Raw genomic sequence first — 60,948 nt, 5'->3', positions numbered from 1 at the left:
CCTAAAGTTTGTGGGCTAATAAAAAAAAAAGTTAAGAAAAGAAATAGTCAGCAAACAACTTTGTCTTGGGAAACGAGGCAGGGCTTGGGCTGACTCCTGGCTTTTTGGGACTTGGGGTTGCCAGTACGCCTTTGAACTTTGCAGCCATTCATAAATCCTTACATAACAACAGCAGCCACAACGCACTGGAGGTCTAGAAATGCTGACATGAGGAAAGTGGTGGGAAAAGATTATTTTAGCAATGTATGACAACTCACCTTGAAGCATTACCTGAAGCCTCAACCACTCATATCCCCTTGGAAAAGGAGCATCTTTCTGCTCTGGGAACTCATTTTGCACTGTAGTAAATCTTTTGTAGGTAAAGAAGAACTCAAAGGCTCCAGAAGATCACAGAAGGGCATTGAAAGAGGTTGAATACATGACTGTCCCCTCCATTTCAGGAAAGTGATTTTTCTTTGTTTCAGTGGGTGGTGTTTGCTGAAAGCCTCCAGGACCAAACAAGAGCAAATGTGAGCTTCAAAACCCTCCTTGTAAGCATCACTCTGCTTTATCCTGTCTGCATCTTCAGGCTGTTCACACAATCACAAGCAATCAAGACACTCCAGTGGCTCTAGCTTGGGTACCAGCTGACCCACCCCAAACCCCTGCTCCTGCTGGGCCAGCATCCACTCTCTCAGACCACCTGCATGGTGCTTTCAGCAAACAGAATTTACTTCCCACTTTGCCTGGCTGACAAGAAATGATTAATGAAAGTGAGATCATGCCATTCCTCGCTATGATGTGAATATGCCCCAAGTGCAGAGAGATGGAGTAGCTTCTGGGAGGAACATACCCAAACAATATTTCTGAGGGATTTCTTCTGTTTATTTTCCTGCTTTGACCAGGCTGGCAGAGCTCAATGCTCCCTCATACTGCTCACATCTGTTGCTGTTTTAAACAGGTATTTAACTTACCTTAGTGTTCATGTAGTTTTCAATTCAACCAGACTCTCACTACTGGTTTTAAGATCAGACCCCACAGAAGGGGTTTGGGAAGAGATGTGCTGATGGCTGAACTACAGCAGCAGCTCGTGAGTCAGCACCTGCCTGCACAGGAAGAGAAAAGCAGAGGAGCATGTAACTCACAGCCTGTGAACATGCAGTCACAGGCACATCAACCTGCTGATATTTTGGAAAATTAATATCTAGCATAGCCATCCTGCCTGCCTGAGTTAATTTTTCCCAATTGGAATCAGGCACTGGAATAGCTCAGCTGGAGTGGTGCTGATCCCCATTAGCATCAAGACAGACCTGGGCTGCTCTTGCTGTTGGTCTCAGCATTCCTTCTTCTCACTCTGCTATTGAGCACACCTGTTTGAGGTCTCCCTTCTTTCCAGAGACCCTGCAGATGGTGGAAAGGGCACTGTGGGTAACACTGACACCAGTCCCTGTGAATGTCTTGGTGCAGCCATGTCTTGGCAAGCTTGTCACCACAGCTTCCACCTACAGACAGTGTTGTGGGAGGTGACAGTGAACAGGGTAGATAAGCAGGTTAGAAACTCAACTTGGGCACACCAAAACAACTTTACTTGTGATTGTAATGGTGAAGCATGCCCCGTTGCCAGCTGCTCAGTGCTAAAGTCCATGCAAGGCAGCACAAGCCTTCCTCGTGCACACACACACACATCCACCCTCCAACATGCCCATGCCTTGCGAGCCAGAACCTCTACAATGCACTAATAGTACTGCTGTGAAACTGGTTTTTACATCTCAGCGGTGACACAAACAGGCAAAATTTTCCTAGTTCTCCATCACAGGTGTGCAAAACACAGTGTGGCTACAGCCTGTGAGCTCAAGGTGAAAATGTGCTGCCAAGAACACATTGCTATCTGCCAAAGATAAACCAGCTGCAATGCAAAAGCAGCCCAGGCAGAGAAGAAACCCACAAACAAAACAGGCTTCCTGTGTTCTCTAAAGACACCAAGGCAGTGTTTAAGGAAGGTGGAACTAATATGTGTGTCCTCAAACAAGGCTCAGGAACAAGGGGAGGACAGCTTTTAAACAAGAGCCTTTGTTTCTAAGGCACAGGGAAGAAATTAGGCTGAGAAAGCGCTCTCCTGACCCAGGGCTGTGCTGCTGATACTTACTGTGTTACCTTGAGGGATAGTGTCCAAGGCTCTGCCTGGCAATTATTTAAACATTTAATAGGCTGAATTCAGCATGCCCTACACAGCTTTCTAGTTCACAAAAAGCTTTTGGAGGTGCCCACTCATTCAGATGATCCAGTTAATTAAAAATTGATGTATGCTCCTATTTCAGTTAAAAGGAAGCTAGTTCAGGTAGCTGAGTGCTGCTCCTGACAGACAGCCCCTTTAGCCAGAAGAGGCCTGATGTGAACTGAGAGACCTGCTGGCTTTGGGTATCTGATTAGAAATCTCACCCTGCAGAAGGCTGATGCAACTGTGTGCAGATTAGCTCTAAGAAAACCATTTTCACAGTGTGGAAGATGGATCCTGGTGGCCCTACTGCTCTTCTGCCTGCTCCCATGCCCCCATGACATTGACCAGGGCCCTACTGACCCTCACGTTGGCAGTAAAAGGGGACAGGTAGGAAGGAATAAATGGAAACTACTTCTTCTTTCACTTCTGCATCTGGGGAGTGAGGTTCCCATGGTGCCATTAGTATGTCAGGTTAGTATAAGACTGTCCCATAAAGATAGGGACCAGATTGCCAATGCTGCAATGCACCATAACTCTGCTGAAGGCAAGGAAAGGGGAGGTGGGGCATGGCAGGAGAGCTGGGAAGGATTGCTGACCACCAGGTCAATAAGACCAGTTCAGGCCCTGCAATGACAATCACAGAATCACAGAGTATTCTGAGTTGGATCTGCAAGGATCATCGAGTCCCACTCCTGGATCACCCCAAAATTCACACCATGTGCTGTTTCTCTAAATGCTGCTTGAATTTTGTCAGGCTTGGTGCTGTGACCAATTCCCAGGGGAGCCTGTTCCAGAGCCCAACCACCCTCTGGGTGAAGAACCTTTTCCTAATATCCAATCTAAACTTTCCCTGACACAACTTCAGGGCATTGAATGCTGATCTTTATGGGTATTTCTTTTGGTTTTCACTTCTGCATTACCCAGTTCCACTAAGCTGTTTTAGAGAGAATCACTGTCTCTTGTTGAGTCACTTTTTTTGTCCCCAACCAGGAGAACTTTCCCTCCACAAATACATACCACATGCTCCCATGGCCTCGTGTTGCAGCATTGCATCAGTGAGCGAAGCACGTGAGAGAGCTCGACCTATTGACACAGATCCGTGGAGACTGCTGGAGTCGGATGTAGGAAAGTGAGCCAAGGCAAACCTGTTCCCTGGGACTGCCCTCGCTGCCACCTGCACAAACACAGCAGAGTCCCAGGGCACTGGAAAAGCAGGAGGGGGGAGGCTGCTCCACACAGTGCCAGCCCAGCTGATGTGCCAAGCCCCACATCAGCCTGGCCCAAAGCAAGCAGCACCATCCCCAGCTCCCTGCATGCCCCTGTCCTCCCTGCTGGCCACCTTCCCACAGAGGGCTCCTGTTTTGGGACAGCCTTGATCTGCTCTGTGGGGCAGGCTGGACAGCCCTGCTGTTTAACATCCTGGCTGTCCAAGAGAGGTCAGACACAGCCTCGTGTCAAAAGGCCAAGCTGATGTTTTGTTCACCTGTGAAGTTTTCCAGACCTGAGTTCACTTTTCCACCAAGAATATTAAACATGACTAAACCTGGACTTGAAACATTGTGTTTGAACACCACAGTTCGGATTTTTTTTTCCTTTGGTTATGGATACATTATTTCATTTGCCTGATTTCTAGAGTGAGAGATTCACAGCTTCAATGAGATGGTATCACACGAACAAGGGTTTCAGTACATCCAGGACAGAAGAACTGAAACCATTTGTGCTTAAAATATATGATGTATGTTTCACCTGCAAAACATTTACTTAAAAGACACTGATTTCATGAGCTGCAGAGTCAGAAAACTGACTGCCAGCGTTTCTGCTCATTTCCCCAGCCATTCAGTGGGGCAGACAGGACCCATTTCCCTCCCGGAGAGGGGAGTGGGAGGTGAAGCTCATGCTTTGATAGTGCCCCATGTCCTGTCTTACACATGGACCAGACATTGCCTTGTGTCAGTTTTTCTCCCAGTGTTTTCCACTGAGTGAATTGATCAAATCTGGTGGTAAAGTGTCCCCTCAGCTTTTGTCCTCATTGCATTCTTTAAATATTTAGTACAAGAATGAATGTCTTTATGTCACGCTGGCTGAGGCTGAGTTCTTCCTCCCAGGAGCTCTATTTGGTGGCAGTGGTGGTGAGCCAGGGAGAAGGCCAGAGTGGGAAAGGTCCTTGTATAGCTGGGGTGGTACTGAGGAGGACACTGCTGGAAAGAATTAAAATCAGGAAAGACAGAGGGAGAGCACAAGGGAAACAGAGTAATTGGGCAGACTTAAGGGACTTAGGTTGAGATGACATGGAGAAAGTTCCTGGCTGGGGAAGATTTTATGTGATGCTTTCAGAAGGCTGAGAAGACAACCTGGATGGAGACAGCAAAAAGCCAGTGGGAACAGACAGGTTGCCCAGTTCATTTGGAAATAAAGAGAAAAAGAGAAGTAAGGTCATATCTAGAGGGACAATATCTAGAGGGACTCTTGGGATATTACTCAAGAGTGGGTAATAACAATTAATAATAATTACAGAGTGAACTGCTGAGATGTGCTCACTTCAACTTCAGCACCAGCTGATGGCAATCACTCACAATCTGTACAGCAGGAGCTCCCTGGCAAGAACCATGAACCACAACTTGTAAAAATTATATTTAAAAGCAACCCTTTTGTGCCCACCTCTGCTTCATTCTTACTCCTTAAACTATCTTTCATTCATTTTGATTTTTAATAGATCCCCTGGGAAGCTAGAAGCATGTTGTTTCTGGGACAATTGCCCACCAACGTATATGCTTTATAATTCTCTTTATTAAAATCTTTCTTAAGAAACACAAATTGAAACACTTTGCAATCAGTTACACAGATCAGTTAATATTGGTGACAGTTCCTACATAATTAAACAAGTACTAACAAATTTCAACTGTTTACAAACCAAAACTTAAATTAACAAGATTATATAAGCTCAATAAATAGTACATCTGGTCCAGTTCAAGTATAATTCAACAAATCACAGCCTTAATCCTTAGAGAATAGAAAAAAAACCCCTGAATATAACCAGCCTAACACTAATTTAGTGTTAAAGCCAACGTGAAACTTTGTCTGATCTAATGGGGAAAATGTTTAATTCTTTCATTTTTTTCTTCAAAGAAAGTAGGTTGCAGATTGACATTAAAGACTATTTGAGATCAATACAGATTTCACAGAGATGAGAAACATAGTCCCTATTATAAAAGTGCAATCTTTGGTTGAGATGTATTGAAATGGTTTCGATATATTAAGGAAGCTCTTTTTTAAATATCAGTATTTGTTTGGCTAGACCTGAGCCTGCTGTGTGCTATATACACATATATATATAAATAAACAGCGTGGATTATAGTGATGACAAATTATGCCAACTAAAAAAGTCAAGATTTTAAATATAATAAACCAAAAGAAACAACATATTCTTACACAAGCTGAGGAAGGTAAGGGGCTGCCTACAGCAGAATTCTTCCTCAGCAGAATAGGTAGTAGAGAGAAGTTGAGGAGTGCCTGTCAGCATTGCATGATGGCCTGTTGGAAAGGGAAGGAGATTATCTCTGAGTTCTCAAAGTGCATCAGGCTGAAAACTGATCATGGGCATCATTAGGAGCTAATTGAGACCTGGGATTGCTTTCAACTATCGAGGTTTAGGGAAGAAAGGACCTTCTCAGAAGGGAAAGTGCCCATTAGGCTGTTCCAGGATTTTGCAGATTGCTGTTTTGTCAGGACACAGCCCAAAGGGATGGGGTATCCAAACCACCTCTACAAAGGGGCTGGGCTCTGCACCTGCATTTCTCACCTGAGTCATCTCCCTCCAGAAGAGGAAACTGCACAGGGCAGAGATGCCATCTAGGGCCACCTCCTGCCTCGCTGGCAAGCAAGGGCCTGTAGCCATGAGCCAAACAAGGTATCTGGAGCCAGGACATTTCCTACTGAGCCTTGGTCAGGACTTCATCTCTGGAGATGGAAATTTAAATCGCTGGGGACTGAAGGATACCAAGACCTACTGTATCAAGGAGGGACTTTTCATTCCTAATGCAACTGTCTAGGAAAAAAAAGGAGGTTAACTGCAAGCTGTGAATAAAGGGAGTGAGCCTGGTTCAAAACCAGAGGAGGGGGAAAGTAGTTTGAATCATCTCCCATAAATCCAAAAATAGGCCCCTGGGTAAACACTCATTTTAATTATTCTTCTGCTGTCAGTCAAAATCTCATGGTTACCTGCTGCTTTCTCTGCCTGCCTGTATCCACCTGTTGTCTGTTTTCAGAAAGTGTGATTTAAAGCTCTTTGGCCTGGGAAAGTCTTTGTTGTGGATTTGTGCCTTGCCTATAATAAAGGCAGTGGACCTGTAGCTTCTGCTGCACTACAAATAAAGAATAATAACAGTGATACTTTTCTCATTTGAGGTTACCTGGGGATAAAGTTGCTGGAGGCATATGACTTTGATATATAGTCAGCTATGTCTCACATCCAATTAAGCTTAACCACATGGTCTAACAAGCTCCCATTAGGCTGGTGAGAGCCCCAGTTTGATAGCAGGGTTAGCTTCAAAGATTTGATGCTTGCATTTGTAGTGATTTCCTTCCCTTGTGTTCAGTTTGTGCTGAAGGGCATGAAGGGAACTTCATATTCAGATGATACATGACCAGCTAGAGAGCTGCACTTTAGAAGACAATTGCACAATCTTTACTGCCATTTTCATCATCTTACAGCCTGCAATACAAGCTCTTGTTCTAATAGCACTGTGCTCAAGTTTCACTGCAATGTGAAAAACAAACAGTCAAAGGAAAACCCAACCCTCGAAGGAAAAATACCTGGTTTGTAATATTGGTGGATTTTTTTCTTCAATGTAGGGGAAAGAAAAACAAAACAAAACAAAACAAAAACAAAAACCAAAAAAAAACCACCACAAAACCCAAACGAATAAAAACCAAAAACGACCCAAAAAAACCCAGGAAAAAAACAAAGAAAAAAAATAAAAAAGAAAAAAAAATAAAAAGAAAAGAAAACAAAAAAACCCCTACCAAAACAAACAAACAACCAACCCCAAAACTAGCCGTTTTAAATGACAGATGGACACAAGTCTTAACATACTTCAAGCCTGGACAAAGGAGGATTTAGGCTGTAATGTTTTTCATTTCCCCTTGTCATTTGGTAGGCTCTGTCTGAATCTGGGATGCAAACAATCCCTCAATTTGCAAGAAGCAGGAATTCCAACTATGAAATCTGAACCTACCTCTGGTAAAAATGAGTGGAAAGCCCAGGCCATGGAATGGAACAAGGCTTCAGGCAACAACACCAGGCACCTCTGAGAGACACTGCCTGGCTACAGGGTACTTCAGAGAGCAAGCACAGCTGCTGGCACAAGACATAACGGAACAAATACTTTGGTGGAAGCAGTTTTGGCAATTTAGCCACTTTGCAATATTGTGCAACATCCCTGTCATTCTAAAGGATAGCTAGAACCTTCTGGGAAACTGTTTCCTCTGCACAACATCTAAACAGGACATCCAGTACCAGCAATTTTTACAGAACATACTGTGGTGAATATTAGAGCCAGGCAAAGAATGGAAATGCCTGCAAATCCCCATCTGCCCAGATTGCACAGGGCATTTTATAAACTCTGGGATCAATCTTGGCAATGGTTTGCATGCGTATTCACTTTAGTACACAAAGCCCTATTGAAATGAACCAGAAACTTGTACAGTGCATTTCAAAGGGACTTTGCAAAATACTAAGCAACAACTGTGCAGAAACAATAGGTCATAATAATGCCAGAGCTGCTGGTGCATCCTGTGTTCTCAGTGCAGCACTCCATGAGCCATCATTTGTTGTATTCACCTTAAAAAATTCAGGGAAATAAAATACAAAACAATATTAGAAATCTGGCATCTTTCCATAAAAACTAGGAAAATTCAACGTTGCCAAGCTGAGGAAAAGCAAGCTTTAAAGAAAATAAAAAGACCCCAAAAGCAAGGATCTTGAATAAAATGTCTAAAAGAGACATGGTCCAAACATGTGGCACTTTAAAAAGCCTCTCATGAGAGTTTCAAGTCTGTAAGACTCAAAGTTGGCACCCTTTACAATTATCAAAAAGAAGAGTTTCAAACACAACGGTCCCTGGAGAACACCCTGACCACACCATGGAAAATGCTGAAACCAGAGCAGGCTGGCTGCCAGCACGTGCAGTTGAGCTGCTCTTGCTGTGCTGAGTTCAGGCTCTGAGGTCCCTGGGACAGACTGTGGCTCCCCCAGAATTCACACAACACTGGCAGTGGACAGTCAGTGCTTGACAACACAAACGCTTTGTCACTTCACCAAGCTCCAAGACATGGAGGTGGCTGCTGATGGGGTTTACATTATGCCATCTACTCACTAGTTTTAGCAAAATAGCTCTAGATATCCTATGCAAATCCTACTTCTCACTGGGGCAATGAGTGAAACGGCTGAAGATATTTTAAGCAACATTAAAGTCTATAAATAGTCACATCTCCTTTCCTTCCAGCGTCCACTGGAGGATGCTGAGTGCTTCTAAGTACTCCACCTGACCTGACGTGTTACATCAGAACTAAAACTTTAAGAATCCCTGAGAATTCTGATTTAATCTAGGAAACCACTCCCAGCACGCAGAGTGTGAGAAAGAATTGCTCCACTTCTAACAGATATGCCAGCATTGCTTCACCGTGGGAAACAGTTTCAGGCATTTTGGTTTTTAATGGCACTCTGGGCATAGATGCATGGAACATGCTCTTTATTTCCCCTCCTCTGTACAGTGCAAATTGACAGTTATATCATAGAAATTTAAAATTTAAAAAAAAGTATCAGCATTCACTCATTACAGCTCTTTCAGTTCATCTGTATCATAGCTTTTTCTTTGCGAAGTGAGGAACGATGCCAGTGTCATCCTGAGGCAGAGGGCTGCCTTCTTCCTTCATTTTCAGGCTCTCTTCTGCAAGCTGAGATAGATACTTCTGCAATCACATAAAAAAACCCAAAGCATTGTTACCAAAACTGAAAATATTCAATATGGGATTCTTTATGCCTCTTCAGAGCTCTAACTCTTCCAACATCTCAAAAGGAAAGAAAGCACACAGAAGCACCATTTTGGTGAAAACTCAAGCCAGAAGATATGGCTGTGTCAGGCAAACTACCTGAAGGCATGCAGAGCCTCAGAAGTTCAGAGGTTTACTGCGTGCCACGGGGGGAACTGGTGACGGAACCAGGAGGACTCTACCCCCCATTAGTCTGTGTAACCAAACCTCGCCTTTTCTCTACTCCCCTGTGCTACAGGGCAGGAACTAACTCCACTGAGTCAGCTGAATTCTTCTAGGAAAGTACTGGTGTGTCAGAACATAAATGTGATTTCAGAGTCTCAATTTAAAGTTTATATATTATATTTTCAGCATGTCCAGTTCCGAGATACACCTTTTGCTCGAGAACATTTTAAGGGAATAATCACACTCAGTAATAATTAACACAATTTAGCAGTTCAGCTAGACTATTTACCTTTATTGCGTTTCTGTAAGATAAAGCCTTTCACTGCTTAGGGTACTCAGTGAGATTTAAAAGAACAGACATGGCCAGTGAGGCTTTCAGCCTTTTGGCAGTGCTCTTAGTTGGCAGAGCTGCACACAAAATGGATGATGAATGGGTATATGGGTCTCAAAATAGTGCTCAAACTATTTCTTCAAGGTCAGCAGACATAGAAATGGATGGAAAGAAGCTTTTTCAGCAGCAGCAAGTGCAGAGACACCTGGGAAATTCCAACAGAATAATGTAGATGTATTCTTATTAATGACTTACATCACAGACATCACACACAAGAATAACTGACCTACACATTATTAGGATCATAAAACTCCCTTTCTAGCTATTTACTCATTCTGATTTATTTTGAAAAGACTCTTTCACATCACTGCAAAATTTTCTCTATTTGCAGGATTTCCCTAGAGTACAGTTTACTCTTTGGCATCCATGGGGAAGAGATTGAATGAGACATGGATGTAAAAATACTAAGGTCTGTGTTAGAACTGCCACATTCTCTCAGGTAAATACAAGTTTTCAATATAAGAGGTTCATCTGAAAGGGACTCAGCAATGGCAGTGAATAGACATACCCGTGACAAGGTGGCAACTGCACTCTTGTTACTCTGAATAGAGAGACTGGCCTGTGGAAATTACACAACTCTCAGTCTAGATCTCTGGGTGCAAAATTCCATGTGGCAAAAAGCCAGAGTAAATGTTACAGTAGTATACAGAGATACAGGGACCATAAAGGCAGGGAGATGTGTTCTGTACACCGTGAACAGTAATAAATCACTAATACTTGTCCCTGGATCAGATAACCCAAGCTTTTGGGGCTTTTAATGAGCACTGACCAAAATAAGACTGAGTTTTATCCATTTTACATTTAGATGACGTTGCCAGCTATCATGTACCACAAACATCATGTACCACAAATATCAGATTTGAAGTTTGCAGGTTCAGATTAATATATAGCAAAATGGCAGTCAAGCAAAAAATGTGTGGTTTTTTTTCATTTAAATACAAGTCTTGACAAATAATGCATAAAGCCAGTGGAAAACAGAATGAAATACTGCACTGAGTTGCCAAGGTAGCTTCCACCAGATGAATGGTGAGAGCTTTCTGTAGCTGGAGGAAGTGGAGGAAGGGATGGCAAAAATATAGATTTTTTGGACGTGGGAATTGCAGTGTATCTGAAAATACAAATATCACCTGGGAAAATAATTTATTATGATGAAGATAATTAAAAATTACAAGAAGTCTGTGAGGCTGAGACGGAAACAGCTGATTTGAAAAACCAGTCATTGATGTTATTCGAGGGGCATCATAATTAGATGAAGTTCACTATTTTACTTCAAGACAAAACTGTAATCATATAAACAAGGCTTTTGGGAGAAAATTGGCAAACAAGCTGTTCAGCTTTGCATTCAAATCCCAAACACTGAACATATATTTTGGATGTGGCTCAAGGAGATCACAAGAGACAGCAAGCAGCAAATCAGCTATAAAAGACTCAAAGCCATGACACAATTTGGGACACTGTTATTGTCATTGAATGGTGGCATTTGGCATTCAGGGAGGAGAACAGTAACACCGCAGCAGCACTCCCATAGCTCCACTACAGTCAGAGTCCCTAGCACCTATATTGGTGGATACACTTGTTAACTTGCTTCATCACAGGAGAAGACTCATGTTCCTTGTAGAATGCAAAAATGAGCCATTATGGCAACTAAAAGAGTTCTAGCAACACAGAGCAGTGATTTGAAATTTGCTAAGTTGCCACTTGAGCAGGCAAAAGTTGGACGAGACATTTACTTCCTGTATTTAGTAAGATAAGATGTATAGCTGGGCAGAACAGCCTGTTTTTATTGCTGCATTTGGCAGATTTAATTTTAACAGCTTTTATAGTCTTTGTTCTTTTATCTCAACTCAGTGTTAGATATCTACCACAGTACTCATGGGAAATGTCTTAATAGGGAGAAAAAGAGGTTATTTTCACACTAAGTAAGTTTTAGTTGGGCCTGTTTCTTATGACTTTAACAAAATAAATTATAAAATTAAAAAATCTCTCTTCTTTCTATGGAACCAGTTTCCAGGGTGAGGGGCAGGAGTTGCAATCCTTCTTTAGTATGAGTTTCTTAGAGACAGACTTGCATGGGATATACAGCCTGCACTGAGTGGTGTCACCTCTGGTGAATCCCTCTGGATTATTTTGTGTGAAGCAAAAAAAGGAATGCAAACTGGGCACCTGTTTTTCAAGCTTGTACTTGGAGGGTCCATTATGAGCAAGCATCAGAGTTCTGTAGGAAGCCTTTGGAAGTCAGAGGCCTTTGTATGACTACAACTATGGAATTTCAAGAAAGCCAAGAAGAAAATTCTCCCAGAGAAATTACTTGACTGTGTCACTAGAAAAATCGATGCTTGCTAGCAGCTAAAGAAAGATAGCTATTACTTGAACAGAAGCAGAGTAACAGGATTTACTGTGGGCAGAGGGAAGGAGCAGAGAAATGAGGAGCAGCTCTGCTTTGCTCTACCATGACTTTTGCTAAGAGTATGAGAATGCCAGCACAAGTGTGTGTGTAGTGTCCACACCCTGCTCATGGGCAGAGGCTGGGGGTGGCTCATGGCCATCTCCTCTGAGGAGCCCTGAGCATGGGACAGGTAATGCTCAGGCTGTTGTGACTGATTCTATGGGTGGTGCATCTCAAAAGTGACAAAGGCAGGTCTGTGATTGAACTGCAGGCACACGTGGTCTCCTGCACTCTTATCAACTGCTGACATGTTTTTGTTACATTCTTATGGAGCAACAAGCAGTGACATGCTCCTGCATATCCCGATGGAAATTACTCAGCAGTGGTGCTCTGCACACAGGGAGGGGATTTCAGCAGGTCACAGGAAATGCCTCGGAGAACCCTCGTGTCACAGAGAGCTGCAAGCTCAAACACGCTGAGAAACCCAAACACAGAAATGGGTCTGGCTACATTATCAGACAAATGCCATGTTTAATGCTCCTAACATTAAGATGTACTAAAGGCTGCTGCTGGGGGCACTCCAGTGACAGAAACATCTGGGACCCACCGAAACAGGGCATTAAAGATCTAAGTTGCATGCTGTGCTAGTGACAAGGACCACACGTAGAAGAGAAGATCAAATTATCACCTGGCCTTATTTTACCTATGATCCAAAAGTTGATTTCAAGGATCTGAGAGTGAGAAATTAGCATGTTAATGATTGGAACTACTGAAAAGTTTGTTTACCTGAATTTCACTTCATCTGTCCACACAATAAAAACTAATTTTTAATTGCATCGTCTGCCTTACACACAAATCACCCCATGAGCTTGTTGTTAAGTAGCTTCAGGTGTGTTTTTACCTGGAGATTTTTGTAGTGAACAGTACTCCTGCAGTGACTTGTCTTTGCTGTTTCTTCATTTGTATAGAAGAGTCCACAGAGCTTGCAGTAAAACCCAGTTCTAGGCACCACAAATTCCACACCTGTTGAGAAATTCTGAATCACATTAAAATGTCAGTTGAAATCCTACCCCTCCCATAATAAACTTGTTTTTAAAGAAAAAAGGTGCTATTTTGTTAAATATTAGGAATAGGAAGACTGAATCCTGTATTCACTTCTCTGATTTCCCTAATTTTGCAATACTGAGCTGCCCTTTAAAATCCTTGTGCATTGAAAACTCATCTTTTCTATTCTCTCTTAGATGTACATGCTTTAAAATCTATCTTCTCATAATATTGACTGGAAACTTCACTCTGTAACCTCAAGGGCTAGAAAAGCAAAAATACTTTTTAGCAGTAAATTCATGTTTAAGTTACACGGATTGTTTTTGAGGATGCACTTCTTCTAAGTGTTTTGCTCATAATCAGTATTTACACAGTAAAGCCAATACTTTTGCTTATACTTTTATGTCAAAGGCTTTTAAATTAGTAAATTTAAAACCTCATCAGCTGCCTTTTGCCATTCATTTGAAATGAATTAGCAATAATCTAGAATCAAAAACCTGTTCCTTTCGACAGCTACCCCTCTGTCATATACCCTGTTCCTTTTCTCTTCACGTGTGTTCTGAAAAATAAATATAGCAAGTAGCCTTAAAGTGACATCTTGTTGTAAGCCCTGGGTATTGCAGTGGGCGGCCCAACGTACCCAGGGGAATGCTGAGCTCGGTGAAGACGTCCTCTTGTTCCCAGCCTGCTGCAGAGGGCCTTTGTTTAGACTCCACCTCCGGGTATTCCAGAGATCTCATTTCCAAGTACCTAGAATTTGCTTAACAAATGAATAAATGTATTGAATGGAAACAGTTTAATAAAGAGACGTTTGCAAACTTCTTGGGAACACTTTCTGGGTGGATCTATAAATGAAGTAAAATCAGTAAAAAAAAATGTTTTTCCATTCAAATCAGAGGCCTGTTTAGTGCAACTCCTACAGCTTTACTATGGTGTGCAGTCACTCTGAATTTCTCCCAGTAGATCATTTCTCTATTTCTAATTTAATGTTATGTTTGGAGGGGGTTTTGTATTCTAATCTCTAAACAGAGCTATAACATTACACATGTCTGGCAGAAGCACACCCTGACTGCAGCTTTGTAACCACATGTATGACTGTATGACCACATATATTACTGGGCTGACACAGGGGCTGCTGAGATGGTGGGAGCAGCAGGACCTGATGAATATAATTCCCCAAACCTGCCTTTTGTAAGATCCCTGCAGCATGATTGGCATCTTGTCCCTGGAGCCACTCTTCTCCCATCTTTACTTTCCGAAGGATAGTTCCTGCTTTATGGCTCCCAGCCACTAAAAGATTTTGGTTTCTGTCCTGGGGTACAATGCAAAAATGTGTATTCTATCACCATCTGTTAAAATGTGGGAGGGGTGGTGATCCTTATCTCTGTGGGAGATATCCTCTGCTGATGTGCCATCTGATAAGATGGGGGGATGATCATCGTTATCTATTCACAACCCATCCCTCCTCCAGAAGATATATTCTGTTAATGGGCCATTAAGTCCTATTGTGTGACTGATAAGATTACATCACCCCATTGGGAGATGCCCCAACCAGGGGCAGGAGCCAAGCCTTTCCTACCTAGATAAAAAACTGGGGTTTGGGACCCGAGGGCAGACCTTTCTACTGGATCCCAGAGGAAAGTCGGACCTTTTTCCACATCATTGCTGGATCTTCGGAGGAAAACTGCACCTTCTACAGGAGCACTGCTTCAACAGAACCACATCTGTCATCCAGGAGGACTGCAGCCACCATTTATACGGACTGCTACCAACACCCGGACTGACAGGGTGTCAGGTTGTATTTCTGACTGTGTTGGTGGTTGTTTCTATTATATTATTGCATGTATTTTATTTTTTTCTCTTTTCTCCTATTAAATTGTATTACTGACTTGGAGTCTCGCACTGGTTTTACTTTCAAACCAACACATTAATTGGCGCCCAACGTGGGGCACGAAGGGTACTGAGGAAAGTCAGTATTACAATTTTGTTTTCACCATGATTCTCAACATGCTTACATGGGTTTTATATCTTGCTCTCTATATTTTTCCACACATGGGGAACTATCTGCCAGCTGTAATGCTCCTGTGTAGACCAGGATATGGTATAAAAATTGCTTTACTGGCCTATTATGTCTACTGCATGATAACCTCTGAGGCAATGAACATAATCCGGAATATATACTCGACTTTGTTTGCTTGTCCTAGTCTAGGTTGCTACATCCGGGGTTTTAACAATCACACCCAGCCCTTGGGGGGAGGGGTAAAGGATGATTTTTTCCAATCTTTCCGGCCTGATACAGTAGTTTTTGGAAATGTTGAGTTCCCACTGGATGCTAAGGACAGCATAATATTGTTGTTAGTTCTGCTTTGTCTCCTCTGCACAGCCTTTACAGCCTACAACATGCTTAGAAACAGAACACTACATGGCGTATTGATGCGTATTCTTGAGGAAGAGGAAAAAAGAAACAAATCAACTTCGTCCACGACTGCACAGAATGTCACAAAGAGGAGAAGAACCAAACAAAAAGCAACAGTGCCCGTGTCTATGCAGACTGCCACAAAGGAGGAAAAAGCCAAAAGCAAAGCAACAGTGTCCGTGTCTACGCAGACTGCCACAGAGGAGGAAAAAGCCAAAAGCAAAGCAACAGTGTCCGTGTCTATGCAGTCTGCCACAGAGGAGAAAAAAGACAGAAGCACCATCAGCATCTCCACACAAACCATCACTGAGCCAGAACAGCCTAGACCAGTAGCAGTTGCGCCCGTTCAGAAGAAGAAATCAAAGAGCAAATCAGTTCGCATAGTGACTGACGAGGACGTGGCAGGACCTTCGCACCCAGCAGAAGTGACAGAGCCAGAAATCATCACTCGCTCTCTATCCCTGGGTGAGCTGCGTGACCTGCGGAGGGAATTCACCCGCCAGACAAATGAGTCCATCTTGACCTGGCTGCTCCGCATCTGGGACGCTGCAGCCAATGACACCATTCTGGATGGATGTGAGGCCAGGCAACTGGGATCTCTGTCCCGGGATGTGGTCATTGACCAGGGGATTGGGAGAACCCAAGAAACTCTCAGCCTCTGGCGGCGACTGCTGACAAGTGTGAAGGACAGATACCTTTGTAAAGAAGATCTTCAGGTGCACCAAGGAAAATGGAGCACAATAGAACAAGGTATCCGATGCCTGAGGGAATTGGCCGTGCTGGAGATAATTTTCTCAGAAGATGAGAGATTTCCTAAGAGCCCAGACTGTGTCCGGTGCACGTCACAGATGTGGTTGAGATTTGCACGACTTGGACCAGAGATGTATTCCCGTTACCTGGCAACGCTGCAGTGGAGGGAAGGTGAGGACATGGTAGGCGTCTTGGCCAATAAACTAAGGATTTATGAGGACACTGTCACAGCCCCATTTCGTACCCATGTCTCATCCGTGGAAACAAGGCTGGTGGAGCAAGTCCGAAGCCTGATTGAAGAGGGCCATCAGAAACTAAAAAAAGAACTTAAGGAAAACAACTACCAGATCTCTCCTGAACCAACAAGAGTTTCTGCCATTAGGAGCCGGCGTTCCTCAGGCAGGGAGAGAGGACACACTCCACGAGGTAACCTCTGGTTTTTCCTTCAGGAGCATGGAGAAGACATGAGGAAGTGGGATGGAAAACCCACCTCCTCCTTAGCAGCCCGGGTACGTGAGCTGAAAAGAGGGACACCTACCCCAAGAAGTTCATCTAGAGTCAATGCTGCTCCAGTCTCTCGTGTACAGAACTCCAGACAGTATCAGAATGATGATATGACTGATCCTCTTGAAGGAACCTCAAGAACCTATTTACAGGGAGAGAGCAACGTGTACCAGGATCAGGAATAGAGGAGCCCTGCCTCTAGCCAGGTAGAGGAGAGGGATAATCGGATCTATTGGACTGTGTGGATCCGATGGCCTGGCACATCCGACCCACAAAAACATAAGGCTTTGGTTGACACCGGCGCCCAGTGTACTCTGATGCCATCAAAGTATGTAGGAGAAGAATCCATCTCTATTTCTGGGGTAACAGGAGGATCCCAGCAGCTGACTGTAGTGGAGGCCGAAGTGAGTTTAACTGGGAACAGGTGGCAGAAACACCCCATCGTGACTGGCCCAGAGGCCCCATGCATCCTTGGCATAGACTATCTTAGAAATGGATACTTCAAAGACCCAAAAGGATATCGCTGGGCTTTCGGGATAGCTGCTGTAGAGACAGACGGCATTAGAAAACTGAGCACCTTGCCTGGTCTTGCAGATGACCCCTCTGCTGTGGGACTACTGAGAGTTGAAGGGCAACAGGTACCAATCGCCAGAACAACAGTACACCGCCGGCAATACCGTACTGACAGAGACTCAGTGATTCCCATCCATGAAATGATCCGTAAACTGGAGAGCCAAGGGGTGGTCAGCAAAACCCACTCACCCTTCAACAGCCCCATCTGGCCTGTGCGTAAATCTGAAGGAGAATGGAGATTGACCGTAGACTATCGTGCATTGAATGAGGTGACTCCACCGCTGAGCGCTGCTGTGCCAGACATGCTGGAACTCCAGTACGAGCTGGAGTCCAAGGCAGCAAAGTGGTATGCCACTATCGATATCGCCAATGCATTTTTCTCCATTCCTCTGGCAGCAGAATGCAGGCCTCAGTTTGCTTTCACCTGGAGGGGCGTGCAGTACACCTGGAATCGTCTGCCCCAGGGGTGGAAGCACAGTCCCACCATCTGTCATGGACTGATCCAGGCTGCACTGGAGAAGGGTGAGGCCCCCGAACATCTACAGTATATCGATGACATCATTGTATGGGGCAGCACAGCAGGGGAAGTCTTCGAGAAAGGAGAGAAGATTATCCAGATTCTGCTGAAAGCTGGTTTTGCCATTAAGCGAAGTAAAGTTAAGGGACCAGCTCAGGAAATTCAGTTTCTAGGAGTCAAGTGGCAAGATGGACGTCGTCAGATCCCAACAGAGGTAATTAATAAGATCACTGCTATGTCTCCACCTACCAACAAGAAGGAAACACAAGCCTTCCTAGGTGCCATAGGCTTTTGGAGGATGCACATTCCTGAGTACAGTCAGATCGTGAGCCCTCTTTACCTGGTTACCCGCAAGAAGAACGATTTCCACTGGGGCCCTGAGCAGCAGCAAGCCTTCGCCCAGATCAAGCAGGAGATTGCTCATGCAGTAGCCCTTGGCCCAGTCAGGACGGGACCAGATGTGAAGAACGTGCTCTACTCTGCAGCCGGGAACCATGGTTTGTCTTGGAGCCTGTGGCAGAAGGTGCCTGGTGAGACTCGGGGTCGACCACTGGGATTCTGGAGCAGAAGCTACAAAGGATCTGAAGCCAACTACACTCCCACAGAGAAGGAGATCTTGGCCGCCTATGAAGGAGTTCAAGCTGCCTCAGAGGTGATTGGCACAGAAACACAACTCCTCCTGGCACCCCGACTACCAGTGCTGGGCTGGATGTTCAAGGGAAAGGTGCCTTCCACACATCACGCCACTGACACCACATGGAGCAAGTGGATTGCCCTCATCACTCAGCGCGCCCGTATTGGGAATCCAAATCGCCCTGGGATTCTGGAAATAATTACAAACTGGCCTGAAGGTGAGACTTTTGGATTGTCTTCTGAAGAAGAAGAGGAGCAAGTGGCACGTGCTGAGGAAGCCCCACCATATAATGAGCTACCAGAGACTGAAAGACGATATGCCCTCTTCACTGATGGTTCCTGCCGAATTGTAGGCACTAACCGGAAATGGAAAGCTGCAGTATGGAGCCCCACACGACAAGTTGCACAAGCTACCGAGGGACAAGGTGGATCGAGTCAGGTCGCAGAGCTAAAAGCCATCCAGTTGGCTTTGGATATTGCTGAACGAGAGAAGTGGCCAAGGCTCTATCTCTACACTGACTCATGGATGGTAGCTAATGCTCTGTGGGGTTGGCTGGATCGCTGGAAAAAGGCCAACTGGCAACGCAGAGGGAAACCCATATGGGCAGCTGAGATTTGGCAGGACATTGCTGCCCGAATAGAGAAATTGACCATAAAGGTTCGACACGTGGATGCACATGTACCCAAAAGCCGGGCTAATGAAGAACATCACAACAACGAGCAGGTGGACCGAGCTGCCAAAGTGAAAGTATCACAGGTGGATCTAGACTGGCAGCACAAGGGAGAATCATTCCTAGCTCGTTGGGCCCATGATGCCTCTGGTCATCAGGGGAGAGATGCGACGTACCGATGGGCCCGTGACCGAGGGGTGGACCTTACCATGGACAGTATCTCACAGGTCATCCACGACTGCGAGACCTGTGCCGCAATCAAACAGGCCAAGCGGGTGAAGCCTCTGTGGTATGGTGGACGATGGTCAAAGTACAGGTATGGGGAAGCCTGGCAAATTGACTACATCACCCTTCCCCAAACCCGCCAGGGCAAACGCTACGTACTGACCATGGTGGAAGCAACCACAGGATGGTTAGAGACCTACCCTGTGCCTCATGCCACTGCCCGGAACACCATCTTGGGCCTAGAAAAACAAGTCCTTTGGAGGCATGGTACCCCTGAGAGAATTGAATCAGACAACGGAACCCATTTCAAGAACGGCCTTATCAACACATGGGCCAAAGAACATGGCATTGAATGGATATATCATATTCCTTACCATGCGCCAGCTGCCGGGAAAGTTGAACGGTGTAATGGACTCCTTAAGACTACTTTGAAAGCACTTGGTGGTGGAACCTTCAGAAATTGGGAAATGAACTTGGCCAAAGCCACCTGGATGGTTAACACCCGAGGGTCCATCAATCGAGCCGGTCCTGCCCACTCTGAACCCCTACACACAGTGGATGGGGACAAGGTCCCAGTGGTACACATGAAAGGTATTTTAGGAAAGACTGTTTGGATTAATCCCACCACAGGCAAAGGCAAACCAATCCGTGGGATTGTTTTTGCTCAAGGACCTGGTTGCACTTGGTGGGTAATGCAGAAAGATGGGGAAACCCGTTGTGTACCACAAAGAGACCTAATTTTTAGTGAGAACTGTATGTAAGGTTTCATTTTGTATTATATATCTGTAAGAGGGTATTGGTTTGGGTGTGATGTAGATGGTAATAGAATAAGGGGTGGATTATGTCCTGGGGTACAATGCAAAAATGTGTATTCTATCACCATCTGTTAAAATGTGGGAGGGGTGGTGATCCTTATCTCTGTGGGAGATATCCTCTGCTGATGTGCCATCTGATAAGATGGGGGGATGATCATCGTTATCTATTCACAACCCATCCCTCCTCCAGAAGATATATTCTGTTAATGGGCCATTAAGTCCTATTGTGTGACTGATAAGATTACATCACCCCATTGGGAGATGCCCCAACCAGGGGCAGGAGCCAAGCCTTTCCTACCTAGATAAAAAACTGGGGTTTGGGACCCGAGGGCAGACCTTTCTACTGGATCCCAGAGGAAAGTCGGACCTTTTTCCACATCATTGCTGGATCTTCGGAGGAAAACTGCACCTTCTACAGGAGCACTGCTTCAACAGAACCACATCTGTCATCCAGGAGGACTGCAGCCACCATTTATACGGACTGCTACCAACACCCGGACTGACAGGGTGTCAGGTTGTATTTCTGACTGTGTTGGTGGTTGTTTCTATTATATTATTGCATGTATTTTATTTTTTTCTCTTTTCTCCTATTAAATTGTATTACTGACTTGGAGTCTCGCACTGGTTTTACTTTCAAACCAACACAGTTTCTTAATAGTAGGAATAGCCCTGCTGGCTGACATTAATAGACACAGCAGGAGAATCAAGATGTGGAAACACTGGATTGATGTGCTGAGGCAGATATAGCCAGTCCCTTCCCATGATTTCTCTAAGAAGTACTTTTATTTAAAAATAGAGAGATTTGCTATCTCAGAGCTACAGAATTACAGATAAACTGGTCTGATTCCTCTTCTCCAGTCCTTACATCAAAAAATACCTCAATTACCCTGACAAAATTTCTATTGCATTGCAAATTTTGCCTAGATAAGGGATATATTTTCTTATAAAAGAAACATGTTTTGCCCAAACCAAACCCTTCGTGTCTTTCAAGTCTGTACTTCAAAGATCTGCAGTTTCTGGTTATGAGAATGAATTTTTCTTCACTTTTAAATATGTCTAGTGCACGATTTAAAATAAAATAATATAAAATCCTAACTGGTTTGCTTTCAAATTAACATTAAACCTACCCAAGCATTCCAATACTCCAGCAGAGAACGTGGAAATCCCCCAGGAAGCTGGTAAGTTTTCTTAAGACACCCAGGGCCTTTGCAGCAACTTAAGTCCCACTTAAGATGATTTCTGTGCTTCTAAGCTGGCAACTGCATTTGTAGAGGGCCTAGAGCCTTGGACTGCAGGTCCCAGATAACAAGTCCATGTCATAAACCTGGGAAGCATGAGAGGCCCTGGAGCTTCCAGGCTCCCTGCTGACAAGCTGGAAGCTGAGATGCTGGAAACACTAGTAAATATGCTCTTGAGACACCCAACTCTTTCATCAGCTGGCTACCCAGGAAGCCCAGGAGAGCCAGCTCTGCCATGCCCAGTCCCACAGCAATGTTATCTCCAAATATGCAAGTCTAGCAGAGTGTCTTCAGGCCAATCAGCTAAGTATTAAAAAGCAGTGAGTTTCAAATCTGTCCTGGATGAAGAAATTATCTCAAAATCAATTGTTCATATGAAATGTTTCCAGTGTTGCACCCTCAAGAATCTTCCATCAGGTTCTTTTCACAAGCCCTTGTTCAACACATGGGCTCTGGCAGCAATTAAAAAAGAGCATTTCTGACCAACATACTCAATGTTGTTTTTCACTTCATCTCACTATGCAGAGCCCATTTGCTCAAGTATCATTTGACAAGGAACTGAATTGACTTTCAGACCCTCAAGATCCCTCTTTTCCTGACAGCTTAAATACAAATAGGTAGCTATGGTTACATTTACTGACATTATCTCACAGCACATCCTATCAGTTATATTAAAGGCAGCATGCAGTAGATAACAGGACATGATAAGGCAAGTCCTGGCAAAAAGCAAGTATCTGTATGAACAGGGACTGAGAAGTAGCAATCTATGCATGATATCCATGTTAATAATGCTCCAGTACAGTGTGTAAGAATACCCACCTTGTCCAGGAGCCAGCCAGACATTACAGATACTTTTCTGCTGACCTTCAGAGACTGTCACTCATTTCATTGACAATTCAAAATAAATTTAGCAAGGCACTGAAAGACTTCAGCTAAACTCATGTGAACCTTGACATGACAATTATAGCAGCTTATGCCTTTCAGAAAGCTTGCAAGCTGCTTATCATATTTCATTTACACTATTCATCTAAAAGGCTCTAATGGTTTAGCTTGGCCAAAGGCACTGGGGTTCTTTTACTAAGCTGCTCCAAGGACAGGCCTTGATACTATTAACAACACTTATTCTCATTAGCAATAAATTTTAGTCTACCCTCAGAGAAAACATGCAAGGCTCTCTGCAGGCTGAAGGGAAAAAAATCAGTAGTTACCCTTGGCCTCTGGACACTCTTGGCTTCCATGTCTTGTTTCTTCACTGGTGTTTTTAATGAGCATTTCCGTAATTTCTCTGCTCTCAGCTCCTTGTGATCCCATCTGTTTGTAATCATCTATAAATGTATCAGGGAGCTGGAGAGCCTCTTCTTTCAGATGAACAGAAGGTATATGGTGATCTTCAGGCTCTAAATGAGTGTTAGAGCTCTTATCAATTTTTCCTTCCTTCTGCTGGCAATCAGAATCCTTAGCAGATTGGTCTTCTTTCAATTCCTCTGGCTTCTGTTCAGGGTCCAGATTTAGGCTTGATGCTTCAGTTACAGCATCATCATTATCATCATCCTCATCATCTTCCTGACAGCCACTAGAAGCTGCACTGCCCTTTGCTGTTCTGAAGTTTGTTTCTAAAGCTTTATGGGCAAATTTGTCTTCACTCCTGGTTAAGTGGTTGTGATTGTTTTTCAGTTCTAACACGGTTGACATACAGTGACACATTTCTGAAGCAGCTTTATTTTTTTGATCAACTGGGACTATTTCTTCAAGCTCAGTTATATCAGGCTCCATAATTAAATCATCTTCTCCCACTTCATCTACTGTCACTAATTCCTCCATGTTAGCAGGATACCAGGTCTCACCTTCAATTTCACTTCCACTCTCCCAGTCTCGGTCCTGTCACAAAGATGTAAAACATTTGAGAGATTGGTGATTACAGATCATCACTGTTAAAAAGTGGGCCTTGAATCCAGGAAGAACCTTGGTATGGCCATGCCTAACTCCTCTTGTGTTTTAGTTTCCAAGAGTGATATGCCTTGGTGTTGTGATTTTAAACCTTATGCACAAGGACAGAAAATATCTATTGAATTATCACATAAACTTCCCTTTGTGAAGATTCTGTAACTACCTTGGGGATTTCAGTCTCTCCAGTCCTCTGCTTCTTGCTTTTCTGTAAGCAGTAGAGCAAGGCACAAAGTGTTACACTTTATTATGCAATTGATGCTACAATGTGATCTCCTTCCTCTACCTCCGTCTCAGTGCAATGAAAATATACTGAACCCCATTCGAGCCATTGTGGCTTTCACTTTGCTGGACCAGGTCCTTTAAATTCATGGTGACTGAGAAAACGTGGCTTCCTTCTGCAGTCATTTCCTTCCACCAGCAAGATCCCTCTGCCAGGGACTGCTCTGGGAGCCACTGGCCTAAACCTTAGGAAAAAGCAGGTTTACAGTTATACTCCAAGGTACATATTCTGAAATACCTCATATAGGCAGTCACAGACTTGCAGGACTCAGGCACTAGTACTGGACTTAAGAAGTCTTAGAATTAAAAGGCATATCTTACTTTTAAGACACTTGCATCTTAGATTTCAACTCCCAGACTCCTTGTGTACACATAATCTATTAATAATCTGTATTCTCCTCCTGTTTGGTCATTCCCACACTTCCCCTCCTAGAATCCTAAAACAGCATGAAAACTCTGTGAGCTGGCACTGCTCTTGCCAGGAGATCAGTTTTCTGCAGCAACAGATATCAATATCTTCCATATTTGACCATCCACCCATGACCCTACAGATATGAAGCTGGAGGAATTCCAGGGACATTGCTCTCCCCAATTGCAATGCAGCAGTAGGGGTGCTGTAAAGGCATTATTTAATTAAAACCAGAAACAATCAGGAAACTGCTATCTATAGTTCATAAGACAAATGTTCTAGAAAGTATTCATCATAGTCCCTGCTTTCCCCACAAACTAACCACATCTCCTATTTTTGGGCATGGGTTGTGAAGTCATCCAGTTCACTTGGGCATACATTCCTTACAGCTGCCACTGCCAAGCACTATGTATGTGAAGCAATGTACATGAGCAAAGAGTAACTAAAAAAAGAGTTCTGGAGACATCAGGAAAAGCTGTCCCTTAAAGCAGAGGTCAAGATAAGGCAAGTTAATTTAGACAATCTCCTTCTCCAACTCCTTTATGTGTTTTTTCATGAGAGGTTAATATTTAATTTGGGAGAATGTACTATCAAACCTGGGGTTTCAATTGTTTTCTCAAAGAAGCTCTAACAACAATGTGTCACCAACCTTCTCTTTCCTTGTGTTTTCCAGAATCTCTCCAGATTCTTTTCCTTGTTTATTATCTGAAGGTGAGCTCTTCACTGGAACTTGCTCTTCTTTTTCAAGCTAAAATAAATACATATACACGTATAGCAACACACAGTGGTGCTCTAGTATGTTTCTATTCTGGGTTTAGAGAACCAAAGTCACTCACAAGGTCACATTCTTTATTTCTAAAGTTTATGCAAGTCAACTAGGCTGTGGGAAAAGACCCAACAATAAATTCCATTAGCAGAGCTGCACAAATAAGAATTAAGAAAAAGAATTTTAAAATTAGAGGTGTAATTTATATCACAGAATTGGCTAAAAGACAGGTGGGAGAGAATGTCAATTCGTTAAAATTTCCAGCCTCCACTCTTCTGTTCTCTACCCACATTTGTTATATTGGCTCAGCTGTGGTAAGGAGAGCAGCAGTGTTAAAACTCTGCAGAAGACCTCAACTGTTTTGTTTATTGACACAGGATCAGTTGAAAATGGAATTGGTTGTACAGTTCATACTTTGGAAGAACAAAACCACGGTTCTACCTGGTATTTAGTAAAAGAGGGACAAAGCAAAATTGAGTTCAAGACATACAAAACTATTTCTTCCTTTTAAAATAAATGACTAGCAATAGTCCTCAGAGAGGTATGTCTTTAGAAAAGCCACAGAAAAACAACTTGGAAAACATGCAGAGCTGTGTGATTTAGGATGCTGTCTGACATTTCTCTCTGATATCTCCTCCCAAGTAACCATACATCATAGTAAAATACCAGGCAAAGGAGAAAGATGATATACGGTGGTAAAAACATGCTTATCTATGGCATGAGGCAGTGCTGCTGCTGGTTACACACCAGCGAGTTACAAATCTAGGAAATTCCACCATCTTAGCCCTAAATGAGAAGAAGGTCAATTGGAAACAACCAACAAGGGGCCCAGCAGCACAAAGGCACAAGCAAGAGATAGAGCCCTGGTCAGTCAAGCAGCTCTGCAGCATCCCGTGCCAACAGCCCTGGGGGTGGATGGCAGCAGCCATCTCTGGGGGACTCCAGGGGTGGCAAGGTGGCCAAGAGACAGTGACCAGATCCCCAAGGCGTGGGGATGTGATTATGGGCTGTGCTGAGACTGAGCAAATGAGGCATCTGGATGTGTTTCCCCTACTACTTTTTCCCAGTGGAGAATCAAACCCACAAATATTGACACTATACCACGGGAAGTATTTCTCCAGAGATTGCATAATTTTATAGGTGAGCTGATTCAGTGGTTTCTGTCATGGGAAGAGATTTCTGCCAGAACATTGAAGGGAGTGGTGTGAATTATCCCTGCCACAGCTGAGGGTAGGGACACATGATTAATAGAAACAATCTTGCTCTGTTGCAGTTACCCAGAAAGAAATGTTTCTCATTAAAAGTTCATTCCTCATTTTAATAGTATAGCAACCTGTATAAATACTGTGCATCTCTATCAAATATCACTTAATTTCCAGACAACTCAATCCTCCTTACTGGCAGTGTAAGCAGGTGATGGATATAGAAACAGAATCTACGGGGCATTCTGCACAGAGTTAGCATGAGGACAATTGCCTCTTCACACATAACCTGCATGCAAATAGCAGACTAGCAGACTGCCACTTGGTTTTGTTTTCAGCTGTCTGTCCCTATCCCCTCGTTTGTTACCCAAAGGTTCTATGCTAGACACAGAATGATAATGTCCATGTATCCAACACCACAACAGTGTAATAGATCTGCATGGTCTGGGCAAAAATGTGGACAAGATGACCTCCCAACACTTCTCTATGACTACATTCCTTGATTTCATCATGGAAAAACATTTCATGTTGCTGGCATCACACCCACAACAAATGCTCTTAAGATATTTCAGAAAATAGATTACTTCAGCACTTCTTACATATACTTTCAGATCTCTATTTACCTCATTCTCGGGAGGTTTGGTTTCCTTCACATCACTGTCTTCAGCAGTAGCATCTTCTTGGTCTTTTTCAGCTTTCTTCACCTTATTCTTTTCACTTTGTTTTTGCCTGGAGCCCTCAGATGCTTTGCTGTGCTTCTGTTCAGCTGCCTCCTCCTTGGCAGTGTCCTCGCTGTAAGAATGCCTGCGTTCCCTTAACTTCGTCTCTTCCTTTCTCTTAGATCTCCCGGGTAAATCCTGCAGTTGCCTCTGAAACTTATCAGATTTTGACTTAGAGGATTTTCTGTAATAGTCATCTTCCCTGTTCTTGTAGCCAGATGAAGGGTGAAGGCACCCAGGGGAACCAGTCCTTAAGTATTTTTCTCGGTGTCCCCTGCCTCCTTCCAGCCGTTCATCCAAATCAAACTTGTCCAGCTGTCGGGAATAATGTTTCCTCTCGTGTACCCACGTATCAGTCCTGTCCCTCTTCTCATCCCCATTCTCTCGCCATTCTCTGCTATCTCTTTCCTCTTCCCGTCGAGAATAGGGGGACTGATCCCATGCCTCTCTGCCATTTCCCCAGTCGGTCCTGCTGGTCCCCAGCGGGCTGTGTGGTGAACTGCAGGAAGTGAAGCTGGGAGTGTGGGATCGCGGTGACAGTGAGCGGCTTATGGGGCTGCGGGAGCGGGGCCTCTCAGCTCCATACCTGCTGCAGGGGGAAAAGGCAGCTGTAACTGGCTGACCCACTGCTCTACCAGTTCTTGTACACTGGAAGCTCATGGAGAGTGCCCTGGGGACTGCGAACCTGAGACCCCAGGCCTTTTACAGACATGCACTGCACAGCTGCAAACTGAACAGGAGAAAAGGCAGTGTCGTAGCCACAGAGCTTAACTAAATCCCCACAGAACTGTCAAGAATATATTAATTCATTCTTAAAAGCGTCTCATAGGGGTTTAGCATTAAAAGCTTATAATATGTTAATACCTTTACAATGACCCTAATGTGTGTACCCTTAAGACTCACTCAGCTAGGACATCTCTGTCACAAAAGTGACAAAGACCACCTGCTAAAAAAAAGAAGTTTTAGGACTGTGATTCCTCTCCAATTTTGCTGAAAGTTCCAGAAGTCAGAGAGATCAGAAATGTACCCAAACACATTTTAATCTGAACTGCCTCCTTCCCACTTGGTCTCCAAGCACCCCCAGCCCTTATGCATTTCACTCAACAGGGAGGAGAGCCGAACAGCTTCATTTTTGTGCCCGTCACATGCCAGACATATTTTCTGAGACATAATCAGTAGGAAAGAGTTACTTTCATAACATGCATAGTTTCAATTGGATCGCATTATATAAATCCTTCACCAATTATTGAACTATATAAAAATATATATGATTTTATAAGTGAAATCCAAATGAGGAAAGCAAATGAAATAAGAGAGGGAAGCACACAGATAATGTTTCTTCTACCTGTGGGCTTACAAACTTCCAATTCCAAACTTGGGAGAAACTTTACCTGTCCACCTCACGCAGCAGGTCTCTCTCCCTCTGTGAGTGGATGTCCTGGATTATAGCAGCCACATTCTTACCTGGTTTCTAATAAAAACAAAGACACTGTTTAGCAAGCTGCTCTACTCTCCAAACTGATACAGGTGATTTGTCCTTCAAGAAACAGTATCCATGTTTCACTCAATTACACTATAACTAGAAATATTTAGTTTCAGTGTTGTGGTTACACTGTCTTTTCCAGTTGGCTTCTCAACAGCACGATCAAAGCAGTAAAATGATACAAATGGAAAATTTGCTCCATTACGTTGTAGCACTCTCTTATGCTTGGCTGCTCTAACAGGCTTTGAAAACCAGCTTGTTCTCAAACCTTGTTACACAATCACTACAGAGCTTTTTCTAGGAACTGGATCTAAGAGGAAACAAACCAGACAATTTTTCTGATACAGAATCAAATATGTACAGCAGCCTATCTCTGATCCTCTAGGTATGAACTGCCTTCTCTTGATCTCAGAGTTACTCATTCTGGAGTATAGCTCTAAAGGACTATGTTTAGACAAGGAGAGCTTCAGAAAAGCTAAGTGCAAGATGTATTCTAGGGTGTTGATTACTCCTAGTAGGATGCACTACACAGGCTGGAGTGCTTGCAATTCCTCAAACACTTGGAGCACACACAGATGAGCAACATAATTATGCAGGAACTCAGAAGTTTGTAGCAGTATATAGCTCATGCATATTTCCCTCTTTGTATTCTTATTTGCTTGCTTTCTTGTGCAAAGAAAATAATTCCATGACCTGAAAAACTGTAATTAAAAAAGCAGAAAAATCTTCCTGGAATCTAGGCAAACTATCACATTCTTCTGGGTAACTCCTGCCTCTCTGTCAAGATGCACAATCTCCACCACCTAACATCTGAACCCCTCTCTGCACCACGTTAGAAAAGTCTGCCCTGATTGATTAACTTTTGGCAACTCCTTATAAGTCTCCTAAAACTAGTATGCACATACAGGAGAGAAAGAGGCTTTTCCAAAGGGCAAGTCAAACCATCCAAGCTCCTTTGTTTTTTTTTCCCAAGGCTCATAAAAGGACCCTTAACATTAAATAGGGACATTACAGAGCTGTTTTATAAAATAACTTTGTGCCGTGTTAGGTAATACAATATGGAGCTTTCAAGCTCTGCATTGCCAGTTCTGGTCCAAGTCACCATGAAATAAAATTACTCTTTTAGCATTACATGGCAGTATATAAACCTCTATAAATACTTTCACAAGAGCAGTGATCTTTGGACATCACTCAAGTGTCCACAACAGAAGAATCACACACTCTACAGAAAGTCTGAAGAATATTGCTCTGGTTTGACTCTATGTTAGAAAAAAAAAAATCTTACTTTACAGCTTAGGTAATTCACAAGAAATAAGAACTCAGCATGCTGCTTAGTCCTGTTAGCACTGCTAGATGTCAAGGCTGTGCTATGGCTCAAGCATGGAAGCAGTGAAAAAAGCATTGTTCTGGGCTTAATGCCTGACTAAAAGGATAGAATCATCTTATTTTTGCTGGCATGTTGTATCTTACACATGGCTGCGTGTTAGACATTTGTTAGACCAAGCAATATAAGGAGCCTGCTCACAAGGAAGCTCAGAAGGGATTTTTGAAATAACGGTATGAAAAAATGAGAGAAAATGGGGTCTCTTTCAAGAGTTACAATTTAGAATAAGAGCAAGCAGCTAAGTGTAAAGATCGATAATATACATTCATTAATTTATATTTATTTCTTTTTCCGTAATATTAAAGCATTAATTAGAAATCAGTAATCAGCAAGAATCTTTTAAAATGTATTCTCTGGATGTGCCATGGAAGCACACATAATTTGATTAGGAATGACCATCTTACCTTCAGCTGCAATTCCTTGTATCTTTTAGACATCCTAATAAGTAACTTGTCATCATTTATCATAGCAGGTTTTTCTTTGTAGTACTGTACCATGGCTTGGGCTGCTTCACTGTAAGCCATTTCCAGAAAGGCCTAGCACAAACGGAGAGAACTTTACAATCTATTACCTAATTAAAAATACAAAGTACAAGACAGAAAAGGTAGCACAATAAATTTTCTCTGGATTCTTCTCATGAAAAATGTCTTGATAGTACAAAACTGGATAGCTTTCCAGGCCTGAAGCTGAAATGATAACAGTCCATTTCTCAGCCTTTCTTTAACTCCTAATAATGGTTTCAAACCAGCTATTAAAGCCAATATGTGACCTTAGAAGCTGGTTCAGTTAAAAACTAAATGATTGGTGTCTAACCTTTATTGACTGGCAGTGTTCAAGGCCAGGCTGGATGGGGCTCTGAATAACCTGTTATAGCAGAAGGTGTCCCTGCCCATGACAGAGGGTTAGAACTAGATGGTCTTTAAGGTGCCTTCTAACCCAAACCATTCCATGATTCTGTGATTTTTAAACATTATAATCTCAAATATTTTCCACTGGCATGGATTCTACATTCTACATTTTGTCTGCTGCAGGAATGTGAAAGAAGATATTCTATTCTTACCAGCTTACACCACTGGTACACTTAAGCTACTTAGAGTAGACTTAAGCTACTATAAAGAACAAGAGAAGTCTGAAAGTAACCCTAACAAATGGTTGAGAGAAGGCAGGAAGTAATTAGCGCTTTTTAAAAAATCAGTAAAAGTACAGTTTAACAGCACTTTTTCATATAGATTGCTGGGATTTTTAAACAAGAACTTGTTTAGATGTGGTCATGTTTATGTCCTTATCTAATTCAGTGACCACTAACGTTTTTTTCATTTTGACAGCAGGCTTCATAGAGTTAAGTTTCTATTACTAAATAAGAGTTTCCCCCCAAAGACTCTATCTTCATGTTTGTCTTCATATCTTTATGCCAATAGATGTCAACACTGGTAACCCCAAACGTACAGTACCTGATTAGTAGATTTCATGAGGATATAGTTGGTGACCTTTCCAAACGGCAGTCCCAGGTTAATGACATCATTCTCTGTGCAGCTTCCCTCGGGAAGGTTGCATATGTGAACAACTCGACCCAGTGTAGATTTCCTCTGTGGAAACTGGGAAAAAAACCCCAACTCAACCCAATGTTTTTATGTTAGATATTCTCTGCACTGGAAAACATCTTACATTTCTGCAAAAAATGAAATGCTCTGCTCACCCGCTATTGAGAAAAAAGTACTCTTTAAAAACTTGCATTTTAACATCCTGGTTTAGAAGTACAAATGGAAAGGGAAATATTTAGCTGCAGTGCAGGCTGCAATGGACTCTATCCCCGGACTTTGCAAAGTCCAGAGAGGATTTCTAGAAGGGAGACTCTCCTTCAAACAGGATCAGCAATATTCCTGCAAAAACTAACTGCTCACTGCATTCCTTGCTGAATTTATGGGTATTGGAAACCAGTTTAGGTGACTACATGGGTGTTCAGGATAGCAGGGACTAAATTTAAATCTTTCTTTGTGGAACAGACTGGACTGGCATAAAATGATCCCACTTAACTTATGAGAGGACACACACCTGTACCTGGGGTTAGAAAACCTGCTGCTTTCCCCTCTCACTGCAACAGCACACAGGAGGAGGGACATCCCCCCCGGGGACACAGAGCATGCAGAGAGGCAGAGCTCCAAATTGGGCTGGCACAGGCACAGAGCACTGGAGTGGTGATTGCTTCCCAAGGATGGAAGTCTATTTTGGAGTGCTGGGGTAGTTCCGAAAGCACTGCCCATCTCCCTGGCGTGGACAGAGGCTCTACACTCCCTGTGCAAAAGGCATTAGGGTGCAGCCAGAGAGAAGGTTAATTTACCATAGCAAATGACAGGCAAAACACCACTCACATGGGATGAAATCTTTCCAGACTACCTCCATGTTTATGACCTCTGCATTAGGATTTTACTGAAGAAGTAACTCTACCTTCAGTTAAAATTGCGCCATTCAAGAGAAGATGCAAATCATGTAATCTTGTGGGATCAAGTTCACCAGAGCCATCACAAATGTTTGGCTTGTCAGCAAGTTCACAAGTTACAGAGCTAATGTTATCTTATTTACACCTCCATCCTGTTGCCTTCTCTCCAGACTTAATCACTTAACCATTTGTGTATTTTTGCTGCATTAGGACCCTGCATTACACTGTGATCTGCTATTTAGCTTGCATCTCACAGAGCCCACTCAGGTGCATAAGGTAAGTAAAAGAAATGCAAAAGTCCAGAAGTAAGGTATTTTACTGGCAGAAAATAACAAAGGCCTGATCCTAAATAAAAAAAAAAAAAAAAAAAAAAAAAAAAGATGAAGCACTCAACTCCAATTGAATGGAGAATGTAGTGATGTCTGCATGTATCTGGCAAGGTAGCATGTGGCACAGAACAGAACACTACTACAGCTAGAGGAAAAGGAAACATCAAATGCGGTCCCAGCAAAAAACACCCAGGTCACCAATCACCTTCTGTTTGTTTTGTTAGATCTGTTAAAAGATGGTATGTAAGAGTCTGTTGGACTAGAAAGGCTCAGCTCTTCTCTGCCTTGGCTCCAGAGCCCATGTTCCCACACACGGCCCTCAGTACATTAAATCAAACAACTCTAAGACATTGCCACTTCCCCACTACTGGCAATGGCTTAAATTAAAATGCTCTGCCATAAACCTGCTGTAGTTCTTGATTAAGAAGTGGTCACATACTCATGCCAGAAGTCAACAGGCTGTCCCAAGCAATAATCTTGTCAGCTGATTGCAGTTAAACTGGATCCATTCATTAAACAGAGCTGTAAATCATGGCCAGAAAAGGAATATACACCTTCCATATCTACAATCAGGAAGTTAGAGGAGCTGTTGAATGCCAGGTGTTGAATGTAATTTTCAGTAAGGCTCCAAGTTAACTTTCTTGGCAATGTCTACCAGGGGTTATCAATGCAGCTGCATGGCTATTAAAAAAAAACAACAAATCTAAAAAAAATTATGCACAGCAGCAAAATGCACTTCATATTATTTACAATATTATTTCACCTATCCAATTTGGTGATTTTTTTATTACAGCTGTTTTCTTACTTTTTAAATAATTGTTGTTTTTTCTTGCTTTTCAAATTTTTTATCCCTTTTTTGAGTTTCACATGAATTTTTTTCTAAAGATAGTAAGAAACTGCCAATCTTATCCCTTCAGTGCTAATGGTTCTCCACACACAAGTGAAGACTGGTAGCACTTGCCTTTTACAGAGGGATAGAGTTATTTGCAGATGGACAGCACAGAGCAAGCTCTTCCAGAAATCTGAACACTTTGTTTATGATTACATGCAGGGTCAAGTGTAATCTCCTACTGCTCAGTTAAATGGCAGCAGCTTAGCTGAAAGTGAATACTACCGTGCAAAGGTGTAATAAATTATAAGCCACCTGGGTTGCAGAGTGAATGACAGCTGGCAAACTCAGTCTTAACACCTCTAATATAGCTCCGTGTTCATCCAATGGGCTTCTGAAGAGAAAAGGGAATTACAGTGTCCAGGAAAAATCAAAGTTATTGTTTCTTTTATGTCTCAAAATACTGCAGGACATTCAGAAGGAGGATTTCTTCAGGCAGCTTAAATGATAAATAGTGACAGATTCTAAAGAGAAATGACACTGGTATTAGCAGTAATTTCATTTGTTGCGAAGTTGACAGACATGATGAAAAGGAACATTCCTCTGCACCCACTACTAGTCCACCTCTGACCTTGGAGGCAGCTGTCATGAGCAGCTCTGCTCTTTGCTGGCCTGCACTCACAGTGTCTGTGACAGGCAGAAGCTGAAACCCCTTCAAATAACCTCTTGCACAGTAAAACTGCACGGTAGAAAATTGGTTGGATTAAGGAAATCTGGGCGAGCTTTCTGCAAGCAGTGTCTGATGAACTGGAGTGTCTCAGGGACACAATTCAGCCTGGCTTTTCAGAGTGTCTGAGACTATATCAGGAGAGATATATACATAAAAGTTAACAAGGTGAAAACTTGAACCCCTGGATTACTGCTGCTATTCCATGAACGCCCTAACATAAGTCTTTGGTGTGTCCAGCTCTAGTTATAACGTTATGATATGTGACGAGTTTCATTTTAATCCCAACAACTTTGCATTTTCATTATTAATGTGGTTTGCTTTTATTTGCCTTTTTTTCCCTTTTAAAATGTTTCTGCTTTGTCATTGTAAGAATTCCTTTTAATGTCGGTTCTTTTTTCTGGCATTTTTTTATTATAAAGCTAGGAATTCAAGTATGCATTAGAGCAATGTAACTGGGGACCTGTGTTGAATGCAGGGCAGTGACCAACAAACCTAAACCATGGAAGGCTCCACACCAAAGCAAACTTGCTGAAAGGCTACCAGTGACAACAGAGGATATAAATACTACACTAAAAAAAAAATAAGGAAAAGTTAATCCAGTATAATGAACGTGTCTGGGACCTCCAGGCGAATAACAGTGAAGCTGCAGCCACTGTCTTTGCCACTATTGCTGCCTGGGAGAAGGATCTCAGAGTGAGAGAGGCAGAGAGTAATTGCTACAAATAAATAACCAGAAAAATAGAAGGATGCTTGATAGGGTCAATATTGAAGGTAACTAAAACTAATCCAAATCTTCATTCCAAGGTGAAGCTGACCTTCCTGGGTCAAAAAGACTCAGAAAATGGGGGGGAAAAAGTCAATGGAAAACACACGCAAATTTATTTACCCACCTCCCCAAATAACTCTGACAAGCAAACAACTAATAGCACTTGAAAGCAAAAAAACAAAACAAAAACTACAATCAAGTTCATATTAGCTCAAAATCAAAAGCATGAAAGAATTGCAGGGAAGTTGAAATAACAGAGTGAATATTCACATTACTGTCTAAAAGAAAGTCTCCAGGGTTTTAATTCCAATAAACAGAAGTGGCTTCTACAAGAATCTCAGCACAGACATCAATTTGTTTAGGTACTCACTCTTACCCCTGATGGAGGAGAAGAAAATGTAGGACCTGGCTGGCCAAAGGGTCTTGCTGGTGTAGTGATAAAAGATGCGCCAACATTTGGTGGATAATCTGAAAAACGGATTACAACATTTCATTAAAATCTTGGCTCATATTAATTGCATTCATGTGCTCAGTAAGCAATGCCCATTTACATAGTAAATAATTTCATAGTCTCTACACCAAATTATACACTGTTTTGTTGTACTGTGAAAGCAAGCCATTGTTTGAAAAAAAATAAATTCATATTTCAAAGGGCACAGAATTAGCTTTCAAGCTTTTTTGTGCATGTCCTAAACCAGGACTTCTCAAAATTTTTCCTTGGAAACTTTTATTACATTTCATTTTAAAAATGAAGTTCTCCTCAGAGACTGATTTCCCTTTCAATTAAAAAAGTGGTTTTAACTATTGCATATACAACCATTTACCTTCAATACTAGATGGATTGAAAACTGCTGCATTATTTGGTGATAAATGCAATGTTCCATCTGCTGAGCTTAACACACACCGGATACCAGTGCTGTAAAAGAAAGAAAAGGACTTTAGGAACATGCATGATGTGCCAAAAATATTAAAGCTTAACTGTTAGGCAGCAAATTCCCAGTGGAAAACCACTGACGTAAGGGATACTCTGTTAGCAACTCAGTTTGAAGGATTCACTTTAAAATAATACTTACTTATCTGAAAAAGCCATACATTTTTGGATGTGAAGACTTCCCTTAATGTGCTGATCCCAGTCCTATGTTGAAACAAAGAGACGATGAACACAGGAAAAATCCTGAGACAAATTAACAAAAGATTATTCCTCCATTCAGTTTACCTTATTCTAAAAATGATATTGAGATGCTGAAGATCAAACTGTGTGATGTCAGAGCCAAGCACACCTTCGACCAACGCATTTACTGATTTGTTATTTGAATGTTAAATTATCAGTTACCTCACAAAAGGAAATCTCTCTGTTAGCTTTTAAATTCAGTATATTTCTAGTAATGAAGTTATTTCACTCTTGCCGAAGACCTCATCCTGCAAGATGCTAAGCACCCTCAACTCCTGCAGGGTCCATAAAGGTGCTCAGTATTCAGCTCAGCCAGGGCAGTGCTTATTATTTCACTAGATCAGCAACATTTGTCAAGTACATTCAGCTATTTACATTTCTATGATCCAATTGAGGCAATGCATTAAACACCAACTAACAGATCTGCCGAAACTCACTTCAATGGCATTTCCTCTCCCCTTTTAAAGTGTTTAATGAAAAAAAAAGAAATGCCCAGCATGCCCTAGACAGGGGCTACTTCAGCCCAGCCCCACAAGCTGCAGTAACCAAAGCAAAACTTTTTGCAAGCAGTTGCTAAAAGAGTAAAAAGTAAACACGATAGCAAATATATTCAAATATCCCCAAATCCCCAGGGTGTGTAGGGATCAGGTATTATTTAATTTGCTGACCATTTTCCTTCCTGCATACACGCTGTTTTAATTTTATTGTCAGGCCACCATCAGCATGAGAATACATACATGCCTTTGTGGCTAGGTGCTGTGATGTGACAGAAAAGGTCATGAGCACCTGTTGACCAGGGCTCACCAGGAGGCCAGAACAACCATGGATGGCTGTGGGCCTCAGATGGCCACTTAAGTGGCCTTCTCCAGACCTGACCTATATAACGTGACTTACAACACGCTGCCTGGGGAAACTGGGAAGTTGTTTCTTGAGGGTGAGGTTGAATTTGGAGCTCCCTTGGCAGTATGAACAGAAAAGTGAGAGAGAGCACAGTCTGTACCACATGTGCTGAGCAGCTTCTTGCTTTCAGGTCAAAGTCCCTGGGGACCTTGAGCCCTAAATTTTCCAGTGAGACACAAGCAAGAAAAAATTCCTACAGAAGAATAGCTACAATAATTTTATCAGAAAAAGATGCTGTTTTTTTAAGCAACCTACTTCCATGAGGCTGTTAGGGGGAAGCATTTGGGATCAGAAAAGGAGAAGCAGATGAAACTACAGATGTGGGGTTGCAACACTGGCTTATATATCGGGGGATCAGCTTCAAGCTCCTCCCCGCCTCACTCCCAGCCCTTGAGGTGAGCTACGACCTCGGCTCAGACTTCACATTTCTCACATCAGTGCTGTAATCTCACCATCTTTCACAGCAGGATGTGGAACAAAACCGGATCTCGAAGCCCTGGTAACTGCCATGAAACAGATGTACCATACCCTCAGCAAAACTATGGCCCTTTGTTTCTGCGTCTCTCAGGGCACCTCAGTGGTGTTGGACATTGGCAGTGAGGGGTGGCAGGACCTGGTGGCCAGATCAGTCACCTGGCAGCCTGTTCAAAGGTCTGAACCGTGCCCAGGGACGCCCTCAAACCACTCACCTTCAGATCGAAGATCTTCTTGTCGCACAGGGCGCAGATGTGGGGGAAGTGGAGCGGGGCCACGCCGCGGAGGTCGCCAAGCTGGTGTGGTGGCAGGGAGCGGGTGGGCAGGTCGGGCGTGCCGCCACTGCGCTCCTCCTTCTGCCTCATGCGAGGGCTGCCGAAGCTCTGCGAGCTGTGGTTGAGGCGGCCGAAGGCGGGGGGGGCGGCCGTGCTGAACTTTGTGTCAGGTGTCGGCTCTTCGGGGTTGTACAGCTCGTTTCTTATTTCATACTGCTGCTGACTCGCTGACGGCCACAGGCTGTCGCCGGGCATGAGGTCAGGCTTGTTTTGGCTGGGGAAATTAGCGATATTTTCCCACTGGTTGCTTGTACTGCTGCCATGCAAGACAGAGCCAGGATCTCCTTTCGGATGGGAGCCCGTGTGTGGGTCGCTGGGGAAGGCCCGTGGTGCCCCATGCTGTGCTGCCGCCCCGTAGGACTCCTTGGGAAATGTCGCTGCGGCCTCGTGCTGCAGCTGGCCAGGAGCCCCAAAGTGACTCTCGTAGCGTGGCCCTGCTGCTGAGGTGGCACTGTGGGTGCCACCAGCAAGGAAACCATGCTGGCTGGACTGCTCCCCCTCCGAGGCGAATGCCTGAGAGGCAGCAGTGATGTTTTGCTTGTTGTACTCATAAAAGCCCCCTGCAGCAGCAGATGTGGAAGCACCTGCCTTGTTGAGACCCACCACCACAGGTTGCTGGCCGGAGGTCGGAGCCATGACACTTCCAAAGGGATTCATGACAATTGCGTTGGGGGCCTGGGCCTGCACGGCTCCCAGCCCTCCCCCTGGGGTGGCTAAGGTCGGGCTCTGGGCAGGAAAGGCAATGCCGCCGGAGGAGAACCTGGTGCCAGCCATGCCGGGCCCCTGGGGCGGGCCTGTGGTGTGACCCTGTGGGGCGTTCATCACCGTGGGGTGCCTCAGCTGGTTGAAGAGTGGCTGGGACATGGCCACTTTGGAGAGCACCTGGTTGAGGACAGTGGCAGCAGCCGGGTTGTTGGTGACGGCGGTCTGAGCCAACTTCAGCCTGTGGAGCGTGAGCTGTGCCTGGAGCTGCGCCAGCTGCAGGCTCGCCGGCGAGGGGAGCAGGGGGCTCGGGGCGCCAACAGAGAATGGACTCTTCTCCAGGAGCTTGGCAGCACTGCAAAGGATCAGCATCTGGGTTAGCCAAATTCACTCCACGCCTACCTATGCTCACCTCCGTTTAAAGCCCAGCATGGGTACACAGCCACTTCCAGAGATTTAGTATATCCACACTCAGGGAGAGCAAAGGGGCGATTGAGAATGTACCCACAGAAGGCCATCTTCCATTCCCCATCTGCTGCTGCATCTCTTTCAGTCAAAAATTGGTAGGCAGCTATGCCAAAGATCTTCCTTTAAATCCCTAATTTCATCCCTCATCAGCCTCCGGATCAGAGCTTCAGTACTCATTTTAAGTACCCATTGCACTTATGCTTCTAATGAAGACCAGGTATGGAGGCCATACAGGCCCTCCCACACCATCCCCGAATCAGCAACTTTTCCCCTTTTCTGCACTTCATGCAACCTCCAGCATCCCTGCTGAGACATCACTGGTCCAGACTGATTTTGTGATATCACCATTATTCCCTTTTCCCACAAAGCAGGGGGATGTGGAGAAAAGGACATTAAATGGGATTTTAAAGCCAGCCTCACGTGTATTTCCCATCTAGCATGTCTGGCTGCACAAAGCAACATGAAATATTCTAGAATATTTATTTTAATTGTTTAAAGTTCTTGTGTTATTAATCTGCACAGCAGCTTGTTCTGTAACAAAGCCTGTAGTTTCCCTGTTGTGCAAATGCAAGTATAGAGGAGGAAAAAAACTGAATCAGAAACGACTACAAACAGGCTGTCCTGAAGAGTTTTCCCCATTCAGCTGGAATGTAAGACAAAATTTCTGCAGTGCCAGCTGGTGAAAATCAATGTCTTTATACTTTCTAGAAATAAAAGGTACACTGAATGTTATCCTTCAAATCTCATAATGGGATGAATAAATGACTGACTTGCCTGCTTGAATTCCAGAGCTGGGAAAACAGATGAATTTTTCAGGCATGTGGTGGTTCCTTGCTTTGGGAAACACCTTTGAGACATCTCACCAGCTCACAGCACCACCACCACCAAATCATCATTTTCATGCTTCTACTGGAAAAATGTTATCCTTCACTTTCCACCACCTCTGCTCACAGACGGCACAGCTACTCAGTGCATTACAAATGACTGTTCATTCTGACAGTGAGAGCTGAGAGTACTCACACAACAGGGATGTGGTCCAAAGCTCAATTAATTTATATTGTAAAAATGTATTGAGTTTCAATTGAGGCCTTTCAAAGTAGCAGGAACTATGCATCAACCACCACGCAACCCTCACTGTTGATAATTGGCCAATTTGCTAAACTGCATGGATGAAGCTGTAGTTAATGATAAATGTCTTGTCAGCATGCTACATTTGAAAACCACAAATTAGGAAAACATCTGCTTAAATCCAAAGTATGACTAAGAGAAAATGAATGGGTTTCATATTTAACATTTAACTTCCACTAGCAACTGCAAGGCACATCTGTCTCCCAAAACACAAAACACCGTTTGGATAAATGCATCATTATGTAATGACACGACTCCCTGCCAGCACGGGCTGACACCAGTGCTCAGCTTCTGAGCTGAGGTGCCTTTTGTTTGCCCATGTGGTTTTTATCACTTACTCTCTGACTTGCACTTACTTATCAGGGCACAAGTACAGTCCAAACAACATGGAGGGCCTCACAAACCCCAGCCCAGGAGATCCTGAGGACTCTCAAAAGCTGCTGAGGAGTGCATGTGGTGAGAGGGGCTCAACGAGCAGGGGATGCCACAATGGCACAAGCGTTGTCATTGCCGCTGGGGGACATGGCATGGCCCTGTGCCTAGGCTGTGTTGTGCCACCAGCATCTGCAGTGTCCTGACTCATGAGTCTTTTGTAATTTACCACAGTCCTGACAACTGTTTCATTTTATAGCTAGTTACATCCTTGTTCTTTAAGTAGCTGCAAAACTCTTCTAAAAACTTTTACAAAGCATGCAAATAAGATCTGCCCAGTGGTCTCAGAAAGAAAAGCCAGCAGCATATAATATTTTCACCCCAGGAGCCACTGACGACTCCTGTTCCCAGCAATCTAATTCCACTGTGCTGCAAGCCTACGCAGCAGTGTGCTTATCCCAACAGCTGCAGCCACTTCCCAGCTCTGGTGGCTACCTGCTGCACACAGGCACAGGCTCCTTCTCCAGAGAAACCATCTCACTTGACACTGCACAAGCCCTGAAGCTGCCTCAGTCTCCTCATGTTTTGACCAAGTTTGGAGTGCTGTTTCCAAGAGCCTGCACCCCCGGCTGGGCATGCCCTGGGTGCTGGCTCTCCCCAGCTCTGTGCTCACTCTGGGATCTGCTGCTGGGAATGGGGAAGGCAAGGCCGGGAGTGCCCTGCAGAGCTCCACCAGAAATGCTCTGGCCACTTAAACCAACAGCTTTTGGACCCTGCTGTGAAGCAGGGCAGCATCAGCTCCCTGTCCTTGCCCACTTCATCCCTGGATTGCAAGCTAGCAATCCAAACCAGGGAAAGACTGAGACTGCAGGAAACCTTACCAAAAATGAATGTCGTATGAAGAAGCCACGGCCTCCAATCCACTTAGAAAAGGACAGAATAACAGTTGTTCCCAGGCACCAATAGGTTTGGGAATGGCCCAACCTTCAAAACCCATGTCTGTTATGAATTTCCAGATTTCAGGGTGTTTCAGGTTGCAAAGTTTATCCTCCCACAGCAGAAACAGTATATTTTATCATCTAACCCAGGCAAAGAAGGAAGTGCTTGTTCTTGGGTCAGTGGGAAAGCAGATATGCAGATTGAAGAAGGTTGGAGAAGAGCTGTGCATAAAGCATCTTTTAGAGAAACATACGGATTTGAGGATTTCTGTTCTGCTGTGAACAGCACAAGAGATACATCAGGCCAGAGTGCACAGCTTTGAAAATTTCTTTCTTTCTATTCTACTACCACAATGTTCATGTATTTGATAACATAATTTTGTAAATAATCTTGCTAAAGACTTACTAACCTACTGGAAAATGCAAATACAAGGTGAGGATAGCACTCAGCTAAGGTATTTTGTGGGTGCCATTCCCCATTTGGACACACACACACTTCCCACCCCCAGCTCATCCTCATGTTACCAAAAGGCAGCCCCCCACCTGCTTGTGGGGGGTCTCTGCCACAGGATGATTGAAAGCAGCTGAATGAAGCTCTCATTCTCCATCAAGCACTCAGGGAATTGCCCTACGTCAGACAGAGTTAGCTCTATCCCGTGCAAAACATTCCCGATTATAAGGTCAGCAATGTAAAAAGTAAACAGAAGTTGTCCTGTGCCATCATTTATTTAACACCCGCAGTACAGCTGGCCTACACCAGCACCACTAGGAACACCAGAAATGGCCATTCTTTGCTGAAATAATGACAGGCAGGAGTGCTGCTGCAGGGTTTCGACAAAGAAATCCATAGTCCAGACAAGTTTTCACACAGCTGAGAGACAGGAGTTGAAATTGTACATAGATATCACAGCACTCACAATGGGATTGCAAACACTGGCAAGGTCATAGCACCATAAATCAATTCAGCCCACCTGCTATCCCTGTAATCTTTATTATGCTTTTAGCATCCAGGAACAGTGTCAGAGGTAAGGTATCTAGATGGCTGGATTATTTGAGCAATCCTGTCTACAGGAGTGATGAAAAGGTTGACCACAAAACATGTCTATTAGAACAGACCAACAACATGGAACTTGATTTTCAACTGACAAAACTAAGGGCTTCAAAATGCTGCCCAGAATCTTTCAAAATTAAGAAAGAAATAAAAAAATCTGGACTAATAAATTGATGATCTGAGTTGCTATTTATATACCCACCAATATTTGAAGTGCTGCATAAGGTGTGAATTTGAATAAGAAAAAACGACTAATTCATATTGGTGCAGAATTTTTCTTGTACCTTCCATGAATCTTGCATATCTTCTAAGATTTTTGCATTCCCTCCCCTGAGACATGTCTTTACATATAATTTTACCTACCTGTCAAAATATTTGCATGAGAAATTTCTAAAAATTTTTGTTCCAAAATGTGCCCTTTTTTCCCCAAGCAGTCAGTGTTACTATGTTAAAATTTTAGAATTAAAAAGACAAGGACATTAACATACCCAAGTATCCTAAACGTATCATAACTCTGCACTAGTACAGTATTAGATTTGAATGTGTGCAGTAGCATGCTGGTTTTTCTAAAGCTGCTTCTGATTCAATTTTTCCAGCAGTTAGCAAAATTTAAATTTATGATCCAAGATTCTTGAATACATCACACAGAACCATTTCCTAATTATGCAAGCACAAAATCATTCTGTTATACAGAAATGTGAACATCCCTTCCCTGTAATGTATCGTTTATGCAAAACATATTGGGCTGCCTTCTCTAAACTCATCCAAAACAATTGCCACTGTACTAAAAAAGCAAATAAAAATGCCTAAAAATGATACAAATCAACTGTTCGATTATGAAGTTGGCAAGATACTAGGGTTAGACATAATTTTCAAATTAAAATGCATCATTTGACAGTACTTCATTAAAATTACACATTTGTATGTGAGAACAGAATCCAGTGTCTTGAACACAGGGAACTACAATGTTGTATTTCAAACACTGGTAGGAGTAAAGACAAAGTTTAGTGAACTCCACAACATATATTAATTATAATAAAAATTAATTATTATAATTACATTTAATGTAGTGCTATTTTGCTGATTCTATTAATAATACAGGGTCTATGCTCACTTTTGCTTGTTGAATAAATCCAGCACTTATACCAACAAAGACTGGAACACTGGTCAGAGAATGACTCTGGAACTTTTTCATACACCCTTAGATTGTTTCTGGCTGACTGTTCACTTTCCCTTCAGCTCCAATAGAAGGGTTTTGGGGTTTTTTGTTTTGTTTGGGTTGGTTTTTTGTTTGTTTTTTTTTTGTTTGTTTTGTTTTTTTGGTTTTGTTTTGTTTGGGGTTTTTTTGGTTTTTTTTTTTTTTTTTTTTTTTGTTTCGTTTTGTTTAAGTAAAATTAATTTCTTGGTCAGAAAAGTCTGGAAAGACTGCTGAAAGGAGAAAACCCTTCACCTTTATAATTTAAGCTCTGAAATCATCTACCATCAAACTTTTTTTTTTTTTTCTGAGTTCTGGTTTGAAATGAGAAGAAAAAGAGATCATGTTTCCCAGTAAGTTTAGCTAATGATGGGGGCACTAAAAACCTTAAGCTGCTTTATTACATGTATAAGCTGCAAGTAAAACCCTTCTTATCCCAAATAATGATTTCTAAAGCCTTCCATTACACTACTGAGAGAGGAAAATAAAACAGCAGCCAATGTATACATGTGCTTTGCCAAGTGAGTTTTGTGTGTTTGGCAATGCTAAAGTCTACTATCTGGACAATTATCCAACCAAACATTTATCTGGAAGATGAAATATAAAATGTTATTACAGAACTGCTAACCCTGACGTTTACAAAGCTAATGGCAATTAAGTGCTTGCCTCCTACCAAGAGTCCTGCTCTGTGAAACTTTCAAGCCAAAAGGTTCTCTTGCCAGGCAATTTCCACTGAGAAAGGAACAAGATAAACGGGCCAAATACAGTAGCTTTTGCCTTGGATAACAGTTCTTTGTTGTGATCACAGAAATAAAACGGGAAGTGATCTTAGGAGGATGATTACACCAGTTCCTGAAGTGGGATCAAGCTGAACTCAACCACTCGGGACATATTTGTTTAATCTGCTCTTAGGAAGCTTCTTTGGTGGATATTTCATGACCTCCAGGGATAATTAATTGCTAAAATCCCCTTAATTCTATAAAGCGCTTCAAAAGCCTGTGGTGGCTGTCTGCTGACACCCTAAGCCCATCTTCCCATGCACACAGAGAAGGGCTTCTCTTACCCTCCTGTAGCTGCTGCTCTCTATCTTCTCTGCAATCATGCCAGCTCCTTTCTCTACACATTTTATGTGCCGTGTTTGTTTGCAACCCCAGGCTGATTGCTTTTCTTTATAACAGCACTGTCCTGTGGTTCCCTGTTACACCCAGCCCCTTTCCTGAAGGGCTGTTGCCCAGATATGTTAGTTGGAAGAAATCTCCGGAGCTCAGCTGGTCTGACTTCCCGCACAATAAGGACTGGCTCAGTCCTTGCTTCTTTTGACTGTTCAATGGATTAATTGTATTATCATTTCATTTTATCCTCGTTGATATTGCATCCACATTATATCAGATCTGGTTGTCAGGATTATTCTTAATTCCCATGGTGCCTCCAAAGCACTTGGAAATCCTCTCCTCTTGGCACCAATTGCAGATTTAATGGATACTTTGCTCACCCAAGTTATCAATGAAGATGTCAAATAAACTAAGGACTGTTCCAAGTAAGGAAGCTGTGGTGTGCTTTCCATTTGCTCTCCAAACACCAATAATTCAAGGACAGGGTATCCACCCTGAAGCTCTGCTTTACACGCTTAGGAGACCATGTTTTTTCCTTCCTGACAGTCACTTCTGCTAAAAAAAACCCAAACAATTCATATTTGCATGTGCAAGAATAAAAGGGTAGATCACCTCTGGTGAGTCTTATTTCTTATTAACAACTTTTGCTCTATATTTCTGGGGAAGTTGTCTCGGATTGTTGTTTAACATCAACTACATGTTCTGCCTTTTTTGCAACATCTGTTTTTATTTCATTCTAGCTGCTTTCAGTTGCGGAATCCAGCGCCACAAAAAACAGTTGGCACTTACAACACAAGAATAATACCAGGTACAACCGAGGTCTGTGCTGGCCATCACATTTCCAGTATATGTTACTCAGTACACATGCTTTATCCTGAAAATAAGTTTCTTATATTGTGTAGAACTTCAGAGTGCATAGTGGGCTTTTTTCTGCTTTCCCCCATGCAATGCATCTCTCCATAAAAATTTAGTTAAAGTTCAGCTCTTTTCAAGTAAGACACATAGTCTAGCAAAACTACCTAAACCCAAGACCCTAAGTCATCATTTCCAAAAGCTGGGAAAGTTATCATATTGTTTCATGATATTTCACTGTTACTTGGTTTTGAAGATGAGCCACAGTATATCAAATATATCTCTGAGCATTAGTGTGCACATACGAACATTGGTCTATATTTTAAATGGTGTTGGGGCACCCCAATAACTCGGGACACCAACAGCCATGGGCCCTGTGCGGATGGTGGTGTCGGGGTACTAACTGCCCATGTCCAAAACCCCTCCTGCTCCTGCCCCAAGCTGCCAACAGAACAGCCCTGGGGACTTGCCTGCCGCCAAGGAGCACAGAAGGTCTTTGGGGGATGAAAAGCAGGAGAAAAGGTGGTATGGACCGTACTACAAATTCAGAGGGTGAGCAAAAAGGCAGGGACAAGGATTAGCATTGGTGGAGCCAGGTAACTGTCGGGAACAGGGCGAGCGGCTCCAGCAGATTCACCCCGCTCCGGAGCGCTGCTGCTCCGCCCCACAGCTCCGTGCTCACGGTGTCCCCTCGGAAAGAATACAATTTTAGGGGAAAGGGTCGGGAAAGCTTATTGTAATGTAACGAAGAAAAGAAAATGCAGACTTTAAAAAAAAGGAAAAAAAACCAAGTCAGAAACCCTTTAAAGGTTCTTACATGAGCACATAGACAAATGCCCAATGAAAAAATAATCCTCTTCCTATAGTATTTACTACAAGAGATATTACAGTAATATCTCACCACACCTCCTGCTAACGTGTTCTCTGCATGGCATTGTTAACCACTACAATAATAAGTTTGAATGTATCAATGTCTTGCAGTACCTGGAGGCACAGCTGTTTTCATTTGTATGTTGAAAGTAGAAGCCATGTTAGGAGGATAATTCTTCATTTGAATAAGCCATTTCTATTTCACAGTAATGTAAGACAACATAAAAGCCCTTTTACCAAGGTAATATCTTCAGTTTGTAGACAAGAAAATGACATATAACTGTGGAAATAATAGAGTACAAAGAAGGATGTTTATTTCTAAAGTAGTTTCATTTGTGTTCAAAGAAAGCATTGCCATTTGTGGGGGGGGGGGAATCAAACTCTCCTTTAATTTTAAATATTTGTGTCAATTATACATTTGAAAAGTTTAACGAAAAATCATTTTGGTAAACTAAGTGTCTGTCAGAACACTACTGACACAGGCTGCAGAAATCGCATGCAAACCCGAGCTCTTCTGCTCGTACCCTAGGTCAGCCGAAAAGTGACAGCTTGTGACTACACGTCACCCAGGAGTATCACAATCATTTCAGAATTAATCTAGTATCACCATCTCCCCTAAAAGCTGTTTACATACTGTGTGCTACTAACCAACATAGCACATGGGTGCACAAGCTCCAACCTGAAGTGACCAAGATGATTTACTTTCTCTTTACTGCTAATGTTTAAATGATTGCAATTTAAAGTAATACATTTTTTTAAAACCCAACCAAAGCCTCTGAAGCTTCAGTTATTTTTCAATCAGATTTATGATTAGAAAACTAGAACTTCTGTGGATTTCCTAAGATACATATATTATACGACTATATACTTCGGCCTATTTTTCGGTTTTTCTTGTATGCATATTTTAAAACAATATAAATGTTACAAATTCCTATTGTTTAGGTCACACATACCACTGGTGTACATGAATTATATATGAACCTTGTGCAGCCCCAATCTACTTCAGCTGTTACTGAAGCATGCTGCAAAGCTTTTCCTGATTTCACTGCAGCAAGAGCAATTCTCCTGTATAGCTTTTTGGCTATATTTAATTTAAGCATAAAACATCAAAGTTTGCTCTTTTTCCATGATCTCTTCGAAATCAGCCTTTAATACTAGGCCAAAATATTCATACTGTTACACAGAAGTAATAGGCAGTGTATTTTAGCCTAGAAGCTTTCATTATCTGTTGTGCAATGAATGTTGCTCACTGTTTTCTTTAATGCATTACAATTTCTATGCTAAAGAAATTTAATGTGAATATTAAAAGATATATAGAAGGTTTTCTTTAATTTTTCTTATGTTAGAGGGCAACAGTTGTATGAATCAGACCTGAGCATGTTTCTTCTGGCAGAAAACAGCCTGTGCCAGAACTGTTGCAACTCTTTGGCTTTGAGAAGTTTAATTTATTGTCTTGAATAATAAACTGCCATTCAATCAACCTTGTGAAACAAAACATAAAACAGAACTGTGCTTAAATCTTGAACAGGAACCAAAAGAGTTTTCCACAAAGGAAACAAAATTGGAAGAGGCATTTTGTATTAAATAACATCAATTATTTTGTTCTCTCTTTCTGTCTGCCTTCAGTTTTAATTAGGAGTAACTGACAGTTAATATGTTCCAAGCTCTGCACGGTAAAATTGATTAGTATACTAAGACAGAAAATAAGAATTAGTTTTTGATGAAAAATATCAGGTTTCAGAGCACTGCATGTGGCAGCTGTGAGGAAGGAAAAAGTGTGAAGATATTAACCTATCCCCAACACTGAGCTGGGCATTTGCCCAGTCTGCTGACAGAACTGTCAATGGAGACGGCCGGCCACCACTTTTTGGTTAAGCACTGCCTTATTTCTTCCTAATTTCTGCTTGATGGTTTGTCCATTTTTACTATGACGCGCATGCTCTGCTCAGTAGCTATTGTCTAAATGTTTAAGAAACTTACATGACTGAAGAAAAATAAGTTTTTACTTATCCCACTGGCCTGCACAGTAGATGTTACACCTTGTGTTTTTGTTGTGTCTTTTCAACTACAAAACACCCTGCGACCCAGATTCATTTTTTGTGTGAAAAGACGTCTCAGAAAGTTATTACTGCTATTACTTAAAAAACAACTATTTTATTTAATATTATTGTATTTATTTACCAGTCTTTACTTCTGAAAATAAAAAAAGCTCTCTTGAAGTATAAAGTATCAGTTATTAGAAAAAACCCAGACAATAAAATGACAAAAAACCCCCAAAAAATAATGCTTTGATTCTTTTTTGTTTTTTTATTCCAAAGAACTCTGTTCATAGCCTAAAGAAGGCATTTCCAAACATCTTTGAAATATTTTGGTATTCTGAGTTCTTTCACGTTTTGCAAAAAATCCTTTGCCCACTGGTTGTAAACGGCACTGATATAATTCTGCTTTGTGCCTACTAACACAGACTATGAGGCTTATTACCGGCTGGTTAACCATGGCAAATCAATAGGATACAATTGGGTGTGGAATGTCGTTTAAAGTCTAAAAGCCCTTTATTACAAAAAGCTAAGCACGATAAGAAGCTCCTGCCCAAGGCAGATCGTATCTTTAATCTGAAATCTCAGTTAGCTGTTGCCGCCAGAGCTGAACTTCCCTGTCTTTTCCCTTCGTTACGGAAAGAGCTGTACTTCAAAATCAAATTTTAAAGATTGCTAAGGTACTCCACTTGGCCTATTAGCGTCCCTAGTCACTGAGAGGACAGGGACACAGGCATTTCGGCACGGCACTGGGTGGACATGGGTGACACGACATGATCTTACCTTCTTGCAACATGAAGGGCTGCCGGGAGCAGCGAGCTGGTGTGGAGGGAGCGCGGCCAGGAGCCGATGTCAGCGTTGCGCACATGCCTCCCGGTAACATCCCACTGACATTCTACCTGCTCTCTGCACCCCGATTATTTACAAGCTTCCTTCCAGAAAGTCACAACTTTAGGAACGAAAAAAACCACCCCGAATGGAGGACTGGAAGGCGGATCACGTGGCCACCAGGAGCCAGTCCTGTTGCATTACACGCAGCAAGTGTGGATGGCAAACAATATCGGTTGATGTTTATGCCATATGTTCTCGAACTCTTCATGTAACAGCACCAAAATCCTGTTTCTGTACAGTGAAATACCACAGGATCCTACTGGGAAGAGGGTCACAGTCTAATTAGGCAAACTGCGGAAAAACACGACTCACTAATGAAGACTGAGGGCGACTGAATTTTATAAAGTATTACCCAGCTGAAGTTTCAACAGTTTCTTAAAGCACTCAAATACATCACATTTTATCCCCTGGGAAATTTGTCCATGTTCGGGCTGGCTGCTTCCTAAGAGACAGTTGAGGTTTTGAGGAAAGACACTGCTGATATTTGTTAGCTTGAGCAGAATTATCGCTCAAATCAGCTATCTGCCTGCTCGGAAACATTCAGCGAAAGGAAAAGTCATCATCCAGCACTAACCCACTGCCCCGAAAGTGTACAGCACCCAGGAGCGCTGACCTGTGCCACAGGTTCTGCTGGGACCCAAGAGCAAGAGGTAACACAGAGCCCGCACACCCGCGTGTATACCGGCAAGTTATGTCAGCAGGCTTCTTCTTATTGCTAATCCACCTTTTCCTTGAAAACCAAAGCTTTCCAAGAACAAATCTTGCACGTTCATAAACTCAAATATATTAAGCCTTATATCTGAGTGGCAAAATCAAGGATCTTTCCCATATTCCACATTATTAAAAAAATAATGTAAACGGAAAAACTGCTATTTTGCTTCCTCTGCTTCTATCATGACATAGTTTATATGTCAATTAAGAAATAAATTCTATTATTAAGAAATAAATGAGCTGTTCTCTCATATCCAAAGATCAAAATAAGGCAAATATTCCTATTTTGCCACAGAGATGTGAGCCTCTTCAGCCCATCAGACGATATTCTTTACAGCAAGAGCTTGTTAAACTTCCTTTTTCCAGCATTAGTCTGGAAACTTTTCGCAATAGCACTGGCACTCTGTATGTGACATGATCCTTCTATGGAAGATGCCATTTCCAAAATTACCTTGTAGTAAGGCAAACCACAAATTGAATCAGCCTGCAAGTACACACCTCTTACCTTATAATCCTGCAATACTTCACACTCGCTCAAAGTGGAGACTGGAGGGTTCTCCATCCATATTTTAAATTTTTTTTCTTGCCTTATTTCTTCCTTCCTGCACTGCATCAGAGAGTTCTCCCCACTCTCAAAAGGAGAAAACTATTGTTCAAGTTTTTGGCTTTTCTCCAAATTACAAAACCCCCAATGTTTAAGAGATGGCAAAGACCATGACTGAGAGGGAAAGGCACCTAACAGGTGGTCCAAGGGGGTTCCTTCACACATACAACTCCCATCAGGAAACAGCGTAAAATTCAGGGGAAGGAGAAGGAATTAGTAAAAGCTACAGGGCTTTTCTACAGCCTGTCACATCTCCCCCCGGCACAGGCGCCCTCATGTTCTGCTCTGCATCTGCATTACATTAAACGGGGTGAAGAAACACAAACCAACTTTCACTCGAATCTGAGCTCTCCACTTCATGTCACCCTCAGGACAATCATGTGAAGCACATATGGCGAGCTCAGCCTGGGAACTGCATGGGGACCTTTCCGGCCAGGAGCAGCGCTAATCCCAGCGCTGCCCGCACATGGCTCATGTGACTGAGCGCTGCAGGTTCTCCCTGCCCGCAGCTGCCGGCCCTGCCTGGCCTGGCCAACTGCACCCTGTCAGCAGGCAGACTGGCATTTTTTCCACCGAGTCAGAGCAGGCCAGTGGTGAAGGAAAGCAAGGAGAGTAACACGGGCAGTTTGATTTTAGAAAGCACTGCCTAACACACAGGCTGCATAGCTGCTGATCTCTCCGAGGATGGAAAAATTCTCTCTCTCGGTTATACGGTTTTCTCCAAAATATTTCATTTTCTTCTGTCATCAGATACTTGAGTTTCTCTTCACAGCGAGGGAAAGAACATGCCCCAAAACCATGGTGTTCCAAGCAGTCTGGCAAGTCTCATCCCTGTGGCATGTCCTCACCTCATCTATCTGCTATGCTAGGAGGAAAGAAGAAAGAGAAAGAAACCAGCAGCTAGTCCTTTCCCTACTTGCCCACAAGGAAAGATCTGCCATTCAGAGTAAATCAGGTAACAGTCACTATTATGTTTTCTTGCAACCTTAAAAGTGATCTAAAGGGATCAAAAATAAACATGCATTTTGAAAGTGGATGCACTTCAGAAAGTGACTCTGAAGTCTCTGAGCTGGTTCAGTTTCAGCTGGGAGCATCTTCATTGTTTTCACATAGTTTCAAGATCCAACTTTTTGGCACATGCAAGGTCTCCTGACTGCCTGATGCCCCCTGCTAAGATAATATGATGCTCTCAGGGGCTGGTGAGATGAGAAAGGCTCACTGGCAGTCTCTAAACATAAGTGGGAGGAAGGACAAAAACCATTCAGACCACTTGGATCAACAAATGAAAAAGCATAGATGAATTAATGCAGCTGAGAACAGATTTTAGCTGAGCAGCTGGCTCGAGGAGAGATACCAAGTTAGAGGCAAGAATATATTTGATGAGGAAATCTAATTCCTGTGATGCAGCTTTTCAGGAAATTTTGCTCTCTAACATCTAATATGGGATTGTTTAGACTTGACTTCGTAATTTAGTGGTTAATCTTTTTATATAAATCACCTAACCATAATTTCTGGGCTCTGATGCCTCTTCACATGCTTAAAAATCTCTTTTGATTGCAGCAACCACAAAAAAAAAAATTAGATTCTGCCCCTATCTCCAGAACTTCTGGATCATAGTATTACTGTTACAAAAAACATCGTACGTCATTTGGAAAACATCTTGAGAAGTCACATGCATCAATGCAAGCCAAGCAGGAATGCGACGCATCAATTTGAATATTTAAACAACAGAATTTAGAAAAAGAATTGGACCAAAATCTCCAGATGTGGGAGCATCTCCACTCAGAGAAGATTACTGAATAAAGAGCACATCCTGATATTTGGATGGAACATAAGCCTAAAACTCTCTTGGCATAAGTCACCTTCTACAGAGTGGGGTTTGGAAGAAACGTATCTCCATATTCCACAAAACTGAGCTTTAGAGTCATACTTCTATAATACCCAAGAAATGAGATTCTGGCAGAAAGAATTGTGGTTGGATCTTCTGTAAGAATTCCCATGTTTCTATAACAATCAAATAAGTTTTTTAAATGGAGTTCGTTTCATCCATCTCAACCTCTACAATGTAATGCACAGTAAAGCAGAGATTATCTTCTTCACCCAAGCAAAAAATTTAAAAAGCTGTCTTCACAGTGCATGCAGAAAATTCAAATATATTTTTTCTGCTTTTACTCACAGCCAGTCACTTCTCCTAAGCTCCCATCCTGCTCCATATAGCAATATTCAAACAAATTATTTTAAAAAGGGAAGCTACAATTCTTGTAGTAGCCATTACAGCATTACAGCCTGACTTGACCAGGACAGGAAACCATCTTCCTTCCTGGGACTGGAATCAGACAACTTCGTCTACAACGTCTTTATGATAGGCAGGAAAACTGAACATATGTCTTGAATGTCTATATCTAAACTAATAAGTTGAAGACCAGAAATATTCCACACAGCTGTGATTCCAAAATGTTTGAGTATCTGGACATTGACATTTTTGAACAACCACTAGCAAGACCATTCAAACTTCATAAATCCTTTTTAACATGATATCAAGAAACAACGACGGACCTTAACAAAGTCTTCTGGGCTTCTAAGTGCCACTACTGTTAGATACTAAACAGACCCACATCAATATTTCTGATTTTTTTTTTCTAGATGCTCAAGTGCCTGTAAGGATTGGGGATTCAAAGATTGGCAGCATCAAATCCAACTGCCAATATATACTACTGAAATCACAGTGTAGTGCTGCTGCCAGAGTCCAGGTCAATTCTGGTCCCCAGTATAATGGGGGTGAGTTGTAAAACCTGGGTTTGGGATTATAAAGGACCTTCTGGGTCACACAGTATGAAATATCTGTGTTACACCTGAGGTCAGGCTTAGCTGTTAAGTGTTCCTTTCTAGCTGAGAAAACCTCTACCAAGCTGAGATTTGATTGTGTGTCCAGCATTCACGCTTCTTCTGCACCTGATTCAAGGACTGTGCTAATCAAATACTCTAACACAAGTATTTTTGCTGCACATAAAACACAATTAAGCAGAGGAAATAGTTATACTTTAAGCAGGACCAATAAATCCCCAGTCACCCATATGCGTAATGTAGGCTGAAGCCTTCTCACTGCAGAGAAATGCTGGCCTCCTGCTGGCTGCTTCCATCTAAGGGCAGAGCACAATTACTTGCTTTAATGATGTTTTTCTTACTTCTCTGTTATTCCTACTAGGTTTTGTATTGTAGTCCACAGTGAATGCAGTGGTTCATTATCACACAGGGAAATAATTTGGTGGATGGGACAGCAGATGAAGACAGTGTTCAGTGCTAAGCACCATTATAAAGAGATCCTGAGCAGTTTCCATAGGTGCATTGATTTTCAGTTACTTAATTGGATTGCCTAAAATTGTCCTGCACAACAGATCAGTCTTGAAGTCTCTTGTCAGATTTAGTAAGCATTCAGTCAGGTCTTACAGCTATGATCCAGCCTGTGGTCTCTGTGTTGCTAATACTTTCAGACCCTTTCACCCTCCGACTTGTCTACCGAAAGCAAAGCCTTTGTTCTTCACTGGAGCTTCAAAGAGAATAATACATACAATAAGCTCGGCTGCCCAGTCCAGCATTATCATGTAGATAACTAAGAGGGCTACCTAGACGTCATTGATGAAAACTCAGCAACAAATCATTTAGTTGAGTTTTGTTCCATTTGGCCATTCATTTGGAAAAGGACATGGCCAGGTAGGTTTTCACCAATACAGGATGGTGTTTCCTGCAAGACATGTGGTACTGCGCCATTATTTTCACCTAATACAATGCGCTGATGCTGTAAAAATTAAAACTATTGCAGAACTGGCATTAATTTGCAGCACAGGAAAGATTCATTAGTTTTCTCCTCTAGGAATGAGTGTAGCTCAGTACATGGAGCTAAACATCCCAGCTCTTCAGCAGCTCTGTCAGGAGCATGCAGAGGTACGCAAAAAAGCTCTTTCCCTGTCTTATATGTCGGTCCTGAGGGGTGTGATGGAGACAGTCAGTCCCAAGTGCCATCTGCCACGCTACATGTGAGCATCACACTCTGCTGCCCCTTCACATGCCTGCCTGGATTAGCCAATGTCAACAAGATAGTTACACCCTTCCCTATATGGGCACATGTGGGGCATCCAACTCCATGTGCACCACGGGGGAGGGACTGCAGGGAGAGGACAGACAAAACACAGGCTTGAAGCCTTAGGAAGCAATGCCAATCTACTCCTGACTCTTGAAACAGGATCAGAGACTCTGGGAACAGAGCCCTGGAGCAGAGTAGAACACACTGAGCAGATTTTGTCCTGAATACAAGTCACCTGATGGCAAGGCATAAGACAACCCAGCATTTTGGTGCTGCCAGCCTTTTTGGTTCCTCATCTCTCACCCTCTACAAGTTTTGCACAGCTGGTGTGGTGAGTACAGCAGCCCTTGAGCATCTGGAAGTGATGCTCAGGGGAAAGGCTCAAAGATCTAACCAGTCTGGAGGATCTCCAGGCGAGGTGCATTTATCACCAGTGCTGCAAAAGCAGGAGGCAACAAACCCAAGTTTTACTGGGAGCTTGCCCTGTGTGCTGCATGCTGTGTTTGCTCAGGAGAAGGTTTCTGACTGTGGGCATGAGCAAGGACATGCAAATGGTCCTTTTGACCTCCTGCTCTCCAAGGAGGAAAAGAGGACAACCAACACAAGGTCTATAAACAGATCATGGAAAGGATACACATGTTTAAAATTAAACTAAAGGTTGTCTCAAATCTGCTCTAAGCTGGTAAATTTGGGGGTCAAGCAGGAAACAAAATTGTCAGCAAGAACACAAAGAGGGTGGTTGGTTAGAATGCATGTTCTTCCGTTTGAGGCATATATCTTAAGGAAGAAAATCTATTTTCACATAAATCAGCTGAATGTAAATGTGAGATATTGCATGAAAATCTCAGGAATAAGCCTGAGATTTAATATCAATACCAACATCTAGGATGAGCCATTTTAATAACATCTCCACTCTGCTTCTTGCCCAGGAAAACATGCTGATGCAGGCTGGGAAATCTGAGGAGCAGCTCATGTGATGCAGACTCCTGACATTCCCCCAGACATGACTAAGCTTAAACAAGTGGCATTATCTGGTGCATTTGAAAGCAAGATGTGAACAACATGATCATGGGGGCTTTTTTTGGTACCTCTCAAAATGTTCCTGTTCAGGATCAGGATGGCGTTTGTGGAGTGAAGGATATTGTGAACAAGTTAAAATTTGCTTGCAGCTTTCATAGTCTTACCAGCCTTGAACTTAGGAGAGCGTGCTGAGAGCTAGCAGCATGAATGTACAAAATACTAATTCTATAAAAATGCCTATAATGGAACTGACACCATACCCCACAACAAAAATAATTACAATTATTATCACAGAAAACATAGGCTTACCTAGAAATAGAGCCTAAAAACAGACACTCTTAGTCAGTTTTACATCATCACAAATACATTGGTATTTTAAGTCTGCTGTCTCCAAATGCAGAATTAAATAGTAGGCTACCACAAATGCTATTTTCCAGTCATGAAGCTGAACACACAAGTGAGTTTTGAATTAACCAAAAAATTGAATAAAATGAAAATAAACACATGATGTGAATCCCATATGCTATTACCCTAGTGTGTGTGTCAGTTCAGGATCACCAAGCTCAAACAGCACCTAAGCCCCTGTGTAGGCACACCTTAACCCTAAAGGCACACAAGGACCAGAATTCCTGCTCAGCAGTTTTCCTTATTCTTAGCATGGGATTAATTTTATTATACATTCATAGCTGCTTCTAAAAAAAAAAATCTTGATTTTACAACTAGACTTCTGCTTTTGAAGAAAGTAGAGCAAAGCAAAATACTTACTTTTAAAATACTTTCAAAACATATATGGTGTGGAGTTAAACACAGCTCCTTCAAATACAAACCAATGTGTGTTTTCCATCTTAAACTTGTCATTTCTCATCTTTCATTCCAAGACTTTTGCATTTAGCTCAGCAACTATTGGACGTGCTCACTGGCTGATACTGCCACCCAATGGCTCCTTAGTCATTAACAGATTGCAAAAAGTAAAATCAAAGCAGATGTAATGCAGGACCAGTTCTGCTTCTGCTATGGGAACAGAAAGTGCCTTCATAGTAGGACATTTCCACTAAAGAGTTCTTCTGAAAAATGACTGTATAAAATACATGTTAAAAATACTCTTTTGAAGATGACGGAAATTGAGTCAATTTGCAGAATTTCAGCTGAATATTCTCACTACCATCTCCAGCAATAAACATGGTAAGTTATTCACTGACACAGACACCAGCTTCTGCACCCAGTCCTCAGCTAGGCACTTCTGAAGATGTTCCCTCACTGAAGGAGAAGGGATAAACAGCCTCTCTCTCCTTCTCCGTCTGGCTTTTTAGCTCCTGCTGTGCTTTAGCCCTTCCTGACATAAAGCAAATCTGACTGGCCCTCAAGACTTTTTAATTCAGGGCATGGAGAGGGATCCAACAAATTATCTTGTGATCTCTGAATATGTATGCATGTATGAAGAGAAAGCGAAAAACCTTCAAGAAGAGAAGCAAATTTAATTAAAGATGGACAAGAAACAGAAAACTCTGTTTCCATTCCTGCAGTCAAGTCCATGAGAGATTTCTTTGCTCACAGGTAGAGGACACCCCATGGAGGAGAAGCAATACGAAGCTTCCTGTGAGGAAGATGCACACCTTGACTTTTCCTTTGAATAACACAAAGGTTCCCTTCTTTCTCCCGTTCTAAGTGGTCCTGAAAGGTCCCCATCCCAGGTTGTGAGACTCTGAGTGTGTTTGTGGGCACCATTTCCCTCACAGCCCAGGAAGGTCAGACGGCTGCACTACAGCCCCAGCCCGGGCAGCTCTCAGACCAAGACCAGCCTTGGACCACTCCTGATTCACCACCAACACCCATCAGCCACACAACAGGGAGTTCTGGTGAAGCCTTCAGGAAGCAGGACTCCAACAAGAAAAATAAGTGACTGCATTTTCCTTTGAAAGGCTACAAAGGGTTATATGTAGCAGAAATATTATTCTGCATTATTATACGTGCTACAAGGTTACAACAATTTTACTTTAACGCAGTAATTTGATTCACAAAGCAATGTCTAGTAACTAGCTCTTTTTGTCATCTTCTTGTTAACAAAGAAGAGTGATCCTGCTTTATTTTCTGCACACAGTTGTGATGACAAACATCTTCATGTGCATTTGCTGTGTCATAAGCAGTAGCAAAATAATTCCCTTCCATATATCACCAATTTTTTTCCCACATGCAAATTATAAGTACTAAAAATAATTTCCTTTGGGGAAAAAAATTAAGTGCTATGGTCTGGACTCACAGCAGTTTAAGACACCCACAAGGAATGCACTGAAGTAACAGAGGGACTACAGCTGGTCTTTCTGCTCTGTGTGTGTGTGTGCAGGGCATCCTTGTTCCCAAAGTGGTACTCAGTGAATGAAGGTGGAATAACCACTAGATGGGGATGTCTGGCTTCAGAATGTTAAAGAGCCAAGAGTTAAAAACAGTGTAACAAACTCTGCAATAAAGCTTTCTCAGAGTATTAAGAGGAAAGAAAAAGAAAGGAAAAAGAGGAACAGAGAACACATGCAGTTGCCTTCTCCATGTCTTTTGCTCTATTGAGTGAAAGACCATGAATTGATTCATATTGTGCAAGGGATAAACAGTACAAGAGAAAACAGGTAGGAAACAGTCTCAGATCAATGTGCTTATTTCCAAACTGACCTGAAAATAGTTCCAACAAATATCCAGGCAAGAGCAAACTGCTGGTGTATCTCCCTGATCTTCTAGCAGGTTCTCCCACTTCTGACCATCTCTCTTCTCTGGAAAGGGATCTTTTGCAGTTCCACCCATTTGTCCTTTTTTCTACCCTGTTATCAACATGGATCTTCTCCTCTTCCCTCCAGCATCTGGTGGCGAAATCCTGCTGCTCCTCTATCCATGTATTTTCATCAGGTTACAGCTAGAACTTCAACATGCATCTCCTATCTAAATTACTGGGACCCACACCTTCATAAAATGTGCATGGCCTCACCCTTTCTACCATGGCAGAGCTCTTCAAGCAGTTCTGTAGGTCCCAAGGCTTGAAGCCATCCTTATAAGTCCTCACCCTCAAACTCTTTACAGCACTGGCATTGCTTTTTCGTTACCACTTTATCAGCTTTGGGGCCCACATGCTCACTTGTCCCTCTTTCTCCCTGTGAGTGCAATGTTTCTGCACTAAAATCCAAGGTTCTCTTTTCCCTCCACCTTCAAATCCTCTCTTCCAGTATTACCCTCTTTCCCAGCCAGTGGCTAAATAATCACAGAGCAGCAGAATAGTGGGAAAATTACTCAGAGACACTTAAATATTTCATGCATCACTTGAAAATTCCAGTATATGTCAAGAGAAGGCTGCACTCTGAAGTCAGATTCTTTTACAGAAGTCACCTGGGGAACCCTGTTAGGAATACAGAGCAGTTTGGGGGTAGTCCAAATAAACTGGATCTTCCTTTTTGCAAAGCTGAAAACTATTAATCACATAAAAACTTTCTAACTGATACTTACATTAAAAAACTAACTGTTACATTAAAAAACACATGAAGCCTTTAATCTTTTAATCAATTGCTTTTTCTTGTCCCAAGATAAAAGGTTCCAAGCAAAACACCACTGTTAAATGCTCTAAAAGTAGCTGGGCATCTCCTTTTAAAACACTGTTGTATAATAGTGAAAAATGGCACAAAACTAAATAAAAAGTTATTTAAGAAGTTTCCTTCAACTTAAGGTGCAAAATCTTGGATTTATTTCTAAAGTTCTGTTTCAAAAATAACACATATGTACTCAGGCTTTCAAACTCTTGAGTAAACAAACAAAAGAAACAGTCAATGTCCAGTACATTTTGCAAAAGCTTTCAACTACTGGAAAGTAAAGGTAAATACAAAAAGCACTGCAGGTCGTATCCCTGACTACCATTCTTTTCACCCATAGATAAAATATTTATTGATCTCAGCAGTACAGACTCAGCCTCCTCTGGGCATTGGCTGTAACATATTTGAGATCTGAGAAGATGCTGTTTATGGTCACATGGGAGCCTCAATGCATTTACAATGCAATTCTCTGTCACACCACTGTGACAGAATTAGTGACAGAATTAATTTTTTCAGTGTAATTCTAAAACTTCCATACCTTTGTATTGAAAAACATTCAGTCAGGCTCATTACAGACTTTGACACAGTCTGCATCTGACTGTAAAGGAGCAGTTTGGCATTTGCAAGACAGTGTTCCCAATGCTCTGGTCCTGCTCAGTGCCCTGTGCAGCCAATTAGGCTGTGGAATTCCTTCCCATCAGGCATGAAGAAAGTAATTCTTTGCATTATGCTTGAGCATACCAGTATCTGGGTGGGCACTCCTATTTACTAAAAGAATGTGTGCATCAGAAAAGACTTGAACTACAGCCCCATGAAAGATCCTGTGCAGAGATCTTTTGAGGAGCTGCAGACAATACTCCCAAAAGGAAACCTGATTCTATCCTCGGAATTACAACATCATCCACTACAGCAAGGAAGCATAAAACAGCTCATTAGCAGCCCTATCAAGTGACAGACCTAAAGCCAGCTCCAAAGTCATCCACACCTGTCTGCCTATAGTGACTGCCAAAAAGCCAAATTCCTTTGGGATTAGAATCCTTGTCTCTTTTCTGCATCTGGATCTTACAACCCAAATTTGCTCCAGGGAATCACAGGTTTTAGAGCAGCAGGGTGCACAGCAAGGGTCAAAAGATATGCAGATGCTGAAGATTCCTCCCCACAGATGACCAAATTCCACACTGCTGTGTTTTAAATTTGAAAACCCAAAATGCCCATCAATTTTGAGTAGCAGTATTTGAAGTAGCACAATATTAAGTCATCCAGCAAAAAATACACACTTGCACTTCTAGTACATCTGGTTAATTTATGGTAACAAGTGAAAATACACAAGCTCTACCATGATCTTAAGATCTCATTTATAGTAGGTACCCCGAGGTGTTCTTTTGATAGAGCAAGAGCAAACAGTATTAATAATATACTAGTTATTGTGTAGTTTCACACTGAACTCCAATACCACAGCGAAAAGCCTTTATTATGATAAAACTGAGTAGAACTCAAGCAATCCAGAGAAATCTATTTTTCTACATCACAATTCACAATGATCTGAATATGTCATCAGTCTCTCAGGATGTGTTTTCTATAACCAGTGGGATGTTTTTAACATACTTTACATACAGGCC

At 42.5% G+C, this 60,948-nt stretch overlaps 1 protein-coding gene across 1 annotated transcript; it reads right to left on the bottom strand.

Annotated features, from left to right (window-relative positions):
* Positions 1–4,966: 4,966 nt before the first annotated feature.
* Positions 4,967–38,964, bottom strand: RBM20 (RNA binding motif protein 20). The gene is made up of 13 exons (XM_014872480.2): positions 37,616–38,964; positions 35,929–35,990; positions 35,680–35,771; positions 35,232–35,323; positions 31,216–31,359; positions 30,169–30,300; positions 28,289–28,368; positions 26,802–27,486; positions 24,860–24,958; positions 22,784–23,453; positions 13,874–13,993; positions 13,091–13,212; positions 4,967–9,166 (listed from the first exon to the last, which is right to left on the bottom strand). Exons 1-13 carry the CDS (start codon positions 38,807–38,809, stop codon positions 9,056–9,058), a joined length of 3,603 nt encoding a protein of 1,200 aa, XP_014727966.2. The 5' UTR covers positions 38,810–38,964; the 3' UTR covers positions 4,967–9,055.
* Between the last annotated feature and the right edge of the window lie 21,984 nt (positions 38,965–60,948).

This window comes from Sturnus vulgaris, chromosome 8, assembly GCF_052056855.1.
Source record: "Sturnus vulgaris isolate bStuVul1 chromosome 8, bStuVul1.hap1, whole genome shotgun sequence".
NCBI lineage: Eukaryota > Metazoa > Chordata > Aves > Passeriformes > Sturnidae > Sturnus > Sturnus vulgaris.
The sequence above is the reverse complement of the archived record's forward strand: the minus strand, read 5'-3'. Positions and strand labels throughout refer to the sequence as shown.

Bases quoted from the DNA above. Each gene is read 5' to 3' on its own strand.
- RBM20 (XM_014872480.2), bottom strand. From the start codon at position 38,809: ATGCTGATCCTTTGCAGTGCTGCCAAGCTCCTGGAGAAGAGTCCATTC. The intron at 13,994-22,783 runs GTAACTACTGAT...TCATTTGTTAAG, and splicing joins AGAGTGTCCAGAGGCCAAGG to CAAATTCTAGGTACTTGGAA. The intron at 13,213-13,873 runs GTACGTTGGGCC...ATTTCTCAACAG, and splicing joins CGAGCTCAGCATTCCCCTGG to GTGTGGAATTTGTGGTGCCT.